The following is a 72,089-nucleotide window of genomic DNA, read 5'->3' as shown; positions in this document are numbered from 1 at the left end:
AATGATGCTCTTGGTGAACTACCACCTTCCCCTACAAATAGATTAATACATGTAAAACCACTCTTGGTAAATGGCAGTAGCAACACATAATACAATGTGTAAAGCTTATCTCAATCAAAGCAACTTAAAAAAGATAGAAGCAAAAGTATGAATAAACAAGGTATTTCATTTATAATTTCATTCACACCATTCTATGACATTCCATTCATGAGCCTAATAAACAGAATAGATACATTCTCCCTTTTATAACCGAGTAGATCTAGAAAGTCTAAGCTTAAAAAAGAGGAGTCGTAAATGGAAACACATTGCTTAAACTTCAGCTGACAATTGTACCTCTTAAACAAAGCCAATCCAATGATCACCTCAGGGCCCTAGACATCTGAATCTCATCATTAGAGCAAAGACCTCAAAGTCTGACCTTCACATTTCATTACTTCTACTCCACCTCCCATTTTGCACTGGCTTTTAAAATTTTGTCATGCTATTGCTCCATAAGTGAAATGTAAAATGTAATAATTTAATCATTTAAATGAGATCTTTTAATCACATATGGAAAAAAATGTTGAGATAAATAAGTAAAAATATCAAAACTTCAAACAATTTTACATTTGCATGACTCTTAGAAATGTCAAATACGTTTTAAAAATCTTCCTTAATCCATTCAGTCAGTTGCATTGGAAGTTAACATGTTAGTCCTGTCAGTGCCTGGTCAAGCCTGAAAGAATCGAACTCTCTGACTCAGGGCTAAAAGGAAAGTTTTAATGCATGAAAAGCTGTCAACCATCTCACGATTTCTTCCAGTTTGTGGGTGCTCATTATAGCAGCATTTGTCCCTCTTAAAAATCCATCTACGACCTACTGGCAGATATACTTCTTTCAATTAAAGGTTATTCTCCCTGTTAATGTTTCCAAAAGTAAACTTTTTTTCTTTAAAAGTGTGGAGTTATTAACAAGTATGAGAAAATAGGCTTGCTCATCACATTCTTTGACAGTTAGTGTCACTCGGCCTACTATTTTTTTCTTTGAGACACCACAACCTTTTTATGTTCATGCTGTCTGTGCATGTTTATGACATCCATCACCATAAGCCCTACCTGTGAGGGCGAAGATACAGTGCCATTGGGAGCAACATCGCCGGCCAAATCCCATGTATCTTGTCAGAATGAGTGATGATGTTGGAAGCTGGTAGAAGAACAGCAGAACTATAAGATTCTAGGATGCTTTATCGGATCAAAATTTGTGCAAAACTCTGGTGTTGTGCATTTTCTTTAACATTTTTTATTTTCGACCTGAGCCAAAATGTTATCTTTAAGGCCAGATCATTCTATATTCCAAGTTACTCAGCTAAGAGTATTTTTCAGTATTTTGTTATCCAGAGTCATGGGTACACAATAGTTTGGTATTTAATTCTAAATACATTCAATATTTTTAGGAGAGGATCACAGTCTTGTAAGAAAATGATATAAAGAATGGGAAAATGCAAGAATTGGCTTCTGACAGCCAACTTTTTTTTTTTTCGAGAAGGGAACTATTAGATTCTCTGTTACCTTTATTCCAAAATGTTGAGCAGGGCTGCAAGGTCCTTTGTGATTTGTTTCTTGTATCCCAATATTGCTTAGTCAATGTAGTTCTTAAAAATAAACCCTATATATCATCCATCCCCACGTACTTTTCAGCTTGCAGTCATTTTAAAATACCAGGTTCCAGGCACATGTGAGCGAGGAGGCATGCATGGAGGAGAGCCACCTGGCTACGTGCAACATTTTAACCACTTCAAAGTTGGGCTTTGGGCGTTATCTCCAAGTGACATCATACATACAGTCACATGAGTACACTGACAGGGTATTCATCATTCAACTGCTTGCCATACAGTTTTGAACATGCCCATTGCTGGCCTACCCTGCCTAGAAAGCTTTTTAAAATAAATCCTGAGATTTCTTGTGAATATCACTTTTTGTGTGTGTTAGTGGTTTTAATTTAGTAAATGTAAACTTTTAAAAGTATATCACATATTTCATAAATTTGTTTTGACATTTCTTCAGTTTTTAATAATCTGGGACCTTCAGCAATTGGAAGTGGTCACAAGCCCTATATTGTTTGTTCATACATTCCTGCTTTGGTACTTGATATGTCCTTTTTCCCCTTTGCCCTTAAAGAAGCAGCTCCAACCGAACTCTCACCCTTGGGCAGAATTAGTGACTCCCTCCTCTTTGCTCTCATCGCATAGATCTTTATTATGACCCTCACATTCTACCTTATGTGATTTTATATGCGCATGTCTGTCCCCCCCTTCACTGTGAGGACTCACAGGCAGGGATGTTGTATTTGTTAAACTCAAGTCACCACAACAACCAATGTTCTTCAGTCCTGTACTAAGACCAGCCAGTGCCCAGGGCGTACTGAATGCTGTGGCTACTTGGTGTCTCCCAGTGTGTGTGCACACTTCAGTTGTGTGCTCATCAAGAGTCAGTTTCACTTATCCCCACACCTTTATGCCAGCTGCATTCGTTATTGTAAGTATGTAATTTCATTAAGTGTTAAACAAACGTAAAATGAGTACAGCGTAAGTGAAAGGTTTAATTTTGTAAAATGCATCTCGAAAGCTTTGGGAAAAGTAAAGGCAAATCTCTCACACACACACACACACACAGAGCTGTCAAATACTTTGTGAGAAATATCGCTATGCTCAATTGAGGGGGAAATCTTAAACATCGAGAAGGATTCTACACTCAGATTGACTGCAAGTCTATTTGAATCTTTGCTTCATTTTAAAGCTATCACAGTTGAAAAGTATGATGTATGAAGGTCTATTTCTTTTTCCAGAACAAGATAGAGCTCCAAACAATAGTCCCAAACTAAAGAATTAAAAAAAAACAACTTAAGTCTTGACTTTACATCAAAAGACTGGCAAATTAATTTGTTACAACAAAATGTTTAACAAATAACTTTTGAAAACTTTCTCTTCTTTAAACCTCTTTTATACATGAACTAGCAAATCCTTGATAAAAGGTCTTCTATTGAACCTTGCTGACCACTAACCTTTCCCACTAACAGTGGATGAAATACTGGAGCCAGGCTGAGACTGAAAAAGGAGGTGGTTCCTCTCTGGTGCTAAACTTGAAATGTGAACTGAGGTGCTGCCTGTGGCTGTGAGTCACCTCATGGAGGATGCTGGACAAATCAGGAATGAGAGATGAAGAAAGATGTTGATTTGGGTCCCTGAGTATTTGCTCCTAAGATCAGACACCCACCTTCCATTCTGGGATTGGTCACACAACAGCATCTTCATTTTTGCTTAAGTTCAATCAATTTGGGTTTCTTTCATATATAAACATAAAGATTCTGATAATAAAAAATAGAAAAGACACCACTATTTTATATGTGATAACTATGGAAGTTGTTAGTTGACAACAAATATTATTGGGCATCTCATCTGTGTCAGATTCTGAGGATATTAACAAACCGGACCAAAGGCCAGATTCATGGATCTTACAGGCTAGTGCCCTGATGACTGGAATGGACTGCAAATACATATTTTATATCTATACCACACTAATATTTATATTGTAATATAATCATATTTGTTATACATTAATGGCTAGTAAATCCACATGGACAATAAAGAAAGAATCTTTTCAAGGGAGTAGCCATAACCCTGTAGTTGAATGCCAGTCAGAATAACTATACACCCTAGCAGGGATGTCCAACCTTTTGGCATCTCTGGGCCACACTAGAAGAAGAAGAGTTGTCTTGGGCCACACATTAAATACATTGTGACACATAATCACAAAAAAACTCATGTTTTAAGTAAATTTACAATTTTGTGTTGGGCCACATTCATAGCCGTCCTGGGCCAGCTGTGGCCCATGGGCCATGGGTTGGACACCTCTACAAGCATTTCATTGTGCTACTGCGAAATTTAGGATTTGGTGTTGCAAGAACTATGACTAATTGAGTATGGCAATTTCTTATGTTAGGATGATATCAATATGCAAAGAGTCCTCATGTGACTTGATTATTGCTATACAGCAGTGCTTATAGAAATTTAGACATAGAAGGGGCTGGTGAATAAGAAAAAAAAAAAAAAAGCACAGAAAATTAAAGCAACTCATTCACAGTCAGCCAGACTGTGAATACAGCAGATAGATCCCATGTGTTAAGCAGATAGATGGCCATGTGTTAAGAACCCTGGTAAGTCATGATCAGTCAGAAGTGTCATAGTAGTTTGTTACTATTAGTAAAATAGTGGTGTTTGGATAGCAGGAGAGGAAAGTGTCAGTCCATCCCTGCTAGTGAGCTAGGAATTGCACAATTGCACACTCCCTGGAAATCCCTGGGGAAGGACTGTGCAAGTCAATATTATGAGTCAGTTGTTTCTTGACATTGGGGACATAAAGGCTAAAAATTGCGAGCTGGTGAAAAATCAAGGACTGGAACCTAGCATCTGAAGTTTCCTTAGAGGTTTGTTTTTAAATCCACTTATAGTAAAGGATAGGTTAGACTCTCAATCTTTAAACATCAAAAGAGAAGGAAGTTTAACATGTGGTTATTAGTGGCCCAAGGGAAATAAACCTACATCAGACAAAGCTCAGTCTGTAATCCCCATAGACCCCTTTTCTCCTTCTGATCGTCAGAGAAAAATCACACTGATCTGGAAGGCATTTATTTTTATCCTTCCTAACTTAACTTTTGCTTGTTGTAGAAGAGGTTGGTACCTTCCTAAACTTGAGCTTTGTAACATGGTCTTAGAACATGCCTTATTCATGTCTTACTCAAATACCTTGGATGAAACAAAACATCATTGACTTGGACATGCTCCTGTAAACTTCAATTTTCAAAAGCTTTTAGTGTCAATCACCTCCCACAACAAAGCAGTCCATAAGCCCCTTGATAGTGCTCAGAGTGTCATATCATCAATCGCAGGCCCGAGATTCACAGTAAAATCTAATTTCTTGTAGTTACTGCTGAGAGTTGGGCTGCCATAATCAATTGAATTCCTAAAGAAAATGAGCATCTCAGAAGTAAACCTGAACTTATTAAAATGAGCTTCCAATCAAAATTTCCAGCAGCAGTGGAGCTTTCTAATTTGGTTCATTCAATACATGCTGCTCAGCAGTTTTAAGGATATTTTTTTCCAGAATATAGTGAGATCTGTCCCCATTAGGGAAAAAAATTGAATAGAAAGCCATTCATACAATATTAATAACACGCTCTACTTTACAGCTTAGTAATAAAGTTATTTATGCTGCCAGAGGCATTTCACAGAAAGATAGCAGTAGACAAGAGGGCCAGGCCTGCGCCATTTACAAACGGCAGAATTACAGCACCCCCTTGCAAGGCTGTGTAGCAGGACTACAGCCAAGGGAAATGACCCCGGGACAAATCTTTACACAACACACAGAAGAGATAAAGACTCTAAATCAATCTCTGTCCTATCTTTTAGAACAAATGAATAGCAAACATGGTAATTTATGTTAGCATAGCCTACACAGATCATCTGGTTGCCACACCACAAATTTATCTCTTTCCCAGACCAAATATATTCTTTCAAGATTTAAATTACACATTGCACCTAGCTTCTCTTACATTAGTACAAGTTGTTTTCTCAATCGTGCTATCCCCGTACACAGAGATGTACTTTTATTTTTGGTTATGCACCATTTTGTATTATTTATTTCATAGTATGTTCCCTACATTTGATTCTAAGCACCCCAAAAGCAATGATCACATCTACCCACTGCCTTTCTCTCTCCCATAGCACCTGCCACAGTAGTGAATAAAAGAGCAATGATGACAAAGTATTTGTAAATAAAGAAATGCGGTGCCAGAGTTTTGTCTGATAAATGGTTATAATATAGTCATTTTCCATGATCAGATCTAGCATGTGCAAACAGAAGGAAGTGGTAGCATAAATAATTCAAAGTAACAGATAATTGGAAAGTCATTTATATTTCGCTTTGAAATGCATTAAGGCTGGCCACAAATTTATGGAACAGCCCATTTGTAGACTAGCCAATAAACAATGAGTGGTGTGCCGTGGCAAGAGGAGGTATGAACAGGCATGGGAAACATTTACCATATATTTTCGACCCAGCATTCATCCCCCACTTTCTTATAGCTTCCTAATACCCATCTAAGTAACTATCTCCTCTATTGTGTGCAATCCTGCTGTGAAAGTGAAACTGGGCATCGCTGGAGGCCCCGTGAGCTAACTTCTTGTTATTTCCTGGCATAGCTAAGAGCTGGTACATCACTGACTCTAGGTCAGTCAGACCCTCTTTCCAAGGGCTTTGAATTTCAGGCCATGTTATGCAAAGGCAGAAAAGAAAATGAACATTCCAGGGCTGGGACATGCAGGGATGTCTGTCAGAGCCTGCTTCTGACACCTTCCTGAGATACGCAGGTTCTACAAGTTCCAAACAGGGTTCTTGTGATTCTAGTTTCTATGAATTCACTGTTAATAGAACTCAATAGGGTTAGCTTCTCTTATTTGCAAGTGACATACTCTACCAACTACATTAGGTCAATTCTTCCCCAAGAAATGTGGAAATGGAAAACCAGAAAAGAGACACAGTAGACCATAAGAATGGAGTTGGAAAAGATGTCACAAGTTAGAACCAGGGTCAGAGAAGGCACAGGAAGTAAGGGGAGGCTGTTAATGTGCACTAGTCAAAGATAAGGAGGAGTGGAGAAGGCTGACTCACAGAGTTAGGAAAAGAATGGAAATCAAAGAAAGAAGCAAATACGCTATGTACCCAACTCTGCAACCTCTGGGTTGGCCTGGCTCCCAATGGTGGTCCAATTCCCAACCCTATTTCCCAGGACAGTTTATATTTCTCTGGAATTTCATCATTTTAAGAAGCCCTTCTGTATTCTTGCACAGCTTTCAAAATGAAAATACAGTGGTTAAGGCGGGAGCTCTAGGGTTGAACTTTCTATGTCAAAATCCCTGTTCCATCACTTGTTATTTAAATTTTCCTATCTCTACATTATGTCTCATAATAGATACCTCAAAGGCATTGATGAGGTTTCCATAAGATAATCCAAGGATGGTGCTTCTCATTGTTCCACTCTTCTCTCCACAGAATCCATTACACACTGCACCAACTGATCTTTTATAGCATGAATTGCATCCTTGTTAAAACTCTCCAAAGGCTTCCCCTTGCACTTAGAATAAAAATGGAGCTAATTAATACCACCTACAATTTCTCATGACCTTGCTCTTGCCTGCCTTTCCTATCTCCTGCACTAATCATCACTCGTTAAACTTGAGCACATACACTGGCCTTCTATCTGGCCTTCAGGCACATCAAGTTCATTCCTGCCTCAGGATCGTCATGCCTGATGCTCCCTCCCCTGGAAGGCTCTTCCTCCACGTCTTGACGTGACTCTCTCTTTCCTATCATTCAGATTCTCCTTGAAGGCTCTTGTCTCAGACTTAGCCACCCTTTCCTTAGTAGAGCCCACATCATCACTCTCTATTGCCTAAAGCTGTATTATTTTCTATAATTGCTATCTATAACTCTCTGTTAGTTGCCTATTTACCTCACTAGAATATAGGCTCTGTGAAAGCATAAACATTGCCTAACTTGTTTGCCATTCTATTTTCAGTGCTGAATAAATGAATGAATAAATGACCATGTGCAGTGCTTAGCACACTATCATTTTCTCCAGGATTTCCTGAGTTCTCTGCAGGGATCATGAATTGCTTTTATAATAGGAAACATTGTTTCTTTAAAAAATAATCTGTCCTAATACTAAGTCCTTGGAAAATTTCTTTCCCTATTGTCCTTTTATGGCATCTTTGGATTTGAAAATGAGACCTAGTTTCTAAAATATCTAAGATAACATAATATGGGCAGGACAAAGTTAGGTGTGCCCAGAGTCTAGGCAGAGTAATGTAAGGACAACGTGGAAGGCCAGCTGGCTGGAATAGACAGCCTCAGGGCAGGTGTCCAGAGGGGTAAAGCCACAAAGACTATGTGTCAGCAGAGAAGGAGCTGGCTTATGGGCTGAGACCTATGAACAGTGAAAAGAGGCACATGCTGACAATGCAGGTTTGGAGCTTTATAAATGATGACAGTGCTCTTCAAACTTAAGATGGAAACTTAAGATGAAAAGGGAGGGTGCCTGAGCCAGCGAGGCAGGCTGGCAGCCAGTGCCTGACCCAGGCAAGTCTTCCCCTGTCTCAGATGAGCAAGTCCGTCGCTCTAAAAAAGAGATATGAAGTGATTGAGCCCCTTTTTCAACAGATAGTATGGGTTTTCTGGCCTGAGATGCCCCATATTTAGGTCATTGCTCTCTAGTCTTTGAGCAAAACCCACCTAAAGGCATTAGGTGACCTTGATGTAGGTAATTGTAGACGTACTCAGAGTCATACATTGCTTAGGCCCTCAGAGCCTCACTGGGTATACCCTGGAGGGGCTTTCTCATATCCCTTCATCAGTGTCTCCTTTGCCAGGGGTCAGGGTCCCTTGATCTGGGCTCAGGGTTAGGAATGGGGGAAGAGAGTCAGTTGAAGGGAGGATGCCATGAGTTCCCACCTCCACACACGCGGTCAAGGAACCAGATTGCTCTTGCTATGGCTCTATAAGAGGATGAGGCTGGTAGAGAATGTACATTAGCTCTCTAACAGAAATAACTGCTCAACCTGAGTCCAAGTGAGCTGAAAAAGTTCATGAAAATCCCAGAAGCAAAGAGAGAAAGCTAGTTGTCTGCCAGGAAACACTAGGCCTCTCTCACAGACATCTTCCAAGACACCCACAGCCAGCTACCTGCTGTGGTGACTGCTGGTCCCTGGAGCTATACACCTGGGTGGGCATGGTCCAGATCCCCCCAAAGCAATTAACTTGCATTCAATAAGTAAACTCAAAATTAAAACAAAGGGATTTTAAAAGTTAAACTGTAAGTTAAAAAGTACATAGCTGCCAATGCTAAGTGGGCAAACTGCTTTGAAATTGGTGTTGAATTGGTGCTGAGTTCATAATGGGACTTGATTATTTCCACATGGTACTTAACAGGCACATAAAATTCCACTAATATGAAAAAAAATGTATCTTAAATGTTTGTTGACAAGGAAAAGAATACTTTTACATTACTAAAAAAAATGCAAAAAGGAATTTTACTACAACTTAAGTATATTATCTCAGAATATTGATTAAAACACTTCGAATAAGATAGAGTAGCTAAAAATGACTATTTGATATTAATATGCCTCCAGTTAATTAGGATGGAGCCTTTCTTGTGTGTAAGAAACTATTGTTTGTTTTTTGTTTCTGTTTTTAATTATATTTTATTGGTTATGCTATTACAGTTGTTCCCATTTTTTCCCCTTTACCTCCCTCCACCCAGCACCCCACCCCCTCAGGCAATTCCAGCATCTTTGTTCATGTGCATGGGTCATGTGTATAAGTTCTTTGGCTACTCCATTTCCTATGCTGTACTTTACATCCCCATGGCTATTCTATAATTACCTGTCTGTACTTCTTAATCCCCTCACCTCTTCACCCATTTCCACATAACCCTCTCCCACCTGGCAACCATCAAAACATTCTGCATATCCATGATTCTGTCTCTGGTCTTCTTGTTTGCTTAGTTTGTTTCTTAGATTCAATTGTGGATAGATATATATTTATTGTCATTTTATTGTTCATAGTTTTGATCTTCTCTAAAATAAGTCCCTGTAATTTCATATGATAATGGTTTGGTGATGATGAACTCCTTTAGTTTCTTCTTGTCTGCCCTTCACTTCTAAATGACATCTTTGCTGGGTAGAGCAATCTTGGCTGTAGGTCCCCACTTTTCATGACTTTGAATATTTCTTGCCAATCCCTTCTAGCCTGCAAAGTTTCTTTTGAGAAATCAGCTGACAGTCTTATGGAGCTCCCCTGTAGGTAAATAACAGCTTTTCTCTTGCTGCTTTTAAGATTCTCTCTTTATCTTTAACCTTTGACATTTTAATTATGATATATCATGGAGTGGGCCTCTTTGCATCCATCTTGTTTGGGATTTTTTGTGCTTCCTGGACTTGTGTGTCAATATCATTCACCAAGTTAAGGAACTTATTTTTCATTATTTTTTCTAAGTTTTCCAATTTCTTGCTCTTCCTCTTCTCTTTCTGGCACCCCTATGATGTGAATATTGGTAGCTTTAAGTTGTCCCAGAGGTTCCTTACACTATCCTCATTCTTTTATATTCTTTTTTTTCTTGCTGTTCCAGTTGGTTGTGGTTTGTTTTTATTTTTGCTTTCTTTTGTTCCAAATCATTGATTTGATTCTCAGCTTCATCCACTCTACTGTTGTTTCCCTGTAAATTGTTCTTTATTTCAATTACTGTATCCTTCATTTCTGACTGGATCTTTTTTTTTATGCTGTTGAGGTCCTCACTAAGTTCCTTGAACATCCTTATAACCAGTGTTTTGAACTCTGCATCTGATAGATTGCTTATCTCCATTTCATTTAGCTCTTTTTCTGGAGTTTTGACCTGTTCTTTCATTTGGACCATGTTTCTTTGTCTCCTCCTTTTGGCAGCCTCCCTGTGTTTGTTTCTATGTATTAGGTAGAGCTGCTATGAGTCCCTGTCTTGGTGGCATGACCTAATGTACTATGTGTCCTGTAGGGTCCACTGGCACAGCCTTCCCTATCACCCAAGCTGGGTACTCAAAGTGAATCCTCCACGTGGACTGAGTACACACTCCTCTTATAGTTGAGCCTTGATTGCTGTTGGCAGGTCAATGGGAGGGATTTACCCAGGCCAGTCAGCTACAAAGACTGGCTGTGACCACTCACCACCAACCCAAACCCTCTGTGGAAGATCAGCTGTGCAGGGGCAGGATGGTGGTGCTCCAAATAGTCTGTAGTTGTCCACTGGGTGCTCAGGACCTTGCATTTCCCAGGTGGTGCAGACCAAGATCAGCCCCCATCTGTGTTCTGCCTGAGGCCACACTGCATGAGCTACAAAGCAATCTGCAGATTGCTGCAGTCTAAGATGGCTAGGCTTAGAGGTTCTCAGGCAAAGCCAGGCTGTGAGCCTAAGCTGGCTGCTGCTACTGCCAGGCCTGGGGCCACTTATCAAGAGGTACAGGGGTTGGGGGCTTGTTGAGGCCAGCTGTTGCATATTTGCATGAATTTAGGATGTTGTGAAGCATGAGCCAAGACCAGACATTTATATGTAAAAAACACTGTTAACAGTTTGGGTGGGCCTGTAATTTGGGTGGGAAAGAGCCTCAGGGAATCCCCAGGGTGGGAAAAACTGTGTTAGCCAGATTGATGGAGTCTCAGATATGGTACCTGCCTTCTGGCTCTGTTGCTCTGTGGTGGGAGGACTCAGAAAAGGAACAATGGCCTCTGCCCACCATTCTGTCTGGGAGAAAGCTGTCCCCCAGCTCTTGCCTTAATGCCAGATACTTCAGTTCCTCCCTGTATGCCACTGGTGCCTTTCAAGCTTCTACTCTAGTTCTAGAGCTCAGAGGGGGTGAATCTGAGTAAGTCTGTGTGGTTTGTTAAGAACAACTGCTTGGGAATCCAGCAGTGTCTTCCACTGACTCAATCCCCACTGATTTTTACAGCCAGAAGTTATGGGGACTTATCTTCTTAGCACTGAAACCGTGGGCTAGGGGGTCTGGTATGGGGCTGGGACTCCTCAATCTCAAGATATCCCTCCCAAATTTTTATACACTACAAATGAGTATGGGGCCAGCCTGTTCAGCATCTCTGCCTCTCTGCCCTTCCTACCAGCCTGGGTGGATGTGGTTTCTTTAATTCCATAGTTGTCAAACTTCCATTAAACCCAATACCTGACAGTTCTGAGACATGATGGTGGTAATTTTGAGGTGGATTTGTGAGGAGGCAGCCTGTGTTTACCTAAGCCACCATCTTGATCAGAAGTCAAGAAACTATTTTAGACTTTTAAATAACCTTGAATTATGTCTTAAACCTTCCTGAAAAACAATTGCCAGAGATTTCCAAGATGTCTTGACCTAGACAATCATTTGCTGCTTGTACTAATCTCTAACATCCAGACCCTTCTGTCTTTGAATTGTGGCTGGCCCATCCTTCTCTGTCCTGTTTGGACTTGGTGACATAAACATGAGCAAGTAACCATAGCTCAGCATAGTTTGATTGCTAACATCTTAAACTCTGAAATCACACTAAGTAGGTTCAGATCCTGGTTAGGCTCATTATTAGATGTGTGACATTGGGTAAATTACTTATTCTTTCTCTGACTTCATTTTCCCCTCTGTGAAATGCAATACTACTTACTTCAAAGATTAGGAACAACAACAACAACAAAACCTCAAAGACTCCAACCGCAGAGTTATCCAACTAAAAAAAACTTAATGTAAGGTTTGCATGGATATACAATAATAATACTGCTAAGGCCTCCTTCCAGACTACTAAATCCTAGTAATTTCTATGAGCTTCTCCTTTCCCTCCCATCAGTTCTACTTTGAACAATGCCTGGCACAAAAAAAACACTCAATAATTGTTGACTGACTTTAGCTGCTCATCTGGATTCCTTGAATGCAAATCCATTTTTACCAGATCACACCTGGGGCCCCAAAACATACCAGCATTAGCATCCATTCCAGTCCCTCAGGTGCAGGTGGGCAACAGCTCTAGCAGACATTTCATCTTGATAAGCATGTGCCTCCCTGCTTGGACCTTATAGTTGTAGCCCTTAGAAGTAATGACAGTTTCATTCATTGAGTGCTACCTTATGCCAGGCACTGTGCTTGTCATTTAAAACATGATCCCATGTAATCTTTGTTTTCATCTTTGCGTTTCTGTGAGAAAAACAAAAATGTCAGACAAACTCTGATGTTGATACCTTTAAAAAAGAGATCATTCCATTTCCCAAATTCCTCAATTGATGATATTTTTCAGTTCTCTTGTATCAGAGTGTGATGGGTACAAAATAATTCAATATTTAATTCTGTTCCTACTCAATATTTTTATGAGAGAATTACAATCTTGTTTTTTAAAAATCAGTTATAAAGTGTGGCAAAATTCAATCCAATTTTTTTGGTTTTACTCTTTAAAAGTGTGATAAACATACCAAAAAAGTGTACACATAATAACTATACTGCTTGCTGTATTTTCACAAACTGAATACATCTATGAAACCAGCACCCAGATAAACAGAACATTATCAACATTCCAGGAGCCCCTTTGTATTCCCTTCCTGTCACCAACACTTCCACAATGCTAACCACAATTCCCACTTGTAACTGATATTGCAAAATCAGTTCTACCATATTACAACATCCCTACTGATACTGTTTTGCCTGTACTTGTATTCTATGTATAGAATCATAGAACATAAATTCTTTTGTGTCTGTTTTTGAGAATCAGCTCTGTTGCTATCTATATAGCAACAGTTATCTATCAGTTATAATTGGTTCATGATCATTACTATATAGAATTCCATTCTTGAATATGCTATTTATTTGTGAACCATAATGATGGTTTGATGGGAGTTTGAGGCTATTTTGAATAGTATATGGCCTGTGTATATATTTTGAATAGTATATATTTTGAATAGTATATGTGCACATATATATGAACTTCTGTTGAGAATCCACCTATGGGGTTTAATTGCTAGGCTGTGGGTTATACATATGTTCTTCTCTAGTGACTACTGCCAGATAGTTTCTCAATGTGGTAGTACCAATATGCATCCTACTATTAGTGAAGAAGCATTCCAGTTCCTCCACATCCTAACAAACACTTGGCATTTTCTGTTGTTTAAATTTTAGCCATTCTCATAGGGTATATTGGCTCATCCCTGACTTATTCTTAACTTAGCCTTTCCCCCCAGGACTGAAAAGTATGGTGTACTTTCTGGTGTTGACACAGAAAACCACGTGCCCAACTATACTAGGCTACCTGGAGGACAATCTCAGCATAGTGACATGGCCTAAACAAATAACAAGTCTTACACGCCCCCCACCAAAGCCTGTAAAAGCAATGAGGTCTTCACTTAGTCTCTTGAAGAAGAGATGGTAGGGAAATCATAGCACGTAATATATGCATTGCATGTCTTTCTAAGGAGACTCTTATAACAGCTGTCTTTCTAATATCCCACTACCATGTCAGCTGCCCCACTTCTTTCACAGGACAATCCTTTCTGTTCTCTTCTTGGCTGGGCCTCCTCTCTGCCTTAATCCCCCTTCCTTTCTTCATGTCCAGCTGTTGACTCCTGAGCACTCTCTCAGTTGTTACTCCGGAGTGCACTCAAGTTCAAGACAGATGGTCCTTCCTCCTTAGTGGTGGGAGGAATGGCAGGTCATAAACGTTATAACTTTCCCATTAACACTTGAGTGGTGAGGGATTTTGAGATATTGGTGCATATACTGCACTGTTAGTTGGCACCTTTCTCCTGTTCCAAGCTGGTAGCTAGGCTTTGGTAATTTCTTTCCATGGATATCTTGGCCAAGCAGAGAGCCAAAACACCAGTAGCCAAAGGCCTTCCCTCTCTTACTGAATCTTAAATTCTCAAAGGAGTATTCACTGGGAGTCCTAGAAAAAAAAATGGGAGAAGAAGAGTGCTTTAAGAAGCAGTATGCTGACAGAAGAGAGTCCCTTCTCATGCTGGAAACGTTTGTGCTAACTAGCAAAGAAACCCCCCTGGACAGGTGTAGGCTGAAAGGGACACGTTGCCTGGGTCTAGAGTACAATGAATCCACCTTATATCTGGGCACAGGGCCTGGCAAGCAGGACGCAGGCTGACTAAGCCCCCTTGCCCGCTCCTTCCAGTCTTTTGCTCAAGACACAAAGTGCACCACTGTACACAGAGTCCCTGCAAAAACGGTGTTGGCAGCCCCAGCCTTTAAAATAAATCCCTATTCCCCAACTTTCTATGTAGCAGAGGGCCATGAAGCACCAATTTTGCGGTTTAACTATGATACACAGCTAGGAGGACCATGAGGGCCCAGCAAGGAGAAGCCCTTTTCCTGGTCCCATGTTACGTGACTTCCCAGATGTCGATGTGACCCTAAGGGAGTCAGGATCCCCAGTACAGACTGACATTGTATTTCCTTTCAGTTTAATGAGGCTGCAGCCAGAATCTGTTTAATTTGATTTAAAAGCAATAAGAACTAGGATGTTTCTTGTACACTCGAGTTTATTTTCTACACCTGTCATACCTGAATTAGATTTCCTTTTAAAAATAAACCTATTTTTGATTAATGAAACTATAAAATTCAACTTGCAATATGACAGTGAAATTACTCCTGCATAGGTCTAAATAAATAGACTTTTTGATTTAGTCCTTGTGAACATTAGAATACAATCTCAAATTTGAATGTAATCCGGTACAATTTTATATGATATGGTACCTAACCAGAAGCTGTAGTGTTCATTACATAAAACATGAGGAATTCAAGATTATGATGAGTAAAGATCTAACATTTCCAAGTATTCATGTGGGTATTTAGGCAGGCTATTTGTTAATATTTTCTTTGTATTATTGCTTTTTAGATTTTTTTTCACCTGAGAAGCAGAAATATCTGAAGTGTTACTGTTGTCATTTTAACACATACTCTGAACTGTTTGCAAGTGTCTGCAACTTAAATGTTTATTTTGTAACATACAGAGCAGTGATTTGTTTTCATGGCACTAAAGAGTGGTACTTGAATAATATATAACCTGATTTTGAGACTCCCAAATTAATAATGATTGAAATTGAAAGTTAATTTTATAAGTTATTGTAAGTCACTACTACCACAGTCAGAAACATCCAAAAACACATAAGAAAAATTAAGTTAATGTTGTTCTCATTTTACCTAAAAATGAGATATACATTTAAAAATAAAATATAGTATAATATAGTAAAATATAATATAAAATAATATTATATTAATATAATATAATATTAATAAATAAATATAAAAAATAAAATATACATTTAAAACTTCAGATTTTTTTACTGTAAATTTTTATAGAAACCATAATAAGAAGCATTATTTGATCATATTATAGTGAGTAAAATCATAATAGAAGGTAAGAGTGACAAAAATCTGATACCTCAATTATTCTGTAGATTTTTAGGCAACTTTCCTTTGAAGAGTTCAAAATATTTGAAAATGTATTATCTTATCATATTCTATTTTCTAGAATGGTAAGAAGGCAAATTGGATTACCCCACAATGCATAAACAAGAAACTGGAACACAAAATTTTAATAGCTTCTTCAAGACCACAGTCAGCCATTAAATTATTCATATATATGTATATTTTAAAGCCTCCATACTTCTCATTTATCATAGGATTTTTTCCCCTTATTCTCCTTTCTTCAAAATTCTGTTGATACTGTGAGAACAAACTAAAATGCCTCTTCTATGAAGGCCTCCGTGATCCTCAGGCAGACACAACTGACCAAGCTGGCTGTTAGTCACCAACTTCATTTGTTTTAATTACTGAATACCATCCCTTGGATTTTTAAGAGTTTTCTTAAATTATGCCTAAATACAAGTCAAAAATAAATAAAGAATACACCAGAATTGTTAGCCATGATTACATGTGGGAATTGTATTGTGCATAACTTTTAACTCGGTATTTTCCAAATTTTTCAATTCTGCCTGCCACCTGTTTTTATAAATAAATGTGTCACCTTTGAATGCCTTCACACTGTAAGGTTAAGACTGTATAAGTCACAAAGCTGAAAATATTTACTATTTGGTTCTTTACAGAGAAAGTTTGCCCTAGGCAAATTTTCTTTACAGAGAAAGTTCTTTACAGAGGACATCTGCTCTAGGATACTGACCTTGCTGCATCGTGGAAGCTGGGTTGTGGGCATATTGGTTTCACTTTGTGAAAGAAAAAGAGCACACGCCCACATATTACAAAGCCCATGCCCGGCATTGGCACATTCACCACAAGGACTCAGTCACAAGTCCTCACACAGTGGAAGGAGGCTGGGAAATGAGTCTGTGGCTGAACAACCATGTGCCCAGCTACAACTTCATCCCAATGAAACAACAGGAGCCTGGTGTTTGGAGAACAACCAATAGCTTCCACCTCGTAGGGCGTTTGTTCTGTCCATCTCCTCAACTTGCATCATTTAAAGGAGCATATCCATGTGTGTGTCATGTCCTAGACAAATGGTCACATTTTTATCCATGTAAGAAGTGTATTTTCGCTATGGCCATGCCAATATTTTCTAGTACTGCTTTTCAGATAGACCGCTGAGGTACAATTTGATGCAAGGTATAAGAGCTTTTAGTGAGTGCCAAGCCAGAGCAAAGAAAGGCTGTATTTTTACTGCAATGACATGAGCAAGCTGATCAAGACAGTACATAGCTATTCTCAACAGCACCAGGGTGTTAAATGGTGGCCTGTGAGTGACAAATGCGGGTGGACACTAATGCCTTCAAAGAGTGCCATCCAAAATTCTGTTTTGTGAAAGCCTTCCTCCAATACAAAAAAAAGTGTGAGACCCATTTATAAAGTATTGACATGTAAAATAAGTTGTAAGCCTCCAATTAGGCTCCATATAAAAAGAAAGAAGTGTATATGAAAAGATCTCATAAATAGCCACAATTTCCATAGGGGACTTCACAATCCATTTGCTCTACTACTATATGAGATTAAAAGTAGAAAAGGCTTCTAAACTAATCTTTCTGCTAGGATGATTCCCTGCAGCAAGCTTTACTGACTTCTTGGATTCAATTTTAAATGTCTGGAGCAATGTGCTTTCCTCATCTTTCTCCTGGAGGAAATTCAAAGTCCTTGAGGAGGTTTTCCAAACACCCATGGTATAAAAAGCAATAGAGTAAGAAATAAGGAGACAGACATTCCAGTCCTCACTCTTTTCCTCTCAACCACATGCACTTACATGATTCATTTTAGTATTCATTCAGTTGTGTGTTTTTCTTACTAGATTCAAAGCTAATGCTGTACGAGAAAGAAAGATGTCAGGGACCCAAGCCCAGCCCTTTGAGAGTTTATAACTACATACAGGAGCAACTTCAAGAGAAAGGAAAAATGCTTAAGTAGATAGGATCACATCAGTTGTGAGTAATGGTGGAGGAGGGGACATGCAAACCGGTTTGGAAAATTGGTGAGATCCAAAAAGGCAAAGATGGAGAGAAAAGCACCCCAAGTTGGAAGAAGGCATAAGCAAAGAGTAGAAGTAGGAAAGAAGATAATGAGGGAATGACTGGGGGTCAATTTTAGCCAGAACATGTGTCGTTCAAAAGGGAGTAGTGGGAAATTAGTTAGGAAAGATAGTAAGGATACAGACTGGTAAAACTAATGAATTTGATGTTATTCAGTAAGCAAAGTGAAGGGTTCAGGAAAGAGGGGTGATTTGATCCAGGAAAGACATTAGAAGTGTTATGCACATGGTGATTTTGTTAAAATGAATTGTGGGTAGGGAGACTAATTGGAAACTAGTTAGAAAACTAGGACCAAAGAACAGATGTGGAAGGGATTATCAATAAGGAACAAGTTCCAGAAACTATTTTTCCTGTGTTGAACAGGATCCAATTGCTTAGAGATGCCGCAATCAAAAAATGATGAAGCAGGAAAATAACACTCAGGATGATAGACAGAACAAAAAATATTTGAAGTTGAAATGACAGAAAAAAAAACTGTCTAGAAATGCATTTGAATTTTAGCTACTAATTTGATGTTCATGAAGATTTTGAACTATTTTGTAGGCTAAGGAAGGCAGTACAACTGAAACTCCAGGAAGCGGTAGGAACTAGTTCCTCTCAGGAAGAAGATAATGAATGTGGAGAGAATTACTGTCCTCTTGGGTCCTTCACACTTATTCCGTATGGAACGTCTAGGCTCCATTTTTCCTGGTTTTAACTTGGAATGTAGTTCACTTCATTGATTTAGTTATTTCATTTTACTTTATCATACTATATTTTGAACATAATAAAGTGCTCCCATTTTAAGTGATCAGTTAGTTTGATGAGTTTTGACAGTGACGTCTGTATAATCATCACCATAATTAAGATACAGAGCATTCTGTCATCACCCCACATTCCCTCATAACTTGGCATTTGACTCCATACTCTTCTCCAGCAACTGTTGATCTGACTTATGTAGCTATAGATTAGCCTTGTCTGTTCTAGAACTTCATGTAGATATAATCAAACAGCACACATTCTTTTATGTCTGGCTTCTTTGGTTCAGGATGTTTTTGAGATTCATCAATGTAGTCACATGTGTAAGTAGCTTATTCTTTTTTATTGCTAGATAAACTAGATGAATATTCTGCAAATTGTTTATCATCTGTAAATAGACAATTGAGTAGTTTCCTGTCTGGGGCTATTACGTATAAAGCTGCAATGAATATAAGTGTATGAGTCTTTAGTAGACATGGGTTTTCATTTCTCTTGGGTAAATACCTCATCCTGAGTCATATGGAAGTATAAAAAATGACAAACTATTTTCCAATGTAGTTATAGTATTTTACAAGCCCAGCAGCAGTGTATCAGAGTTCTAGTTGCTCCACATCTTTTTTAACACTTAATATGTCAATCTTCTTTTATTTTTAAGTATTCCAGTAGGTTTGTAGTAGTATCTCATTATGACTTTAATTTATACTTTTCTAATGATTAATGATCTTTTAGTGTCCCATTTTTCATGTCCTTAGTGGTCACTGTATATGTTTTTTGTAAAGTGTCTGTTCTGTTCAGATCTTTTGCCCACAATTTTTAAGTCATTTGCCTTATTTTTTGAGTTGTGAGAGTTATATACATATCCTGGATGCAAGTCCTTTTCCAGATATATGTCTTGCAGAAACTGTCTTCCAATCTATGGCTTGCTTTTCCAGTTTCTTAGTGGTATCTTTTGAAATGAAAAAGTTTTTCATTTTAATAAAATCCAATTTATGAATTTTTATGGATAGAGTTATGTTCAATTTACAAAGTCTTTGTCTATCCTTAAATCTTGAAAATTTTCTGTTTTCTTCTATAAGTTTTATATGTTTAGATTTTGCTCTATGTCTATGATCCACTTTGAATTTATTTTTGTGTAGAGTATGAATTAGGGGTCAAGGCTAAGTTTTTCTCTGTTTGAATACCCAGGTGACCCAGCACTATCTACTGGCAATAATATCCTTTCCTGAACAAATTACCTTGGCACTTTTGTGAAAACTCAGTTGACTCTATAAGTTGACCTATTTCTGAACTCTTTTACTCCATTCTATTGACCTATTGGTTTACTCTTACACCAAGGCCACACTGCCTTGATTATGTATTTTTCAAGTAAGGCTTGAAATCCGGAAAGAAGTGACCAAATTTATTTTTATTTTAAAGAATTATTTTAGCAATTTTAAGACTTTTACATTTCCTTAGATCTATCAGAGTCAGTTTGTCAATTTCTGCAAACAAGTCCTGGGACTTCCATAGAATCTTTGGATCAATTTGGGGAGACTAAACAGCATAACAGTATGAGTTTTCTAGTTTAAGAATATGGTATTTTTTTTATGTTTTTTCAGTTTCTCTTAACAATATTTTCTAGTTTTCAATGTACAGATATTATACATATTATATTAAATTTATTTCTAAGTATTTCAGATAGTCTGTCTTTGAAGTTGACTACTGAGGGAAACAATCTCATCTATTTATTCATTATATTAGTTTAATTCCTAGAATAAGAATTTCTTCAAATTGGTGGTAGTGGAGGAGAAGTGATAACAAGAGAAGAATAATTCCCATATAAAACCATTTCCAGTTATAATTCCCTGCCATATTAGGAAAAAACATTTCTCGATGAAACATCATTTTATCCCAACTTGCAAGAATGTCAATATATACGCATACTAGAGAGACTAGATGTGTACAAGTCTCCCTGGCATCAATAATGAAGTCTTTGCAAAATGATTAGGTCTTTAAAGTTGAAAGCAGCTTTTCTGTGGTGGATAACCCAGTCTGTAGATCTACATATAGTTACTACTCCAAATTATCAAATTTATCACATTAATGAGCCCTTTGAAAATTTTTCCTAGGGCAGGATATTTCTTTTTGCAGAATTCCCATACTTTTTAGTTTGAATCAGCAGCAACATTTGTGTAATTACAGAACATGTGTAGGAAGCCTAAAAATTAAAAGTAGAGAGAAATGTTATCAGCAGAGTTTTACCTGGGTGTACAAAATTCTCTTAAAAACACTTTTGGGAAATCCAGCCACCCCACTGATCTTTTTGCTTTCCACACAAAAATATTGATGATAAAGAGGAAACTAATGTTCTGGACCATTAAATATTATATTATTTCTCTTGCCAAATTCCCTGCTGGATAGTTTATAGATTTTCCTTAATTTAAAAAGTTGATTATGCAAGATTCCTGAAAGAATTATATTAAAAATATAATAATAACATATTAACTTATACAGCTTCTTTTATTTGTGATATCAATTTTTTTCTTATAACCATCAAATTAGACAAAGAAAAATTAGGTGTTGTTATTATCTAATAAGGAAAAAACTCTAAATAAAAATCAAAGAGAAGTTCACAACATATAACAGTCTAGCTCTGTGTCTTTTCTTTCTTCCCTTTTTTCTTCCTCTTTTGAATTTTGCCCTTTAAAAGAAACATTCAGAAACCACAAAATATTTAAAAATACCAACAGTAATAGTTATATTAATTACTCTGTGCTAGGACTAAACATTACAATTCCATAACTGTCAGACATCTGCAAGGTATTATTGTTCCCTTTACAGAGAAAGAAACTGGAGCTCACAGAGGGTTAGTAGCTTTCCCAAGGCCACAGGAAGAAATCAAAGGGATGGCAATCAAGTCACAGAACCCAATTCCTCTCTAGTAATTAATTCAGACCAAAAAGTGACTATAAAGGTAGACATTAGCATGTAGTTTAACAGATCTTTCAACCTGCATCTTGTAAGAAATTACACAGATATTTGGTCTTATAGAAAAGGCAATGTTGCACCATGGAAAGCGCATGGAACTAGGGGGCTGAGAGATCTGGATTAGGTATAAACCTAAACAGCAAACTGTCACAAAATTGAAGGAACCTCTTTAAACATGTTTCTTGATGAGTAAATGCAGATGTTAGACTCCATGCTTTCTAAAGTCTGTTCCAACTCTAGATTCTACTCCCCCGACCCCCAAAACACATGTGTCTCTTATTATACGGGTAGTATCTTTCTTGTTTTCCTACATAAGTGACCTTTCCGGCTCAGATTTGGGTCTTTAGAAACATCCACAGATGCATAAGAAAGCCAGGTGTCACACTTTACTGGGTAACCCATGTGGGCTGAAACCTGCCAGAGGGAGACAGAAGAATGAGCATATATCAGCACGTCCAGTTTCCCGTTTTACAGGAGGGCCCAGGAGAGCCCATGTTGTCCGTGACCCTACAGGGGCTCGGAGTCTAAATGATGTGGCTGTACTGGTAGGAACTTCAAGACGCAAGGCTGTCAGCTTCATCATGAGTACCTTTAGGTTTAAGTCCAAATAGAGATGAGACCAGTTGAACTTTGGCGGTTACCAATGCAGGAGCAACCTCGCCCAATTAACCCACAGTTGTGCCCAGGGAGCATTCAGGGGGCATTCTGTGGTGTTTTAGGCCGCCACAAACATTCAGTGAAACCACCGTAATATGTCCATGAAACCATGCTGGGCAAGAAAAGAGAGAGGATAAAATCTGAATGACTAGTAACTTATCGAAAAAAGCGGGGGTGGTCATTCCAAAGAGGCTGTTATTACAACTTTGATTCAAATTTTGAATAGTTCTAAATGTTCAAACCAAAAGGAGAAGTATAGACATGAAGTGATACCAAAAGTTCCCTTTGGCAAGTCTAAGATGTCCTACCAATCCGCAGGGCTAAGATGAGCTGTTAAGAAATAGCTGCTACATTTCCTTCATGCTATAGCATAGGGACAGTCAATAATACTGTAATAACTATTGTATGGTGTCCGATGGATACTAGTTTTATCAGGGTGATCACTTAATAAGTTATATAAATGTCTAATCAATGAGTTGTACAGCTGAAACTAATATAATATTGTACATCAGCTGTAATTGAAAAAAAAAAGAAACCCAAGAAATTTTTCTTGTTTTTTAAAATTCTCTTAAAATAGAATCTTAAAGCTGTAAAAAAAAAAAAAAAGGAAATGAGTGCTATATTCTCTTTACATATCTGAGTTTAATGTGAGTGATTTTGTAAACTTAGTACACTTTTTTAATTTGAGTTCATTACCACAAGCTAAACAAGAACAAAATGAGGAACCACCCTTTTCACAAAGTCTAGTTTAGCTCAAATGTTTTTTCTGAATATATAACATACTCAGCCTTTCTTAGAAATGCTCATAAAGAATGAAGGTTAAAGGAATTTGGGTGACCACTGGCTTCCATCCATGAAAACTTCTGTAGGGGTCTCATTTAATGAAACCTTAAGGTCAGTGAGTTTTTAGTTTCAGTTTGGTTGTCAACATGTGGGAAAAAAGAAAAGCTCACATCAAAGAAGTAATACGACCTGAAAATTAAACATCAAGGGGAAAAGCTATTTCTTAAAGTGTAGCCTTTACTGTCAATCAGAATTCTGCTCTTAAGTGTAAAACCAGAAGGAAAAAAAAAAAAAGGCTTTTTTTACCTTTACTCTGAACTTCCAAGGGAGTTGCCTTTATTCTGCCAAATGCTCCAGATTCTTCTCTTACAGGGAGACCTGTCTCATGCTCGCACTTGTTTATTTCCGAGCTTATAACTCTCAGGATGGACACAGGTACTTTGTTGATCCACTGAATATAATTTTAAAATTACTTCATCTAATTTAAAGTTTCAAAACAGGCAGTAAAAGTAGGACCATGAACTTTCTTTCCTCTTTTTAACCTCAAATTTGAAATTTCTGTTAAATCAGTTTAAAACTCATTAATGGCATGTGTTACTTAAGTGGCCCAAGAAATCAGGAAGAAACTATGATCTATGTTTGTTGAACAAAGCATTAATACTTATGAAATGTTTCAATATAAATCTTTGCACTGACATACAAATAATTCATTGTGAGGGCTATTTATCTTGAGGAAGACATTTTATTTCAGAAATGGATCCAGAAATAACTATCCATTCACTTATATGTCCTTTTCAAGATACCACTATTAAACATTTTTTAAATTTAATTGGGGGAGAATTACATTTTAGCAATGAGTTTTCTAGTTCAAAAATATGGTATCTTTCCTTTGTACTGTCTCCTAAATTTCTTTTAATGATCTTTTGTAGTTTTGGGTATACATATTTGCATATATTATGTTAAGCTTACCTCTAAGTATTGACTGTTTATTGTTTATTATATACTAGCCCCTGTGTTAGGCACCCAAGTTGCAAACATACACTATGGCATCTTGTGAAGGCTACATTCTCTCTGAAGGCAGAAGGAAAATTAGGAGTATTTTGCAATAGATAAAGGTCTACGGAGGCAATGGGGATGCAATGAAGGGGGTGGATTTCAGATGAATTTGAGTAGAATCAACAGAATTTGGTGTCAAACTGGATGTGTTGACATATGAGAGTTCCAAAATATCTCCCTGGTTTCCAGTTTGTGGATCAGGTGACGCTATTCAATGGGATTAGAAATGTCAGAGGGAGAACAATATAGCTAGCTCCACATCACTCCAGAATGAAGCCTAAAGGAGCTACTGTGTACAGAAAGGTACATGGTCAGAGACAACCATATTCAAGTCCATTTTCAGAGCCTCAGTGGGGTTTTTTCCAAATGGAAATATTTAAACCTGCTTCAGAACCCGCTAAATATAAACATTAGCTAGTGGAAAATATGCTAAGTGGTGAGAAATCTCTTTAATGGGAGGGCTCTAATGTTGGATTATTACAGCAATAGGTCAGCTCACTGTTTGGGCTAATGCTTTTGAGTCTATTTTAATTATTAAAGCATGCTTATGAGTTAAAAAGGGGACCCCTATAGCAAACACACTGACTAAAGAGCCAGGGGCATGGGTTCCACCTTCAGCTCTTGCATCTGCAGCATTTGAGGGAGGAAAGTCATGTCACCTTTCTTCATTACCTGTAAAATTGGGATCCACACTCACCACCCACTCCAAAAGTCTGTAATTTCCCTTCCCATATCTGGACATTGAAATAGAAAAAATGAGGGGAAACTGGTTGAAATGAATGCCAGAGAAAATGAAAATGTTCAACCTCTATTTATGTCAAGGAGAATTTATTTCATGCCTTACTTAAATATAGTATGTGTCTGAAATTCTGAAAGGATAAACAGTTGAACAAGACAATGGCCCAAGAACCCTGACCCCATTTTAATCTCACAGTATGAAGACACTTACAATTCAGAATATTTTTTAGCACAAGATTATTCATCTGCCTAGTTCCAAATTGCAAAGGAGAAAAAAAAACAAAACAATGGCAAGTGGCCATGATATTCTTAGAATTAAGTATATACACATTTTTAAATAGTGTTAACTGTCAAATGGATTTCCACTAAAATATAAAGTAAATATCTTTTGGAGGGTTTGAAACTAAAATTGCCTGCTTTCAACAAGAGTCAATACTGATAGTATCCTAAAAAACAAACTAGTCCTGATCCTGTTCAAAAGGGCTCAGTTCTGCCTCGTACTCTAGCTCTTTTCTTGGCGGCGAAGGGAAACCAGTTCAAAAAAATTAAGGAAGTAGTAAAGAGCTGTTTTTGTCCATGCATTATATTCACAGTGAGGGAAATTTTCTATCCTGTCAATAGCAGTATGTCTAATATAAAATTATCAGTTCCATACATGGCAGCTTTTTTAGAAAGAACTACATTAAAAGTATAAGTAAAACTTAATTCAGGGGTGTCCAACCTTTTGGCGCCTCTGGGCAACATTGGAAGAAGAATTGTCTTGGGCCACACATTAAATACATTGCGACATGTAATCACAAAAAAGTCTCAATGTTTTAAGCAAATTTATGATTTGGTATTGGGCCACATTCATAGCCGTCCTGAGCTGCATGCAGCCAGCAGGCCACAGGTTGGACACCCCTATGAGATGTTTCAATCTGTAAACTTTATAAGCATAAATTAGAAGATTGGATTGATCTCCTTTGAGATAAATGCAACACATGTCTGTTGTGCCCAAAGATCTTATGTTTTTCCTAGAACACTATCAGCCACTGTAAAGGAGTATCTTCAATATGACCCTGACATTCGCCTATATGCTAATCCTTCCAAGAAATTCACAAAGTAGATGCATTACCAACGAGAGACTAGAAACCCTGAGAATATATGTGACTTGCGCACAGCCACACAGCCAACTATAAATGATGATGCTGCCGGATGGACCCAAGTCTATCGGCCTGAAAGCCAGCTCTCCCCCATTTAACAGAACACCCCTTTGCCTTTACTTTTTTACTACTTCAGGGCTTTTTCTTGATCTCCTCTTTCTGATAACAGTTAAATCATCCATTCAAAAATCTCAGACAACCTCAGCACTCTAAGGTAAACTGTCAGATCTCATTTGCTTCGTGTCCTCTACCATTTCTTTGTTTATTCCTTTCTCCTTTAACCTCTTCCTTTTCTAAAGCTGAGAGTAGATAAAACAATGTATTTCAATCACAATAAAAATGTTATTCACCATTTGAAAAGATTTGTATATTCCTTGGTAGTACTGAACAATACACTAAGGTTATAAAATAGCAGAATACTGACTATGATAGCAAAATTAATAAACCCAGTCTTCCTGAGTAGTTAAGTCAAATCCATGCTGGTTTTCTAATCTCTCTCTCTAGTAACCTATTTTAAAATGTTCTTTCAATTAATCCTAGGTATTTGTAGGGATAACCCCAAAGGCAGGATAATCCTTGTATCAGTCTGACTCCTGAGTCCATCACAATTGCGAAAATCTAAAGTCACCCGCCAGCCAAACTGCTCATCATCACTTTCATCCAGGTTGGGATTTCTGTGCACCCCTGGAAGACCAGCTTGCCTGCTTTGCATTCGCTTGAGGCTTAGAATAAGAACATGTTATAAATCTTTTCTCCAAACTCTCTCATATTAAATTTTTACATCCTTGAAATGCTGGCTCAGTCCTGAATTTTTCACTCTACTGAGAATCTCATTCTCTTAAGATTTTATATTGCCTTCAGATATTCAACCTTTGGGAAAAAGAAAACCTCTCTATATTCTATTACTAGAATGTGTCCACTCTTCCCTGATGACAGTAATTGCTTGTGTGCATTCCTCTTTACTAAACAATTCACCCCAAAGGCCGCAGTTAAAATCATGTTCACTCACCCCTACAGCAATTCATCCTCTTTCTCTCTCTCTCTGTCTCATTCTCAGTTATGCACAATGTGATTTCATTCTCTTACTACAGTTTATTCTTAGTTTTCTCATTCTCTCTTTCCAGCCTGAATAGGTAGTACAGCCAAGCTTAAGTGTTTTTCTTCCTCATCTTCACCCACATTGTCCTGTGATATCAGAGCAACCTCCTCACTTTCACCTCACAGCTGCATTTTTATTTAATCAAAAGTTTTACATTTTAGGGATTCCAAAATGGCTGCAGAGTAGCTGGAAGCTCTGGCCACTTGCTCCCAGCCCCAGACCGGTCTTGCAGCTAAACCACAAGCAATCAACTTGAAAATCCAGTTGAGTGTGTGGGAGAGCGTGTGTGAATGAGCGTGTGCACAGGAGAGTGCATCAGTGCCTGTCCCCCTGTGAGGGCACTTGAGGGAAGGCAGCCCGGCTCTCAAGGAGCAGCCGCTCCCGCTGCTGCCACCCAGCCCAGCACTTCTGGCTGCACAGACTTGGAGTGGGAGCCATTTTGTGGAATTCACAAAATCCCCTTCATGGAAAAGGTACCTAAGCAGCTGCACCTCAGCACCTGAACTCGCCTGTGCCGTCCGTGCTGGGCCGGACCACACACACCACCACCACTGGGAGCCAGGATCTAGGCACTGCGGTGTTTTGCAGGGAGGGGGCTGTCACCTCCCCAGTCTTGGGTGCCACTGGAACCGTGAACTGGATAGAGTCTAACTGAGGAGGCTGCAGATTGGGCAAGGAGCCAGGATCGCCAGGGGCAGAGAGAGGCAGCCCAGGTGGCACTGGCTGCAGAGACCGCGGCAAGAGCGCAGAGGCAGAAGCCTAAGGCTGAGGCTTACTGGAGGGAGTGGCACCAGCATCTTGCCACCATCCCATGTTATAAGTTTTGCTGCTGGACTCTTCCCTTCCTTCCCCATCCCCATCAGGGTGATATGAGACTTGAAAGAAGATGATGTAACTTTTTTGGTTCTTTATTCAGTTTTGCTGTCTTGATGTTCTGTTTTTCTTCTTTCTTTCCATCCTGCTGAGGATCTTTACCCTTACTGAGGAGACAGCAACATAAACAGACGTGGGGCAGCAGAGACTGGTGGTAGGGCCTAGCCAATCCATACACTATCCTGGGAAAAGACTGGTGCTTCCCACTCATGGGCGGGCCACAGAAACACCCTGCAAGCATCTGGCAGATCCAAAATCAGGGCCCTGGAAGTCTACCAAGGGCCCTGCCCTGCTGAATACAGGGAAATAATCCAAGGCAGGCTTAGACTAGTGGATCAGGGACAGGAAACACACCTACCATCTTCCCCAAAGCCTAAAAGGCATCTGCCAAGAGAGATCCAGGAATCACAGCCCCCTGTTTCCACCAGAAGCCCTCGCAGAAATACTCAGGTCTGCAACTAGTCAAAGACTGACAGCAGGCCAATAGGTGGAAACAGGCAGAGGAGGATCCTGTGGTAGCTTGGGATGTTTGCTGACACATTCCTGGATGCAGAGTTGATAAAGGCCAGCTTTTCAGAACATCTTGGCTCACCCTGGGAGCAGCCAAGCCTAAGCAGGGATCAGCCACAAATGGTGGATTGCTTGTAGCTTCGAAAAGGTGGCCAAGAGCCAGAGGTGGACAGCACCTGACATTGGCTTACAACAGACTCAGACATCAGAGTAGTATCCAAAGGGAGAAACCAGAAGGCAAGATCTAAATTCTGCTAAGACAAAACTACTTCGTTTATTGGTCATTATTTTCATTATTTTTTTCTTTTTTTCATACTTTTCATTATTTTTATCTATTTTTCCTTTTATTTTTGGTGCTGTAATTTTTCTTATATCCTATTCTAATCTTTGATTACTCCATTGTTCCTTCTTCTCTCCTTTTATTATTTTTGTTACTTTTTCTCTGTTCCTTTTCCCCATTTTCCTCTTTCAATTCATTACAAGTATTAGTTCTCTTCCACTTTCTCCTTTCATAATCACTTTCCTTTCCTTTGGTCTCATATTGTTTTCCTTTTCCCTTTCTCTACTAGTCCATTTCTCTTACTGCTTTTATTATCCTTTGCTCTCTTGTCATTGATTTTGCTGTGGTGGTCAGAGGGGTTGCTTGTTCCAGTGTTGTTTTGTTTTGTTCTGACAGCACCTATACAACAGCATACAACATATGGTGGAGGTTGAGCCTCTTAGCCAGCTGGAGGGGAGTTCCCACCAACAAATGGACCAGTAACAATCAGAACCCATATATAACAGATGAGTCCACATAACCCACACAGAGGACATTCCTAGAATATCCAGATAAGGAAATCAATGAGTCTGCACCACTGGGTCCCACAGGACTCCTAACACATAAGGCCACTCCACAAGACAGAATCAAAGCAGATCAATCTAATACATAGGAACAAACACAGAGATAACCGAAATAGGGAGATGAAGAAACAACCCCCAAATGAAAAAAGTGAAGGAATTTCCAGAAAAAAGAGCTAAATGAAGTTGAGGAAAACAATTTATCAGACACAGAGTTCAAAGAAATGGTTATAAGGATGCTAAAGGAACTAAATGAAAACTACAAGGAACTTAGTAGGAACTACATCAGCATGAGAAAGGACATAGAAATCTTGAATAAAAACCAGCTGAAAATGAAGAATGCAATATACAAGATGAATAATACACTAGAAGGAATTTAAAGCAGGCTACACAAAGCAGAGGATCAAATCAGCAAGCTGGAAGACAAGGTAGAAAAAAAAAAAAAACAACACCCAATCAGAACAACAAAATGAAAACAGATTCAAAAAGAACAAGATAGTTTAAGGGAGCTTTAGGACAACATGAAACATAACAGTATTCACATCATAGGGATACCAGAAGGAGAAGAGAAGCAAAGGATAGAAGTCCTGTTTGAAAAAAAGCAATGACAAAAAACTTCTCTAACTCAGTGAGGGAAAAAGTTACAAAAGACTGGAAGGGTTCCAATCAAGACAAACCCAAAGAGGCCACTTCAAGACACATCATAATTAAAATGGCAAAATTTAAAGATAAAGAATCTTAAAGGCAGCAAAGGAGAAACAGCTAGTGACATAAAAGGGAGCTCCGATAAGGCCAGCAGCTGATTTCTAACAGAAACACTACAAGCCAGAAGGGAATAGCAAGGATCACAAGTAATGAAAAGCAAAGGCTTGAAATTAAGACTACTCTACCCAGCAGGATTCAGTTAAAATTGAAGGCAAAATAAGGAGCTTAAAAAAGTCTAAAAGAGTACATCTCTACCAAGCCAGCATTGCAAAAGATGCTAAAGGGACTGCTTTAGGAAGAGGAAATGGGGTAGGAGGGATACAGGTACAAAGGGGAAAAAGTGGCAATAAATAAGTACCTACTGATAATAATCTTAAATGTAAATGGATTAAATGCTCCAATCAAAGACAGAGGGAAGCTGAATGGATAAGAAAACACAACCCACATATATGCTGTCTACAAGAGACACCTCAGAATAAAAGATCTACACAGGCTTAAAATGAAGGATGGAAATACATACTCCATGCAAATAGACATAAAAAAAAAGTTTGGGTAGCAATACTTATATTAGACAAAATAGACTTCAAAACAAAGGTCATAATAAGGGACAAAGAAGGTCACTTTATAATACTTAAGGGAATAGTCCAACAAGAACATATAATTCTTCTAAACATATATGCACCCAATATAGATCCATCTAAATATATAAAAAAATACCAGAGGACTTTAAGAAGGAGATTGACAGCAATACAGTCATCATATGGGATTTTAACACCCCACTGTCAACAATGGATAGATCTTCCAAACAAAAATCTACAAAAATATTGCAGCATTGAATGACACTCTAGATCAAAGGGTTTAATTGATATTTACAGAACATTTCACATAAAAAAAGCAAAATATGCATTCTTCTCAAACATACATGGATCATTCTTAAAGATAGACTACATGTTAGGACATGAAACAATCTGCAAATACAAGAAAATGGAAACCATAACAAGAATCTTCTCAGATCACAATGGCTTGAAAATAGAAACCAACCTCAAAGAAAAAACTCAGAAATGTCCAAATACATGTAGGCTGAATATCATGTTATTAAATAATGAATGGGTTAACAATGAGACCGGGGAAGAAATCAAAAAGTATCTAGAAACATATGAAAATAAACACCCAACCCGAAACCTATGGTATACAGCAAAAGCAGTCCTGAGAGATAAATTCATAGCAATACATGCCTTTCTAAAGAGGAGAGAAAAATCTCAATCAGCGTAAATCTACATCTAAAAGAACTATAGGAACAACAACAAACAAAGCCCAGAGCAAGCAGAAGGAAGGAAAATCAAGATCAGAGAATTATATTACATGAGACTAAAAAAAACAAACAACAACAACAAAAGCAATTCAAAGGATCAATGAATCCAGGAGCTAGTTCTTTGAAAAGATAAACAAAATTGACAAACTGTTAACCAAACTCATCAAGGAAAAAAGAGGACCCAAATAAATAAAATCAGAAATGAAAGAGAAGTAACAACTTATACCACAGACATAAAAAGGGCTGTAAGAAATTACTATGAAGTATATGCCAAGAAATTGGACAACCTGGGCAAAATGGATAAACTTTCAGAAACATGCAATCTTCCAAAATTGGATCAGGAAGAAGCAGAAAATCTGAATAGACCCAATAACAACTAGAAAAAATGAAGCAGTAATTAAAAATCTACTGGTATACAAAAGCCCTGGACCAGATGGCTTCACAGGTGAATTTTACCAAACATTCAAAGAAACTAACACCTATCCTTCTCAAACTATTCCAGAAAATTCAAAAAGAGGGAGATTCCCAAACTCTATGAGGCAGTATTATCCTAATCCAAAAACCAGGTAAAGATACAACAAAGAAAGGAAATTACAGGCCAATATCTCTGATGACCTTAGATGCTAAAATCCTCAACAAAATACTAGCAAACTGGATCCAACAATACATTAAAAAGATCATACACCATGATCAAGTGGGATTTATTCCAGGGATGAAAGGATGGTACAATATTAGCAAATCAATAAATGTGACATATCACATTAACAAAATGAAAGACAAAAATCACATGATCACACCAATAGATGCAGAAAAAGCATTTGATAAAATCCAGCACCCATTTATGATAAAAACACTCATCAAAGTGGGAATAGAGGGGGCATAATAAAGGCCATATATGAAAGAACTATTGCCAACATCATACTCAATGGGCAAAAACTAAAAGCATTTCGCTTAAGATCAGGAACAAGGCAAGGGTGCCTGCTTTCACCACTCTCATTCAGCATAATACTGAAGGTCCTAGCCACAGTGATCAGACAGAAGGAAGAAATAAAAAGCATCCAAATAGGAAAGGAAGAAGTAAAACTGTCATTATTTGCAGATGACATGATAGTATACATAGAAAACCCTATAGGCTCCACTAAAAAACTTCAGCCTAATAAATGAATTCAGCAAAGTAGCAGGATACAAAGTCACTATTCAGAAATCAATGGCATTTTTGTATATCAACAGTGAAATACGAAAACAAAGAGAACTAAGAAAAAAAATCCCATTTACTATAACAACAACAAACAAGTATTAGGAATAAATTTAACCAAGGAGGTAAAAGACCTATACTCAGAAAACTATAGAATACTGAAGAAAGAAGTTGAGGAAGATACAAATTCATGGAAGCATATACCCTATTCATGGATTGGAAGAATTAGCATCATTAAAATGTCCATAACACAAAGTAATCTATAGATTCAATGCAATTCTTATTAAAATAACAATGGCATATTTTACAGATCTAGGACAAATACTTCAAAACCTTGTATGGAACCAAAAAAGACCCTGAATATCCTCAGCAATCTTGAGAAAAAAGAATAAAGTTGGAGGGATCACAATACACAATATAAAACTATACAACAAGGCCACTGTAAACAAAACAGTCTGGTGCTGCCATAAGAACAGACATTTAGATCAATGGAACAGAATAGCGAGCCAGAAATAAACCTGTGTCTCTACGGTCAATTAATACTTGACAAAGGGAGCACAAGCATACAATGGAGTAAAAATAGCCTCTTCAATAAATAGTGTTGGGAGAACTGGATGAGTACATCAAAAAAATAAAACTAGACCACTAATTTACACCATACACCAGAATAAACTTGAAATGGATAAAAAACTTAACTATAATCCATGATACTATATACATCCTAGCAGAAAACATAGGTGGTAAAATTTCAGATATCCCAAGTAGCAATATTTTTGTTGATATATATCCTAGGGCAAAGGAAATAAAGTAAAAAATAAATAAATAAACAAATGAGACTATATCAAATTAAAAAGCTTCTGCATGGCTAAAGAAACCATCATCAAAATGAAAAGGGAACAACTTTTTGGGAGAATGTATTTGCCAATGATACATTAGAAAAGGGTTTAATGTCCAAAATATATAAAGAACTCATGCCACTCAACACCAGGAAGACAAACAATCCAATTAAAAAAATGGGCAAAGGACCTGAATAGACACTTCTCCAAGGAGGACATTCAGATGGCCCATCGACATATGAAAACATGCTCAACATCACTAGCCATCAGATAGATGCAAATTAAAACCACAATGAGATTATCACCTCACACCTGTCAGAATGGCCATTATTAATAAATCAACAAAAAAACAAATGCTGGCGAGGATGTGGAGAAAAGGGAACCCTTAATGCACTGTCAGTGGGAATGCAGAGTGGTGCAGCCACTGTGGAAAACAGTATGAAGTTTCCTAAAAAAATTAAAAATGGAATTGCCATTTGACCCAGTGATTGCATTGCTGGGAATATACCCTAAGAAGCCCAAAACACTAATTTAAAAGAATTTAGGCATCCCTATGTTCACAGCAGCACAATATACAACAGCCAAGTGTTGGAAACAGCCTAAGTGCCCTTCGGTAGATGAATGGATTGAAAAACTGTGCTTCATCTATACATGGAATACTACACAGCAGAAAAAAGGAGTCCCTCCCTTTTGTAACAGCATAGATGGAACTGAAGAGTATCATGCTGAGTGAAATAAGCCAGTCAATGAAAGACAAATACAATATAATCTCACTTATAAGAGGAATCTAATGTACAAAATAAACTAACGAGCAAAAGAGAACCAGAGATACAGACACAGGGAACAGACTGAGAGCTGCCAGAGGAAAGGGGGATGGAGGGAGTGGTGGAAAGAAGGAAAAGGGATCAGTAAAGAACACGTATGAATGACCCATGGACATGGACAATGGTGTGGGGACTGACTATGGGAGCAGTTGGGTTGGGTGGAGGGGGGCAAAGGGGGAGAAACCGGTTCAACTGTAATAGAATAAACAATAAAAAAATTTACTTTTTAAAAAGACTAGCCCTATTAAGCGGAAAAAAAAAACACCTCCATCTCTATTAGTTATTCATTGTCATTCATCTGTATTAAATATACTTTTAATATTTTGCATTAAAGTAAAAAAGAAAAAATCATCCAAGTACTTACACATGTGATCTGCCCTCTAAAATTTCACAACAAAAAAATGACTATGTTAAATGAGATTTCACCCTTTAAAATATTTATTTTAGAGGATAAAAGGAAATACTGTTGATCTTATATAATAACCATTAAAAAATGTCTAATCATAGAAAAACAGCAAGTCATTTGTTCCAGATCTTTTAAAATATTTAATCATGCAAAATCAACATAATGTACTCTAATATAATGCTAAAATGTTAACTAAGATGAAGTGGCTTTTATTTGTTTTACAGGATTTATATTTGGCAATAGTTATTAAAATAATTACTCTAAAGGAACTCTGAAATATATTAGTTCAAAACCAATATTTTAAAACACAGCAGGAAGCAACAGAAACTATTGCTCTGTATACATTTTTGGCAAAACACTGCCATACAGTTATGGAATTATAAAAGTGTTTCATAGTACCAAACAGATCCAGAAACTGGTAACATCTCCTACCGCATACACATGGTATTGGCACAAAGAGACATGCACACGGTACTCTGCATTTCACACTGCAGTAGAATGCAGACGACAAAGAAAGTCCGGCAGCCGCTGGTGAGTCACGGCGTATGTGGGAAGTAAAAACCGCAGCTTTTTAAGAATCATTCCCATTTTCCTGAAATACTTACAATACAAAGGACACAACAGTTTCCAAATTAAAATAGTGACTAGACCCAACTGGCCATCTACCGTCTTAGGTACCATTGAAAAAGAGCCAGTATCTTACTTTGGAAACAAGTAAATGCCCTTTTTATAAAAAGGGAAAAGAAAAATGGTTGTTAAAGGACCCAGCACTTTGCTCTCATTTGTTTCTCGTAATTATAATGCCACTGTAAGTATGCTGTCAGCTCCTGATGGCACAGGAGATAGTTACTTCATTAATCAACACCTTATCACTAATTCCTCTCTAATCTGCAGCCAGTCCCTCAATTTAATTTTTTGTTGTAAAACCAGCAACTATCCATACACAACAGCAAAGGAATTAAACTTGGTATCTGATCATTTGACTAATTCTATCAGCCTACTGTGGAGTAGGCAGAATTCATGATTCACATGAGAGTGTTAATGGGATTCGGTTTCCAAAGCCAGTGCATCATCTCAGCACAAAGAGCTGATACTGAAAATCCGTCCCCACCATGAAGCTTTTGTTGAATACTTCTCATCGGCTTCCAATAATGCTGGCACTTGCACAAACCTATAATCGGTTATATATTTTGCAGTGAGTTTCTTGGTACTATATCTAATCTTTTGTTTCAGTCTGTGTTTTTCTTTTCTTCACATGAAATGAAATTTTTCAGCATTGAAAAGAAATGCACATTAACCAATGAGTGCAGAACTTGAACAATTCTTAGGACCAAAGCTTATTATTTAATCACTCTGGTAATGTAAACTATTCCACAAACTCCATTATAATTCAAAAATAAAAATAGTTTCCTAAGATTTCTGATTTTTTTTAAAGTCTTTTAGCATAACAAGTGAGCTTCGATGCCTTTTCCCTTTCACCTCATTTTTAAAGTATACTGAACCACTTTATGAAAAGACATTTTTACATGTATCTATGAAAGAGTAACCCAAAAGAATTTCTAATTGAAAAAGTAGGAGAAAGTGTAGGTGGAATTGGTATTTTAACATATTTCCCAAGATAGTTATAAGGATACAACTTTAATTTATATAGCAATTGTCCATTTGCTCACAATTTCCTATGCTACAAAATAGTAGCAAATAAATTATAACAGATATTTTACAAAAATTGATGCTTATTATGATGGTGTATGGAGTCCACGGTGGCCCACCGTCCTCAGAATTCAGAGATCATAGGGCCCAACACCCTCATTATCCAGAGTTGGCTCTGGGTACACATCATACCATTGGAGAGGCTACAGCCTAATGTTGGTTGGCTCCACTTCCCCCAGATGCCCACACTGGTTCTCAGTTACCTCTACCTCTGAGTTCTCCTTCCAGGCATAGTTTGGGCCATAAAACAAAGTGCCTAATTGTATCCTCCACATGGAAATATCAATTCAAGAAAACAAACTTATTAAGAAGTCATTTCCTTATTTCCTACAAATAACTAAAATAATAAGCTTTTCAACAGATCATGAAAAAAAGGACAAAGAACATTCTCTCTAATCTAGGAAAAAAAGCAAGAAGAGTACTCTGTATATGTTTCTAATAAGAATATGGCATACAAGTTTTAAAATTAGTTTCAGTTTTCTCTACCTACTGGAATAAAATTTTTAAATAATATCTCTAATAGAATTCCATTTTCTGCGTCCATCTGCATCTAAGAACAGGAAGTAAAACCCCGAAATTACTTGTAGTAACTGAAAAATATTTAAGATGAAAATTATAGCATGTAGAAAAATTAAGCAAAAGTATAAGTAAATATAACAATATAACCACTTTACTATAAACATTTTTGTCAAACATATTGTCGAACACTGTAGTGAGTACACTTCTTTTTGAACTGATACTGCTGTTACAAATGGAATATTCTCCAAAATGAAAAAGCGCCAAAGTAAATTTCATTAAAATAACTTATATTCATGGTTTGGAAAGTTCCTTATGGCAAGATTTTACAATGGAGTAAAAATTTAAGCTTGTGAATGAAAACCGTTTACATTAGTTAAGGCACATCTGGACATCTCCAGGCATTCACATGTATAACTATATTAACTTCAGAAATAAGGGGATTCTAAAAACAGTCTGTCCCTGAACACAATCTGCTGGGTGGGCTGGAAACTAGAGCAGGAAAGGAAGCAGGGCAGTACTCACTGTCACCCTAGAGATTACCCACACAAATCTGTTCCTGTAATAAACACTACAGACTTCCAAGGGGAAAGAAGCCAACAGATGTGCACTCCCAACTTCCCAGATCACACACTAACCCAGGCCATCGTGCCCTACAGCTACACCTACATTTGAAATGATTCTAGCACGTCTAAGCCCAGCCTACTTTGTATTTAGCATATGTCCCCCAAAAGAGGAAATGGGATTTTCTAAGTGGTAAACGAAACAGAAATCTTCCAAACTACTCCTATGACAAAAGATCCCCACATACCCCAGACAGACACGAAAGATCCATGATGCAGCTCCAGCCAAGAAGGCTGAAGAGTGTCCCTTTTTTCTCAGGTTAGAAAATAAAGCTTTTAGAAGGACCTTAATTCTAAAACAAACAAACAAACAAAAACCCTGTTTGATTTACTCAGTAGATTATACGCTCAACCATAACTCTACTATATACAAGCTCAGAAGCTTAACTTTAAATAATTAACCAAATATTTTTTATCCATCAGTTCAACACATTTTTAACAGCTTGATATGGAAGTGTACTTACTAACATGATTCTTGAAGAGTAACACTGTCCTGTCTTTCCTTTTTCACCGGGTCATACTTGCACTCAGATTAAAGAATGAAAGCTGAAGGCCAAGTTGGTAATTGTATACAACTAAATACGAAACAATGACCGTGATAGGTGCCAAAGCATTTTCATTTTATAGTCTCAATACTAAGAAAAAAATCTCAGACCTTCTCTAGTAACTCCTGAGTTGTAGGTTTTATTTTCTCCTTTGAAGCTGATAATAAGTAGTCTCAAAAACTAAATTTAAAATAAAATTATACAAAGTAATTTTTGAACTGAGAACTAGACCTGATCTAGATAAAGCAAACATATTTTCACTTCTACCATGATTCTCCTGAATTTCTTATGAGATCAAGCATGAAAATATATAATGGTACAATATTCTTAAAGTTATAATCCTTGACTGTACTGACATGTCTTATATCTATATATTTTATAATATTTCAAAATATTTTCACATATATTATCTCCTTACAGATATGAAAGCACAAAATAGAAATGCACTAGACTAACCAAGCAGTACAATGTCAGCTTGCCATGAAATACACGTTAGTATTTTATCAATAGCCAATATCTAGTATCCTCACAGCCTGTGGTACAGCAAGAAAGTCTATATATTTGCAAAGATTCAATAATGTTCCTAGAGATTTAGCCATGCTTCACTGCATTTTTATAACAGCTTCTCGGTAAAATTCTGTAAGCATATGGTAGTTTTTAAAGATACAAAACATCAGAGTCAAACCCAGAGGGTTGTTTCATGTCTAAGACACATATAAATATGTATCTATAGATCTTATTCTAAAAACTATTGTATGTACAAAGTATTCTTAATAGAGAAAATTCTAGAAACTCATAATTTTTATCTGCAAAAGAAAAAACATCTACTTGCTCTCCACTGAATAATTCTCTCATAAGTTACTTACAGATTAAATATAGGCATCACACTGTTACATGTGAATACGCATTTAAAAAGCAACATGGTGGGAAAAGGCCACTGTTTTACATGGAAGGCTGGCAGTTTTTCCCTTGAGACAAAATGTCTTCAAATTAAATGGCATGATCTAATCAAAACTCTAATTAGGAATAATATTCTCAAAGTTAAATTGTTAAGTAAAATGTTTCATGTCTAACGGTTCTGATATACTGCAGTTTCTAAGTAATTCCAATGATAGTCATTTATTTTAATATCTGTCCACTATTCACTGTCTTAATATTTGGTCACAAGCTCTTAACATTATGCACTTAGAAAACAGTCTCAACACTTTATCATGTGTGCAAAAGTGGTAAGATGTTTTGAATTAATCATATTTCTGTAATTCAGCCAATTGTGACACCCTGTTCTCAACCCCCCAACCCTACAAAGCTGTTTATTGAAATCTGTGGGGATGGTGCTACAAGTGCCACATTAGAAATCCATGAAAAAAAAAACTGAAATTCAAAAGCAGAATTGCTTCCCCAAATCCTATTGATCACTTCACAAAACAGTACAAAGCAAAAACGGGTATATTTTGGGAACCAAAAATGATAAATATTCTATATTTATTGGAATATGATATACAACATGAGTGTTACTTTCACATAAACAAAGTCAAGTTTGAGCAACTGTGATGTTTCATGTAAACTTCAAAGCAATAAAATCATGTATCTAAAGGCATACTATTGGTGTGTTTATTTTCCAGAAATACTCTGCTTAAATTCCTCTGACCAATAAATTTAACAGAAGATAATATAGGATGTGATTAATTAGTAGGACAGTAAACATTCCCTGGGGGTTAAAGTAAATAGTACTTTTTTCAAGCGCCTAAGAGACACACAAAGGCCAACTCCTTTTAAATAAAACAAAACATTTTGTTCTATTCATTGCTTTAACAATATTTGTATGCATACTTTGAAGTTCTCACCACAGTGCTTCTAATTTTTCCTATTGTATAATAATAATTAGTTAAAACATTACAAGAAACAAATTATTTGCTCTTAATATTAACACATTAAGTGCTTACTAAAACTGAGTACATGGAATTTCAAATCTGTTCTCAATTTCAAGGTCTGACAACTTAGAGATGCATCAAATATTAATATTTTTAAAAAGATCCATGTAACACTGAGATATTCCTGGTTCTAGGGACAATACCTTGTTGCCGGTGCAAGAGGTATGCCTTTTAAAAATAAATAATTTCCTTTTTTATATTTTAGTTCTTTAGTCATTTACATTCAGAAACAAGTACCAAATTTATATGGATTAGCCATAGAAGCAAAATTCTTTTCCTGGGCTTTTGTATCAAAAAAAAAATTTAAGCACTTAATACAGAAAAAATTTTATTGTTTCAAGCAAAGCAAATTCTTGAAATCATACAGTGGAAAGTTCCCCTGTTCCATTTAAGTATCAATACAGGAGTGCACCCAAATGTACAGGAGGGATGCACATGCTGGCTGACGGAGGGGGCGGAGGGGGCGGAGGCGGGTGAGTGCAGGGGGAAGAGGGAAAGACAAGACTGACGGATGGGCTGGGGAGGTTATAGCTCCCCCCAAATAGCCATTTCATCTATCAGAATTTTAAAATAAAACATGTTACGGTGTTGTAATAAAAAAAAAAATCCAAATTACTTTCTGAATACATTTAAGAAGACCAGATTCTTCCAGCTTAAAAATAATTAACCCATAAATCAGTCAAAGGTGTGGCAACATAATGAAATTATCCTCTTGGTTGTCTTTAGGTAGACTGTAACCTCTCCAAAGAATTTATTTGATATTCCAAATACTACATGATTATTTCCAGATACATAAAAATAACTGTAAAATAATTATTGTATACAGAATTTGTACACTGACGTCCTAAAAGTGTTAAAGAATACATTCATTTATTGGGTTTTATCTTAAAACATCTTATTAAACTTGTTGTCATCCAAAAAAAAAACAACAAAAAACCAAAATGCTTATTTTGATGATTAACAACATAAATGGTGATTTACAACATAAGTCACCAACAGATGGCTAAAATGTGAAATGTGACCTCTGTTCGTTAGAATAAACTGAGCAGCAGTCTCCTCCTCCCTTACCTAAACCGATGGGTTTCTGATAATTCACTGGGACAGTACATCATCCTGAGAGCCTGTATTTCCAGGATTTTCACAGTCTTTGCTATGATTTTCACCTTCTTCTTCCTCTTCAGGAGGCGGTGTACTCTCCTCTCCCTCTGAGGGGTTATTCGTTGCTTTTTCTGGTTGAGAGTTTGAATTTCCGGCACTCCCATCCTTCTCCGCGATCCTCGGCCTGGCAGCCTCGCTGCTGGGCTCCGCGCTGGGCCTGTCTGTCTCTTCTCCAGGCTCTCCAGGTGCCGCTTTTTTTTCCTCGGCTGTTTTGCTATTTACATGAGCAGCTGAGGAGGAATTTTTGGAATCCTTAGATTTTTTGTGCATAGAAGTTTGACTATGACTGGAGGTGGGAGGGGAAGGCGTTTTCGGGGCTTTGCTTCCTTCTGACTCTTCTTTCCTAGGTGGCCCCCAGATAAAATTCTCTGAAGGCGTGTAATGTTTCTGGGCGAAACGTAGGAGCTTTCTCCTTTCTCTTCTGTCTCTAATTGTATAAACAAAATACTCGAGAGCGCTCTGTTTAATATTGGGAATAGTATTTTCCACAAGAGCTTCATGAAGAATAAATTTTACAAGAGGAGATTTAAAACTTTCGTATCCAAGCTCACCAAGGCTTTTAAGAATACGGGTGATTCTTAAGTAGTTGTGCTGGGACCTAGAAGAGATGATTGAATAAAATGAGTGGGTGGGGAACCAGCTGAAGGAAAACAGAAGAATAAAAACTACTGGGGAAATATTTTTTATGGAACTTTAAGCCATGGAAATAATTCTTACAAAAGTTATATTAGAGACACCATTAAGAAAAATAAATTAGAAGGTATTAAACCCTTATACCTCAACACACTGTCAATCATATGAAACTCAAACATACAATATACATTCTCCTTGTGTTTAAGTTCTTCATATTTGAAAAATATTTAGATTAAAACTTATTCCCACTGATGTCGAATTGCTGTTTCTTAAATACACTGAGGATGACTGATCTGCTAGAGTATTTATTTGCAACAACAGCAACATACTGTACCTGTCACAGGTAATCAATACTGAGCCTAAACACAATATTAAGCTATTAACTAAATGGTATGATCTGTACTATCAGCTGGTCAGCAAAATCCACCATATTAGGAAAGCAGCAAAAAACCACTCTACCTTGCTAGAACAATTCTGACAAAAGATGCAACACTGACTTATTTAGCAGAGCATAGTTTAATAGTGGGGAGCACGGGCTTCGGAGTCAGACCGGCGTCCACACCCTGGCTCTGCCACTTACAACTCTGTGAAATGACAACTCGCTAAGGCTCGTATCCTCATTTGCTGAACTTCACTGGACTGCTGTAAGAATCAAATGCGTTGATAAATACGCGGGCCGTGTGGAACTCATTAAATAATAGATAGTATTTAACATTAATATTATTAATTATTATTTTAAAATTTGGTATTACAAGCCACCATGTTTGTACTTATTCGAACTTTATAACTTAATCATTTTTCCCTCCCAGGTCTCTCTCTGTTCCTCTTTCCCTATCAGGGAATTTTAAATTTTCCTTCCAATGACACCTTTAATTCCAAAGATGCCTTTTTCCCCAGATTGCACTATCATCTTTCTCCTCTGTCCCAATACTAAGGCCATTATCAGATGAATGCTTCCAAATCCCATTCTGTCACAATTCACAATCTACCTCCCCCACTTCTCTCAGCCCAGTAGTGAATTAGTTGCCTTGTTACACATGCCTGGCTGCATCCTAAAGGAATCTTCAGGTACATGGAGCAACCATGCGTTGTCAAGAGCCCAGGTTACTTTTTCTCCCAATCTTGCCATATGGTTGTGTAGGGGAAACACAACTATAACCATCACTTATTTCCAACTTCCTAAAACCAATTTTACACCTCAGACACTACACTTTATACAAGCATTGCATATATCTCTCCTGGCTTCCAAAAGTGTGCTTGCAGTATTTCACTTAGAACTAACTAGCAAATTATTTGGGAATAATGGAGAAGGATGTTAATGAATTAGTTGAGGGAAACAAGGAAGTGGTTCCAGGACCTCATTTTAAGAAAAGAGTTTGTTTGGACAAAAGCCTTCAGATTTGGGCTAACCAAACACTAGAAAAGAGAAGTCCAACAGTTTTTACCATCACCATCACTATCCTTCAGGATGTTTACCAAAAAAATATTATCTTAATATTCAACTCTTTGAGGGCAAGGGTGAAACACAGCACAGATTATATTGCAGTCTTATAAATCTGTACTTTATTATAGTTGGGAAAAAGGGTATTCTGAGACAATACAAATTTGGGTGAAGTTAAGACAATGTGCCATTAATGGCAGAATTAAGTTGTTTATTAGGCTTATATAAATTCTGTATACTCTAAAAACAGTGATGAAAGTCTTGGGCAATATCTGCTTCATAAATCTTCAATAAAGAGAAGTATGGAAAAGTGAAAGAATATTTTTAATATATTAATGATGAGTTATATGACACAATAAAATGTGCTATATTTGTAACCAGCTTAATTTCACATATCCAATCCAAGATGAATGGCTAAAATAAAATTTCTCTACACATGTATCTGTATCTACACATTTTCCAATTAAAAATATTTATAGAATAGTGGAAAAGGACAAAAACATGGGTCGAAGAGAAAAAAGATCGGGATCATGGAACAAAATTATATAAGGAAGAAATTCGGTGTTTCAATATGATTTGAAATAAATGTCACAAATAAAGACAAAATGGAAGAAAGAAGAGTAGCTAAAATCCTCCTAATACTATAAGCAGTCTTTGGGTTTATACAGCAGATAAACAAGAGATGCCAGACTTCAGGCAGAGGTAAGGGCTCAAGTTGTCAGGAAGACCAAAATGGTGTAAGAGAGAATACATAAAAGGCAAGAATCAAAAGACAGAAAATAAAAGGCAGAAAAACAAAATTTAAAGAAAAAAAGGAAAATAAAAGGTGGAAGAGATTCCAGAATCTAAAATATGGCTCAGGCACCTAAGGTGATTACAAATAAAATTGGAAATACATGTTAATGATTGGTAGTGTCACATTTGAAAATATATCACTCCTTTTAGTCATGGTCACTTATTCACTAAACATTACTTCATTCCACTTTCATTCAATACTTTTTGTCTGGTGGGCTATTATAAAGTTCCCTGTCTACTCTAACAAGCTCAAGATAACATACAGATTAAAACACAAATAAGTTATGACATTTAAGGATAAATCAAAAAAGAACCCAATCAAAGAAAGAAAATGAAATAGAAGTCTCCCTATAATCCCCTATAATTTGTTCAAATCTAGTCAATATAATTCTTTGGCAACTCAACTTCAAAGGAAAGTTGTTTTCTGGAAGAATGTAAGGCAGTTAATTCACAGCTAGAAAAGCTCTATGCAATAACCAAGGGAAGGAAATAGAACAGAGACGATGGATGGTGGGAGGTAAGGCAGCTGGGTGAAGCACAGAAGTGAGACGTGGCAGCTACTTCAGGCTGCCCTCCCCTGGCTCAGTACAGGAGATCATTTAACTAAAACCTTCAGAAGAGCTCAGTTTCCAGCTATCAATTAAAGGTTCTGACAATATAAAACCCCAAGGAGGATTTAAGCGGATAAATATAGGTTCATCATTTATTCATGCAACAAACATTTGCTAAACAAGATTACTGTTCCAACCAAAAACAAGTTGGAGACAGAGATTCTCTAAAACGACAAACATGAGTACCTGAAAGGTGAGGGACTATCTGATCCTCTCCAAAGATTTACTTCTGCCATCCTGGAGGTCAACAGCCTGCTTGCATACAGCTTTCTCTGACAGAATGACAAGTGCTTAGAAATTTTGTCCAGAGCTAGCTACCTGCACTGCTTAAGCAGAGGCTTATATACCCCTGCTTGAAGTGGCCCATCTATTTAAATTTAACTTGATTCATGAGTTAATGGGTCTTCTAATCAGGACCATTAAGCTTCTTGCCCATATCTTTAGTATTTTAATACAAGCCACCATTTTATAGTGTTGATTATAACTAATAAAGTAAAAGAAAGGCTTAAACATTAATACTTATTTTACTAAAACAAGATGAAAGTTCTTGTTTTAATAATGTAATAATCTTGTAATAATCCAGGGCTCCCGTGCGGGAAAAGGAGTCCTCAAAACCTTTGGCTGTAAAAACCTGTGGGGATTGCAGCGGCGGGAGAGACTCCCAGCCTCACAGGATTGTTCGTTGGAGAGACCCACGGGGTCCTAGAATGTACACAAACCCAACCACCTGGGAATCAGCACCAGAAGAGTCCAATTTGCTTGTGGGTAGCAGGGGAAGTGACTGAAAGCCACCAAGAGCTGAGCAAGTGGCAGTGTTCCCTCTCAGACCCCTCTCCCACATACAGCGTCACAAAGCAGCAACCTGGGTTGCCCTACCCTTGTAAATACCTAAGGCTCCACCCCTTCCAACATAACAGGCACCACAAGACAAATAAATATGGCCCAAATGAAAGAACAGGTTAAAGTTCCAGAAATAGAACTAAGCAATAAAGAGACAGCCAACCTATCAGAGGCACAGTTCAAAACACCGGTAGTCTGGATGCTCATTGAATTGGTTGACTATGGTCGCAAAATGAAGGAAAAAGTGAAGGCTCCACAAAATGAAATAAAGAAAAATATACAGGGAACCAACAGTAAAGGGAAAGAAACTGGGATTCACATCAAAAATTGGGAGCAGAAGAAAGAGATAAACATTCAACCAGAACAGAAAAAACAAGAATTCAAAAAAATGAGGAAAGGCTTAGGAACCTCTGGGATAACTTTAAACATTACAACATCCGAATCACAGGGGTGCCAGAAGAAGAAGAGGAAAAGCAAGATATTGAAAACTTATTTGAAAAAATAATGAAGGAGAACTTCCCCAATCTGGCCAAGGAAATAGACTTCCAGGAGATCCAGGAAGCTCACAGTATTCCAAAGAAGTTGGAGCCAAGGGAGCACACACCAAGGCACATCATAATTACATTACCCAAGATTAAAGATAAGGAGAGAATCCTCAAAGGAGCAAGAGAAAAGGAGACAGTTACCTACAAAGGAGTTCCCATAAGACTATCAGCTGATTTCTCAAAAGAAACCTTGCAGACCAGAGGGGGTTGTAAAGAAGTATTCAAAGTCATGAGAGGCAAGGACCTACATCCAGGATGACTCTATCCAACACAGCTGTCATTTAGAATGGAAGGGCAGAAAAAGTGCTTCCAAGATAAGGTCGAGGCAAAGGAGTTCATCATCACCAAGCCCGTATTATATGAAATGTTAAAGGGACTTATATAAGAAAAAGAAGATTAAAAATTATGAACAGTAAAATGACAACAAACTCACAACTATCAACAACTGAACCTAAAAAGAAAACAAAAACAAACTAAGCAAATAACTAGAAGAGGAACAGAATCACAGAAATGGAGATTAGAGGGGAGTGGGAGTGGGAAGAATGGGGGAAAAGGTAGAGGGAATAAGCAGCATAAATAGTAGGTACAAAATAGGCAGGGGGAGGTTAAGAATAGTATAGAAAATGAAGAAGCCCACAGATTATTTTTTTTTTAATTTCTTAGGTAATTTTAGTTTTTTTTCTCTTAGTACTTGCCCAGTTCAGCTAATTAAAATGTGCTAAAAAAAAAAATCCTTTAAAGCTGTTGGTTTTCTAGTCCAGCACTCATAAGTCACCCTATAATTAAAGGGACGGGGGGAAGCCAGCTTGCATGAAAAAAAAATAAGAAAAATAAACTTTTGATACAAGTAGTAACGAAAGTTATAAATACCTAAGCGAAAGAAGAAAGCAAATCAATTCCAAATAAACTGTTAAAATTTCCTTTATAGGTTTTAAGATTTATTAACCAAAAACGGCCTTTTGTTTTTGACCTAAATAGCAAAGGGTTGAATTTTCCCTCTTTCTTTAGTAAAATGTATGCGAGTATCTCAGCCTTACAAAATGATTTTTATGTCACAGGCTTAATCCACGGATTTAATCTAAGGCACCATGCTTGAGGAGCAGACTGTGCCACAAGAAGCTTACTGCCTAGTAGACAAGATTCGGAAAACTATATATAAACAATAACAATAAATGACAAGAAACAGGGCATAGAAAGGGAAAGAGGCCACACTGGCTATGGGCAGGGGAGAGGTTACAGGAAGAAACAGCCCTGAAGCTGAATAGCCATATTCCTACTTGGAATTTCTTTCTGTTGTTGTTGTTCTGTTTTGTTTTAGAATATAGAGCAGAGAATAACATGCATTTCAGGCTAGCTTCTGAATTCAAATTCCTGGCTCCATCTGCTAGTTGTTCCTGGGTTCCACAGAGAATTCCAACCATGGGAAGGGAACATGCTGGCCCGAGGTACAGCAAGGGCTTTACTTACTCATTCAGATGCTGAAACCTCTCCTGCCAGTTAACTGCCCGAGCAACATTTCCAGTTTTATCAATCAGTTTTATTCCAAAAAATTCTAACATCATTTTATAAGCCAGGAGAAATCTTCTAATTGCTTCTTTTGTTTTTTTGAATTCCTAATGAAAAGAAAAAAGTCAGGTGAAGTGATTCAGAAGTTACCAGACGAATAAAATAGCAATATTATTTGTCCATCTCATATAAAATGAGTTTGCATTACCTCAATTTCATATGTAGTTAGTTCTTTAGCATAAAAATTCAAGCCTTGTTCTCTCAGAGGAAAGAGCCTATTTTTTAGAAAAATAATACTTTTATATTAATGTTGTCTGGAAAGCATACACGATTAAACAGGACATGGTTCAAGACAGATAATATGTAACTGACCATTGAATGTAAGTGTGGTTGTGCTCCAGCTTTTCATAATCTCCTTTCCACTTATTTAGGACTTCTTCAATGTAAACACCTAAACAGTAAATATTTAGAAAATGAATGAGACATTTAAAACATTGTTAAGGCATTTTAAGGTTTATCACTTAAGCTTTATGTTAAAACTTTTAAAATATTAATAACAGCACACAAGAATAAGGCTTTTAAATGATGAATTCCCTATGACATAAACTTAGTTACATAATAAGCCTAATTTTTTTAATGTGACACCTGAAATTGCAGAAAGTTCTATTCAACAGTGTTACTCTACACTACAGCTTGGCAAACTATGGTCTGACATCTGTGTTATAAATAAAGTTTTATTGGAAGACAGCCACGCACAATGAATAAAATTCACTTATGTGTTTACAGCAAAGCAGCAGAGTTTAGTAGCTGCAACCGAGACCACGTGGCCCACAAAGCTGAAAATAATTACTATCTGGCCTATACAGAAAAAGTTTAGAATGCAGACCCTGCCCCAAAGAGTCATGTAGTTCTTTAAATACCAGATAGGATCAGGTTGGAATGAAAACCAAGAAAAAAGAAAAGATGGAGAACGCAAAAGAGGAGAAAAGCAAAGAAATGGAGAAAGAAAAGGAGGAATAAAAAGAGAATAAAAGAAAAAGGTGTTGAGTATCTACTATATGTTGGGCCCCTATTATATTCAATCTATATCGTCTACCTTTATCGTCACAGAACTCTCCCAAATCAGTGCTATTATCTCCATCTTACTAATGAGGAAATTGTATTATTTGTTCAAAGTCAAACATTAATAAAAGAATAAATGTAGGAACAGAACATAGGTCTTTCTGGTTTTAAAAAGTAAGCCCTCTTTACCATGTTCCCTTATTCCCCTGTAAGAACTTATGATAACAAAATCTTCCTGCTTAAATCTGTTTAGGTCCTTTCAATTGACTATGTGGCTATTTAGTTAATCTTATAGAAAAAAACACAACAACATAATATTTGTCTAAACATAACTCATTTTTGTTTGCTCCAGAAATCACCAGTTTTTAGTGGAGGGCCATTCTCAAAAGGTTTGGTAAAAAGTTGTTTTTCAATCATACTGTGGCTTTATCAGCATATTGAAACCATTTACCTCCATAGTTTCTCATTCGTTTTCCCTTCCAACTGCCCCTCCTCCTATTTAATAAGTAAAATACATTATTACCGGCTTATGCTTACTGTCGTGTGTGCGTGCGCGCACGTGTGTGTGTACGTATACACATACTAGGGAGGAAAGTGTGTGAATTAATTTATATTTCATAAACTAGAATAATATTTTATGTAACCTTACCTAAAATTTCTGACCCTCACCTATCTTATAAGGTTTCCAAATAAATTTTGTGATGAAGATTATAAGAAAAATGAATGCATTGTTTAAAATTATTCCTTTAAGTTACTACCTCCAAAATAAATCCATTATTAGAAATATAAAAATAATTCAGTTAAGTCATATCTCTGTGTTCAATGTTTTTACTATCTGAAGGTAATCCTTTATGTAAATTTTAGTAAATTCAAATCAGAGCCAAATTAACAATCTATCATTGCATTTCTTCAAAAAGTTTTCTTACCCCAAATTTCAAAAAAATACTAATAGTTTAATATTTTTTCAATGAGTAAATAAAGCAGTGTGCTTCTATAATTAGTAAATACAACAGAGCATTTTAATCCAGAGATTTCCCTCCAAATCAGAGCAGATTTTTGGGACACTAGAAAGCTAATTAAAGACAAATGGATCCAGCCACTTCGGCAGGGCTAAGTCCTAACTCCCAACTGGTGTGTTTCTCAGTCCACCACACAACGCATTCCTACTCCAAACACTCCTCCAGCCTTTAGATATCCTCCCTCCACTTAGGTTACCAAAGAGGCAAGATCCTGCCACTTGAAAGTTCTGCAATGCATGACCCTCACTCCTGACTCATATTGCTGTGGTTTTGGCTCAATTTCCACTGAGTGCAAAGGGCAAGAGCCAGGGCCATTTGGTCCCCTCAGAGAGATAAGGGCTCTAAGGAGAGAAGCCAGCTTTGCTGCTCTGACCTGGATAAAATCAGGAACCCACATGAATCACAGCATGGTGCCTCAGTAGAATATGGATACCTTCATGGTAGGTTTAGAAAAGATCCTAGGAAGGCAATTGTGGAGTTCTGAAGGAGGAGCCCAGTTTTTGGCAGAGCTGAATGGACACCTGCAGTGTGTAGTAGTTCCCTTCTCAGGCAGGATACTGGAATACTACACTAGGATTGCTACAGCTCCCTGACTCCTGAATCTGAAAGTCTACAGGAAAGATAATTCTATTATAAATATCACTTTTCAATTATGTTCTAAACAATTTTCAGGTACAGCACAGTAAAAGAATACTGAACTCTGGAACCTAGACCCAACTCTATAATTGAGTCACCCGACAAGTCAGTCATTCAAGGTGTGAGAGCTAGTGACCTTACAGTTTAAATGAAGAAGCAGAATTTGATCTCTAAAATCCTTAATAATCTCATTTTCTATGGTTTTAAAAATGTCCTCTCCTTTCCACTCAAATAATGGCCCCTGGTACTTCTCAGATAATAGCCACTGTAAACAGGTGGTGGGACTGTATTGCTAATCTGCAGTTATTCCTCCAGAATTTGCCAAATGGATACTAACAATTCTCAGGTGTAGCACTCTGGGGACACAGCAGATTGCACAGCAAAATAAATCTAGACCGTGAACAAACGCATTGAGAATGTACTGACCATAGAATAAACAAAGAATAACTAGATGTACTTATATTTAGACTTTGCTTCTTACCAATGTAGCAGATTACTCACCATCTGGCTTAAATGGAATTTTATTCTTATAAAAGCGAAGATTGCTCAAGTCATTTTGATATCGGATATCTTTGAAGTTCTGCTAAAGGAAAAAATAAGTCAATCTGCAGCATATGGCCATATTAGAAAAAGCACAGAGACCCTTCTTACATGTTTGCTCATTGGCACCACAAAATAAGAAAAACAGAAGGGAAATATTTTATATTCATTTTAGAAAAAAAAGCATTCCATATCTTACTGGGTACTGGTGTCGATATTTGTACAAATCCCTTGCAGCATAAAAACTTCTCTTTGGTTTGGCAGTTGCTTCAGTGGAATCAGCACTCTAAAATAAAAAATGAAATTCCATTCACAAGTTGAAGCAAGATAATTTCACTGAGAAATTTTCAGAACAAATGTAAAACAATGAACATCCATAAAGAAAGCCTAAAAATTGTCAAGTTGTCCAGATTACTGAAAATATTACAAATGTACTTCTAATATTTTTTACTAACAACATTTTTTGGCATTCCATCTTCCTGATTTGAACCCAATAACATTTGTCCTAATGTGTTGTACTAAATAAAAAACTTTATTATTTACCAAAAGCCTAACTGAGGCTAAATATTATAGATCAATATCCATTAGAAATAGAACTCAAAATGAATTTAAAACATAGGTCACACAAGTGTTTCTATGACAAAACTTATTTTAGAATGCTGTATATAATACTGAAAAGAATAAATCAAGTCTACATAGAAAATTGTCATTAATTTTGCAATATTTAGCTTCATTTGGGAATAAAGTAATTTATGTAAGAAAAAGAGGTTTTTAAATAAACTAAATAGCTTTCAAAAATCGACCCTTGACAGCACCATAATAAATACAAAGAGGCATGAATAATCTGTTAATCCACTAATACAATGTAATATAAACTAGCAAATTTAAAATATATACACACAAAGAAATGAAAAGCTCTCAAATGTAATGAGCTTCAGATTGTAATGACTATGTAGTTCATTCATACTATTTATATTCTAAAGAAAATTCCCACCACCACGAAGTAATTTTTAAAATATAAGATGTAGGTCAATGTAATTGGTTTACATTCCATGTATACACTAAATAATACTGTACTAAGTGCTTCGTATCCAGTGTCTCCCAGAAGGACGATGAGACTGGTGACAAGGACGATCCTTTTCTCATCATCCCCTATCCCCATCCCTATTAAGAGACTGGTATACTGTAAGCAATTTTTTAACATTTTTGAAGTGGTGTGATTCTCACTATTACTACAAATACAGAGATGCCTTAACACCACATCCTCTGATGTTCAACATTAGCTACTCTATCATGTTACATAAGCAAGGAAAAGTTTAAATTCTGCTTCTTGCCACACATTTCAAAATAGCTCTGCCTAGCAAGTTTCTCGATCTATTTAGCCTGAGCTACAACCATATGAATCATCATCCTACATTTGTATAGGAAGCACTTTTGCATTTACAAAGCATTTACATGTATATTATTTCATTTGATTCTTCTAACACACCTGGCTGGCAGGTATTAGTATTTCTGTCTTAGAAACAAGATAACCCAGGCTTAAAGAAGTTCAACAAGATCCAGAGCTCAATGACAGGAAAGGAACTAGAATCCCATGATCTCCCAGTTCAACTAATTAGGTACAAATCAATTTCAGCTCCACTAAAAGTAAAGGATCATCATAGAAACTTTGGTATAATTTCAACAGCCCAAGACTTGGAAGCAGGAGATTTGGGCTCAGTCTCGATTCTGCTACTTATTTGTGAGGCTTTAAGCAAATCACTTAACTGAATCTTAATTTTATTACATGTGAAATGAAGGTAACAACTCATGCCCTACCTATGCCCAGAATTATCATGAGAATGACTGCCCCCTTCAACTTCTAGAGTACCAACCTGCCAGTATCCATCCCTGCTCCTCCAGCTTCTGCTCCTTTTGCACTCTCGATCCCAACCCTTTTCAGCTGCTCAGGCAAAGATTTCGTTCTGTAACATATTGTGCCTTCTCTCTGTATCATCAAAATTTCCTTCTTCTCAGGCTCATTCCCCTCAGCAAGCATGCTGTAGCATCTCTAATCTTAAACATACACAACCTCCCTTGATCCAAATCCCCCCTCAATGACCGATTCATAGTTCTTCTTTTTATAGCAAAACCACCAAAGAGTTGTTCATACTGCCTGACTCCTTCTCTTCTGTTCTCCCATCACCAACCCCAACCAGGCTTGCATCCTCAGCATCCCATCAAAATAACACTTGTGAACATCACTAACAAATCTCCATCTTATGAAATGATTTCTCAGTGTTCAACTCAGGGGACCTCTAAATAGCACTGGGCCAATGAATGCCTCCCGCTTTCCTGAAACACTGTCAGATTAAACACACCTTCCCCGGTTTTCTTCTTAACTCACTGTCCACCCCTTGTCAGTCCCTCTTTCACTCCTCCTCCTCTTCGCATGCTCTAAACTGAGGAGAGCCGAAGGCTTAGTGCTCATTCTTCATCATTCCTTGATGACCTGGTATCTTCCCGTGACTTTAAATACCACCAATCTTACATGCTGAGGACTCCAGTCCCGGACTGGGGTTCCATTCACAGATGTAATTAACTACTCAACTTTGATGTCCAATAGAGTATCAAACTCAAGAGAATTTATTTAACCTCTGAAGCTGCTTTCTCCCTAGACTTCCCCATCTGAGTAAATGGCACCACCACTTGTCAAATAGGAGGTGGCAAGAAGTAGTCAGTTTGAGATGTAATTTAAAGGTAGCTCCAGTACTACTTGCAAAGGATTTGACTGTGGAGTAGGAAACAAATGGTGTTGGTAGTCAAAAAGCAAAATAAAAAAAGTAGTAGTTAGATGGTGATACCGACAAGAAAAAATAATCATTAGAGGAAAAAAAGGAGGGCTGGTGTGGTCTACTATTTATTGGGGGTGCAAGGAGTGGATTGAAATATTAATTATCAAACTCATAGATATAGATGGACCTGGTGTGTTTTGATAACCCATACTTCTTTAGAAGGTTAATTTATTGCGAGGCAAGTGGAAGGGAAAAACAGGGAATACAGCATCTAGTACTTCCCTGGGGTTGAATTCTCAATGCAAAATAACCAGCAGCAAACCAGAACACATGGGGCAGAAGAATATTCACAATTCCAACAGGTTAAAGATTCTAACATTGGTGACAGATATATTTGGGTTTGCATCATTCTCTCTCTGGCTGATCTTGAACAAGCTTCTCTCTAGGCCTGTTTTCTCTAAAATGAGAATTAAAAACAGCTACTCCCCCCCCCCCCCCCAAATTGCAGCTAAATGAAATAACTTGTTTAGTATAGAGCCTGTACTAATACTGTATGCTTCCTTCTGACCTAAAAAGAGATGACCAACAAGCTGTATGGGGCAGCCTTAGCTGTAATATTTAGGAGGTGATTCCTTTCCTCCAGCAAAGAACCCTGAGGTTATATGTGACTTTAAGCTCCATTTTTTTCACTCTCATTTTCCCATAGCTGATGGAGGAGGGCCTAATGCAGAACAACAAACCTTAAATATCTCCACGATGCACACTTCCTCAGAGGGTTAGCTCTACAGTTCCTCCTTTTTAAAGTTGTCTGAATTATTTTCAGTTCCATCAAAGGTTACATGGGATATTTATCTCTTTACTAACGTCTCCTTCAAATTGTATTAGGCAAATGATTTAAGTACAGTAGGATCAACAAGTCTTCTGGGTGAAATAGAATTTTTACGGGTGGCCTGAATTCGGTTGAAAGGCCTTACTTGGTAGAAAAAACTGTGACGTTTTAACTTCGGATGGGGACCTTCTACAACACTTTATAGAGGCGTTAGACAACCCCCACCCCGCTGCCCCCGTAAGGGAGAGTGCTTGCTACTGATCAACTGCAGCCCCACCTTATTCTGGGTATTTTTTTTTTTTTTTTTTTTTTTACCAATAAGACGTACTAGACCGGTTTCCACAATCCTCTATTTTCAGACAGGTTCCTCCCACCCCACCTTCGCATCATCCAGCTGCGCTGCAGAGGCAAAGAAAACACCCATTCAAGTTGGGTTCTGCCTTGAGGTACTTCCTTGTCGTGCCCACGATCAGGCCCCATGTTGGCAGCGATCAGCCGCGGCGCCACCGGCCACCGCAGGCCGCCGGGTCCGCGGGGCAGCCGGGCGGCGTGTGCACTGATGGGTTTGGCCGCGAAGGACGAACAGCCGCCCGGCGCCCCTGCCCTCCGCACGTAGGCAGGTCCGCTCTAGCTCCTCTCGCCGGCGACGTCCTTCCTCCCGGCGCCGGGGCAAGGGCGCCCCGGCCCAGCTCGAGGCCACCACGGGGCCGCGTACCTGCTCGGCGCGCGCCGCTTCGGCGTCCTCGTCCGGCGCGGGACTGATGCGGGAGCGCCCGCCGGCTCGCTCCGGGGGCTGAGCGGGCTGCTCGGGCTCCAGCCCCGGGCCCTCGCCGCCGTCACCGCCGCCGCCGCCTGGCCCCGGCTCCTCCGGCTCGGGCTCGGGCTCCGAGTCTGTCTGCCAGGTGGAGTCGCAGTCCTCCACGGTGGTGGGCTCGCGGAAGCTGACTCCACCGAGCAGGTTGCCCATTGAAGAGGCGGCAGCGGGCGCGGGGCTGCGGGGCTGCGGGGCTGCGGGGCGCCGGCTGCGGCAGGCGCGTTAGGGCCGGGGCATGGCCGCGGCGAGGGCGCTGGGCGGCAGCCTCGGCGCGCCCGCCGCCGCACTGCCTCAGCGCGGCGAGCGGCAGACGGGCACACTCGCGGGGAGGAGCCGGCGGCCCCGGGACCGCCGCCGCCGCCAATGCTTGAACCCGCCCATCTGGTTTCTTCTCCTCCCCTTGGGCGGGAGCCAGCGGGAGCCCCGAGCCCACAAGAGCGAACTGCCCGACCAGGCTTGAGCTCCCCGGTCCACGTCTCCGGGGACACACCTCACTTTCCACTCCTCACCCCACTCCCAGGTCGACTCACTTTCGGCCTTTTAGGTCTCCGGGGCGGGGGAGGGGGCGGGAGGAGTGTAGATCAGGGTCAACTGCTTGCCCGCCCCCTCCCTCTCCCAAGCTCCCACTCCTACCCCGGGGCAAAGAATATCGGCTTGGGCTCTTTCTGTCTGAGCGAGAGCAGTGATTGATCCCGCCCAGCTCGGGAAGGCGGGCTGGGGTGGGCCGATGTGAAGGAGGTGTCACCGTCCGCAGACAAGTGCTGTCCACGGCCCTTCCCCTTCTCCCTTCTGGTTCAAGAGGAAGACAAATTAGCTGCAGCAGAAGACAAAAGCTAATGGTGAACAGGTACCATATAAACAGAAAACCCAAACTATGAAGACTGTATTTAGGGCGGCTGCCTGGAGTCCCTGTGGTCTAAATAAAGTCAAAGCTATCTGTCACCTCATCTAATAAGCAAAAGTCTCTCAAAACAAGCGAAAAGAACAACTAGACTTTCACATTGATCTGTGGACAGTTTTACTAATACCCACTCCAAAATGGCACTCTGAGTGGAATAAAAACTCAGAACTCTTGGCCCCTTTGGTCTGTTCTGCATATGAAAGGTAGGGAGGTAGGGGGACTAGGGGATGGAGGCAGGGGGTTATTATAGAAGTATTTGAAGATAAAATAGCATGATTGAATAAGTGCTCCAGAGAAAAGTGGATTAGTGTAAACTTTGTATTATGACCTTGTAACAAGAAGGAAAACCTCTCGGAGACAGCCACATCTGTGTGTGCAGAACTTGGTAGGTATTCAGTAAACATTTGTTGACTATGGTTAGATATAGGTTAGATATACAAGATTAAATTGGTGCACTTGAAGTAAGTTTCTCTTTTAATGTTTCATGATAAAATAGGATACCGAATCAAGGTCAGCGGGGCTGTTTCTAGGGGAAGAATCAGGCGAACAGGAAGCTCACTCCACAGACAAGTCAGGGTTTTGTCTTCAAGCATGGCAGCGGGAGATCCCAGCTGTGGCTCTGTCCCTAACCAGCTTCTGACCTAAATTTCCTCATCTGTGAAACAGGACCAGATTTTATCCCTGGCATCCTTGCAGCTCTCACTTTGTATGATCCATGACTGGGAAAAGCTCTGAAACTGGTTAAGAGACACCAGACACACAAAAAGACTTTTTGGTCATCATGACTTGGTGAAGAAGAAATAGGATAACAGTAGAATGCCTGAATCTAATTGCTCAAATCTGGAGTTTGGATTCATCTTCCGTTGGCAGAGTACCAGAATACATTGCAGAAGTAAATGCTGTCCATCGCCATAAACATTGCAGACATAGAAAGTCTGGGGATAGTTTCCGTGCCCAGATGCTCCATCAGTTGGTTTAGGTGCATGTAAGTTAAAGGTGGCCTTATATTCTTGGTCCTCCTCCCATTTGAGAGGTAGAGTCAAATTCCACTCCTCTTGAATCAAGGACTGAACTCAGTGGCTTGCTTTAGAAACTATAAGGATTTTCAAAAATAGAATATCTGGAGTTTTCAAGGTTAAGCTATAAGGAAACTTGCATCTTTACTGAGGTCTCTTGGAACATACTCTTTGATAGCTCTGCGCTGCAGTGTAAGAACTTCCACCACCTTGAGACTGCCATGCCAGAAAGACCACCATGCAAGTCTTCTGGCCACTAGTCCCAGTTGAACGCTGCCTTCCAGCATCCCCTGCTGAATCCGGCGGGTTTTTACTGGATCCTGCAGACCAGCGCACCCACCAGCTGAATGCCTCCCAGTGACTTCACTGATGCCATGTGAAACAAAGGAACTGCTGAGCAGAGCCCTGCTCAAATCCCTGACCCTCAAAATAGTAAAATATGATAAAATAGCTGTTGTTTGAAGTCACTAAATTTTTCACAAGTTTCTTATCTAGCAATAGGTAATGGAACAGTGAATAGTATCTGTGTAAGCCTGTGTGTGTTTGTGTATATAGCCACTGCAATCAAATCCTTACCTTTTCCACCACCTCTTAGCAAATTTTGATAAGGCTATGGATTTTTGTGCCAAGTTGTGCAACATATTTTCTAAAGAACATAATTTTACATGAAGTAGTATAACAACCTTAAGTAATAATTTTAAAAAGTAAATTTATAGCAATAATTGATCACATCGTGTCCAATTTATGTATTTAAGAAAGTTAGTTCTAGAGGTCTTTAATCTCTAAATTCTGTACACAGAAATTACCTTACTGAAAACTTTAAGTTTTTCATTATCACTGCCTTTGAAAGTATTCAGTATTCCTGCATTGACATTAAAGAAGTATGTCTTTGCTTCATACAAAAAAAAAAAAAAATTCAGTGTTAGGTATATATTAATTTACTGATATATGTTAGCTCTAATCATAATTTATCCAATGTGTGTTCTGAAAATATTGAATTCAACTATAATACATATTTATATGAAACAAGGAGGAACTACTATCACAATTATCTATTATATAGTATAACTTCTGATTCCCTACATCCCAAATCTATCCTAAACTATATAAATATTATAACCATACTTCATTATAGCTGTCTTCAACCTTCCCATACTTCAGTCATGTCATTGATGGCTAAGGCCATTGTACGAAGGAACCAATGCTCCAGGGACACAACTTTTTTTGGATAGAAACAAAGACACATTTAGCATATATTAAAAAAATTTTTATAGTGAACTGTGTTTTAAGGAAGTTCAAGAGAAAGTTTATTGTTATAATTTCCTTTGAGAGTCTTTCAAATAAAAGGAAAGGGTAGGTCAAAGCTCAGGAGTTAAATTCTTAGTAGCTCCCGGGAACTTAAGACCTATGGAGAAAAATAAAGTATTATAAAAATATTACACTCTTTTATCAAAGCAACCTTATTTCTATTATTTCTGGTAGTTCTTTCTGTTGTTTTTATTATTTTGTAATAAAGTAAAAGTGTTAGGAGTAGATCATTGATGTCATCACCAGACTTGAGAAGTTGGAGCACCCTGCTTGTATATGTTAGGTGCCTTCCACAGCCTTTTCAGGATGCTGAAGTACTGGCTAATACCCCAAAGCAATAATGTGCTGTGTTGCATGAAAACTAAGAAGGAGTTGATTCTAAAATGCATCTTATTTTAGAGACATCTAAATTTGAAAAACATTCTATTGTGCAATCCTTGCAATATTGTGGTTTTCTAAGAGAGAAGTTTAACATTTTTAAAGGACTAATTTACTTCTAAGAAATAGTTTTTAATGCAAAGGTCACTTCTAGAGTCATATTCAACACAGAGTATTTTCACTGCTTAAAGCCCTTTATACCAATCACACTAAAGTTATTAATAAAGCAATGGTAAAACATTTGTAGAATTAGTGTAAATTAGGATATCAGTGAAGGCAAGTTTAAATTAATATGATAATAATTCAGTAATAAATAATTTGCATAACTAAATTCAGTCTGTAGACTAAAAGTTGTGCAATGTTTAAATTTTAAAAATAATAACATTTGTTCAGTAACAATGTTTGGATTCCTTATTTGAACAATGAGCAGCATTTAGACCCATGTTTGGGAATTTGTATTCAATTCAAGATGCTGAACTGTACAGATCTTTCCTAGCCACATTTCAATAAAACAAATATTCAAATATTTAAATAAAAATTAGTATAAACACTAAAGTGCAGGAACTTTGACCTCAATAAAAAAAAGTAAGAAGAAATTTTGCCTATCTCCAAACTTTTTGCTTATTTTCCATAAATAAAAATATATAGTCCCAAATTTCCTTTTTCTAATTATTGCCATTTCATATTTGTTAGTATTTTATATCATTCTTTTTCTTGGTCCTTTAAAATTATCTGATCACTTAAAAGCATTATCATAAGTGAGTAAGAAATGGATATGAAAACACATTGCGGACTTTTCCTCAACTCAGAAGAGTGCTTGTTATTAAATCTATAGCCAAGGAATAGGAATTCTTCTGGGTTCCTCCAGCCTTCCTCAGAGTTTCTGCCTTCCCCTTTTACAGTTATTATTAATTTTGTGAAAAGACCCTGGGAGGCAGGTGGTAAGAATGGATCTCCTCCAGGCTACTCAGAGCAGTTGCCCCTAAGAGGACACATCAGAACCAGTAGAAAGATAGGCTGTCACTGAGGCCCAGGGACACACCAGAGAACATGTGGAGAGACCCAAAAGCAAGCATTTGGCTCTTTATCCTGGGACTTGATGGCAGCCTTAATATTCCAGAGGAACCATGTCGCACTCTAGGCCAAAGGTAAGTACGGGCTGCTTATGCCTTAACCACCCCCAGACTCTGGTCTGGTCTTCTGTGAGGTGGGTGTGCTGTTTGGGGGGTTAAAGAGTAATTTCTCATAGACTGTCAGAAAGTCCATTAGGAGAAAATGAAGGCATGGGTATGTATAGCAAGGAGAGGTACTATCTACCCAGATGGCCATCTTTTCAAAAAGAGGCACCATCCTATTTGGTAACAACTGTTTCTTACAGCCTTCAGAGCTTACAACTACCTTTAGAAGACTACCCAGATCATTTTTTGTCTCAGTTTTAAACTTTGTTTTCTAATGGCTATTCATCTGTTCTATCTAGTTTCCAAAATAGCCATAGTGAGCCTCAATTCCTGTTATTTAAGGCCGTGAAAAGTCCCCTCCCACACTGAATGAGCACAATATATAATTCCAGAACCATCTCTATTATTATTTAGGTTGTTAGAATGTCTTGCTATTAAAAACAACCATGAAACTAATACCAATGCACTCAGTAAAAATTATCCTTGTTGTAGTTAAAAGTGTTATATAGCCCTCTATTTAAAGGATATTTTCCTTTTAAATATATTAAGTGCTTTTGATACTAAGATAAGGGTTGCAAAAATTCACAAATATTTAATAAACACTTTTAAGACCATTACAAGTACACAAAAATGACAGTTGAAATATTAAGGAGTTAGAGATAATAATTATGAAACAATGTGCATAGTACTAGGTAATAAAACAGTGATTATAATAGCGATTACAATAACTATAAATTAAAAAATAAATTGTAGGTATAATGGCAATCATATTAGTTAGTTTAAAATGTAACATTAGATGTTCAGAAAGGACAGAGATTTTAAAGAGAACCTGTACACACTTGAGGAGATACCATTGTGGAGAAATGCCAGGTGGTATGGCTAGCAGAAGGCTCTATGAACTTGTTTATACAAGTCTTCCCAGCACACAGGCTTATACAGAGTTGAAAATCACAAACATCAACTTACAAGATACCTTTGAGACCCAAACTGATAAAATATTAGGACTTTCCATAAAATCTCAATATTTACTATTTATCTCTAATATGCCTCACTCTGTAAGACATTCAATATATACTTATTAAATACATTTGAATTTGAACTGTAGCAAAAATAAAGCTAAGTGAACAATACGAATCCAATTTTTTGAAGAAAGAGAAAGCCTCATGGGCAGGGTGATAGAATGTTGGTGCGTGACGTTTTAGATGTCAAAGGAACTTCTAGAACCTTCCTAGATCCCATGTAAAACAGACATAGAAATAACATATTTTCAGGATAGTTCACTGAAACTAAAACCAATCCTTCCTGCTCTAAACTGGGCATCCAACTAACACAGGCCAATTGTGAGTATACTCACCAACTTAGGGCAGTTTTGAGTTGAATGGATAGAGTATGTGTGTGTGTGTCGTCTGTGCAGTTGAATTTTTTTTATTAGTACAACAGTAAAAAAATCAAAGATTTGGCTCAGGGACATAGAGAATTTAAAAGAATGTCACTTATGCATCACTCACGACAAAAAAAAAAACCCTGTTAAACTGCCTACAAATGCATCAATATTTTTTAACCCATCAGAGAGCTGAGGTCACAGAGTAACCACTAGCTCCAAATCTAAGGAGACACGGGCCTCTGCAGGGAAAGACAGGACATGGCCACTTGCTTGCCTGGCCCAGACACAGTGAGACAATGAATGGTTGTGGAAGAGCTCAGCCAGAAGAGTTAACCGATTGGTGAAGACTGAATGCATCTGGGAGCTGCAGATCTGGGAGTGTTCGCACCCTCTTGCAAGCTCTTCTGCATGAACCCCACTTAGAACACATTGAGAAAGCATCCCTGATCTTGAAGGCCTGAAAAGCCAAATAGCAACCTCTGCTGAAAGGGTAAGAAACCCCTACTAAGACCTTTCTCCTGTACCTCACCTGTAGAACAAAAGACAAACTATTGCAGAGGATAACAAATTCTGGCACTGAAAAAGGGAATAGAAAATAATCCTTCTGCCCCTAGTTCTAGTTTCCCTGGGACAGACATTGGACTTTCAGTGCTGAAACTGGGAGAGTCCCTGGCACACTGGGAGGAGATGGTCATCCAAACCCTGAGAGAGACTCTGGACTACCTCTGGGTACACAACTGCAGGCAAGGGAGAAACTGGAGTACAGAGAAGACCACACCCATAAAACAGTGCCTGCCTAGGACTGAGGCCTACTAACAACGGAAGGCTCATGAGCTGAGTAAAAAGTGACAGTGAGGTATTGCAAGAAAAGGGCCAAGGGGATGGAGACAGACCATCTGTGATGTTCAGCACAAAGGGAATACCGAATGCTGAGGGTGAAGCAGACATTGAGAGAAACTACCAGCAAACCAGACTCCCCGCTGAAACACAAGGCATCACTAAAGGAATTTGATGCCTGTGGTGCACTGAGGGGAACCGCTGCCCTGAGGAAGGGAATCTCAAACTCAGCCCAGCTCCTTTCTCATTTTGCACACTAAAATTTTAGCAAAAAAAACAGGTTTATGCTTTTCCAGGCATAAAATCTACTTTCCTCATCTCTGTTCTCCTAAACAAGGTGTCTGGCTTTCAACAAAAAATTACAGGGCTCATGAAAAGGTGAGAAAAACAACTCATCAAAAAATAAAGCAGTCGACAGAACCACACTAGGATATGACAGAGACATCTGAACTACCTGACAGGGAATTTAACTATGAGAAATGTGATAAAGTTCTAGTGCAGCAATTTTCAACTTTCTTCATCTCATGGCACAAATAAACTAATTACTAAAATTCTGCAGCACACAAAGAAATATATTATTTTTTGCCTATCTGACAAAAATTAGGTATAATCTGATTCATTCACACCAGACAGCCATCGTTATGTTGGCTGTTGTCATTTTCTTTTTTAAATTTGACAATCTAGAAGAAAAGAGATGGGTGCTCCTGACAAAATAGTCAAGTTTTGCATGTTTTAAAAATTCTTGTGGCACAGCGGTTGACAATAACTGCTCTAGTGGAAAAGGAAAACAATATGCAAGGTCAGATGAGTAATTTCAGCAGGAAGTGGAACCACAGTAACAGAGGTGAAGAATGCCTTCAATGGGTATCAATAGACTTAACAGAGAATCAGTGAACTTGAAGGCTGGTCCATAGAAATGACCTAAAGTGAAACACAAAGAGGGAAAAAACAGACGTTACTAGATATTTACTCAAGAGAATTGAAAACTTGTGTTCACATAAAAACCATTCCTGAATGTTTATCATATCTCTATTCATAATCACCCCAACTGGAAACAACCCAAATATTTTAGTCAGTGAACAGATGAACAGAGCATGGCACACCCTCACAATGCAATACTACTCAGCAATTAAAAGGAATGAACTATTTATACTTGCAGGGACACTGATGAACCTCAAATATATTTCATACAAGTGAAAGTAACCAGATCCAAAGGCCATATATTACAGGAACCATTTATATAGCTTTCTGGAAATGGCCAAAATAGGGACAGAAGATAGATGAATGATCGTCAGGTTTTGGAGGACAGGGAGCAGTTGTCTACAGAGGGGCAGCACAAAGGCACTTTGGGGATAATAGTACTACTCTGTACATGACTGTGGTGTGGATACACAGATCTAAGCATCTGTCAAAACTATGTCATAGAATTTTACCCCCAAACAAGTGAATTTTACTCTAGGTAAACAAAAATACACTAGCAGGCAGGGTACTAAAAAAATGGAATACAAACTCTAACAAATGTTACTAACCTAAACTTATAAATAACATTACCACACTAACACAGATAGAGAGTAAAGACCTAAGCTAAATAACTTTAGAATACAGTATTTTGATCAAATACTATTGTTATTGTATAGATATACTATATTCTAGTTAGTAAATGAGATACGAGTTAGCAATACATTGTGAACTGTGAAAGCCAGTTTTCTAGCTGTCAGAGAAACAATACACCTTGTGGTATTGGATTGGAATTATAAACTCATAGTTCTTTTTTAATGTATATACTAATAAAGTTGTAAGAATAAATACAAATGTTTGTATGCATGATGTTACGATTATATGTATCACATATTCATGTAACAGTCTGTCCAGAAAAAAGTTTGGCCATTGTTAATATAATGAGAATAGTTTGCATGACATCATGACATCTATGTAACCTGGCTGGCAGCCAAGGAAAATGGACTGGAATGCGTATGTGTGAACAATGATGACTTCACTGTACTAGTCAGTGGGGGTGGTAGACACCACTGAGAGAGCGCGTGTACTATGTGGCCCGTCACATTCAAAATGACTAAGTGAGTAGAGCAATGAATCTGCACCAAATTTTGCATTAAGCTTAATCATTCCTTAATGAGAAACTATTTAGATGATTCAGAGGGCTTTCAGGGATGATGCAATGAGTGCAGGGCAAATAAAATTGTTGCACAAATGCTTCAAAGAGGTTGAAAATCTGTTGAAAGTAATCCACATCCTAGAAGGCCTGCAACAAGCAGAACACGTGAGAATGTTGAACGTATAGGGCTGCAATCAACAAAGATCAGCGGGAACTGACAGTGCGAGAACTAGAAGCTGATCTGGGAATTCCAGAAACTAATGTTCTGAGATTTTGACGCAGGATCCTGGCATGAAACATGTCACGGAAAAATTCATTCCAAGGCTTCTGCTACCAGAGCAGAAGGATCATCATGCTGCAATTGCTTACAACTTGATTGAAACAGCTACCAATGAACAAGATTTGGCATTTTGCAACTTCTCGCTTTTCCCAAAACTAAAATAACCTTTGAACGGAAAAAGATTTCAGACCATGGATGAGATTCAGGAAAATGCAATGGGGCAGCTCATGGTGATTCCAACAAAGGATTCTGCAGAGTGTTTTGAACAGTGGGAAGAGATGCTGGGAGAACAGTGTGAGGTCCTACTTTGAAGGGGACTGAGGTACCATTTGTCCTATGTACAGTGTTTCTTATATCTTGTATCTTCTTCAATAATGTCTCTCTTTTTCATATTAAATGGCTGAATACTTTCTGAAGAGACATCCTATATATATATATATATATATACACACACACACATACATACATATTATTTATTTTTTATTGATTCAAATTCATGCACCTCCTTTAGGACCAGCTCATTGCCACCTCCTTCATGAGGCTTTCCAGTTTTTCCTTTGCAGGTTCCCATGTTGCTTCATAACTCTCTTCTGGCGCTTATCAGATATCTTATGCTTTTGCACATATCTTAGATGTCCTCTCAGATAGCAAATTCGTAAAGGCCTTGTTTGGTTTTATCTTATATAACACCCTCTATGATCTCTTAAATGATATAGGTGCTCAGTAAATTTACTGAATAGAATTTAATGTTAGAGGTATCTAGACACAAATCTGAATGCCTAGGAATCAACATGACCTTGAAGTAAGTAGTTCTCTTCAAGCTAGACTCCTCGGGGCCTTAGAAAGTCCAAAGATATTATGTAGGGTTCAATCCTGGGCCAATAACTCTTTCCTTTCCATTCTCATCAATATCATCTAGTCCTTTTGACTACGAAAACTAAATATGGATGATCCCTAAATATATATACCTGTCTTTAACATCTCCTCGGAGAAGCTTTGGTATCTCTCTGTTTCTCTCTCCCCATCCCTCTCTCCCTATTTGCCTCCAATTCAACAGGGAGTGGTATGCCAAATCTCTTCCAGTTCTCCCCTAGTTAATTCACTCCTGTCCATCAGGGCAATAGTCTAAGCCATCATCATCTCAAAAATTTATGAAAGTTTCTGAGATGCTCATTCTGTTTAAAGCTCTTTATTTCAACTCATTCTTCATGAAGTAGTTAGAATGATTATCTTAAATATATAAATGATATCATGTGTCTGTTTAAGTTGTTTAAACATCTTCAGTAGCTTCCCATTGTCCTGAAAATAAAACCTGATCACTTTATTGTTTTTCTCAAAGCTCTGCGTGCCACTATACTCCCAGGCATGAGCCTCTGTCAGTTCCTTAAACTCAGATACCTCTTTCCTTCTTTGGAGACTTTGCTACCAAAGAAAAGCCTTTACTTCTGCTCTAATAGAGCTTCTCAAATGACCTGTAAAAGATAATGTCTTTCCTTTTCTTCAATTCATCATAAAATTATAATTTTTATAGTATAATAAAAATCAACTACTAGAAAAAAAAATGTTAACTTCTGACCAAAGATGGAGGCATAGGTTGATACACTTTTCCTCCTCACAGAACCAAAAGGACAACAACAAATTTAAAAACAAAAAATAACCAGACTGCAAGAAAATTGAACTATACAGAAGTCTGACAACCGAGGAGTTAAAGAAGAAACATTCATCCAGAGCAGTAGAAGGGGTGGTGATGGGCAGCCGGGGCAGAGAAGATGCATGGCAAGACCAGCAGCTGGAGGGCCAGGTGGGCGAGGTGGTGGCTGGTGGACTGGATGGTCCCACATTTGCATATGGAACAGCTGGGGAGCAAGACAGACCATGCAATCCAGGGTTCCAGTGCAGGAAAAGAAAGCTTCGAAACCTCTGGCTGTAAAAATCTGTAGGGGTTGTGGTGGCAGGAAAAACTCCCGGTCTCACAGGAGAGTTCATTGGAGAGACTCACAGGCTCCTAGAATGTATACAAACACACCCACCTGGGAATCAGCACCAGAAAGGCCCAATTTGCTTGTGGCTAGTGAGGGAAGTGACTGAGAGCTGGTGGAGAGCTGAGCAAGCAGATTTATTTCCTCTCAGACCCCTCCCCTACAGACAGTGCCCTGCCCTGGCAAATACCTAAGGCTCCACCCTTCCCAATGTAACGGGTATACTGAGACAAAGAAATATGGCCCAAATGAAAGGACAGATCAAAGCTCCAAAAATAGAACTAAACAATGAAAAGATAGCCAACCTATCAGAGGCACAGTTCAAAACATTGGCAATCTGGATGCTCACAGAAATGGTTGAGTATGGTCACAAAATGGAGGGAAAAGTAAAGGCTATGCAAAGTGAAATAAAGAAAAATATACAGGGAACCAACAGTAAAGGGAATGGAACCAGGACTCAAATCAATTACTGGGAGCAGAAGGAAGAAATAAACATTCAACCAGAATAGAATGAAGAAATAATAATTCAAAAATATGAGGAGAGGCTTAGGAATTTCTGGGAAAACTTTAAATGATCTAACATCCAAATCGTAGAGGTGCCAGAAGGAGAAGAATAAGAGCAAGAAATTGAAAACTTATTTGAACAAATAATGAAGGAAAACTTCCCCAATCTGGCTAAGGAAATAGACTTCCAGGAGATCCAAGAAGCTCAGAGAGCCCCAAAGAAGTTGGAGCCAAGGGAGCACACACCAAGGCACATCATAATTACATTACCCAAGATTAAAGACAAGTAAAGAATCTTAAAAGCATCAAGAGAAGAGGAGTTCCCTACAAAGGAGTTCCCTTAAGACTATCAGCTGATTTCTCAAAAGATGCCATACAGACAAGAAGTGGCTGGCAAGAAGTATGCAAGGTCATGAAAGACTAGGACCTATGCCCAAGATGACTCTATCCAGGAGAGCTATCATTTAGAATGGAAGGGCAGGTAAAGTGCTTCCCAGATAAGGTCAAGTTAAAAGAGTTCATCATCACCAAGCCCATATTATATGAAATTTTAAAGGGACTTCTCTAAGAAAAAGATGAAAATCAGAAACTATGAACAGTGAAATGATAACAAAATCACAACTATCAACAACTGAACCTAAAAATAAAAACAAACTAAGCACACAACTACAACAGTAATAGAATCACAGAAATGGAGATCAGAGGGGAAGGGGAGGGGGAAGAATGGAGGAAAAAGTACAGGGAATAAGCAGCATAAATAGTAGGTACAAGATAGACAGGGGGAGGTTAAGAATAGTGTAGGAAATGGAGAAGCCAGAGAACTTATATGTATGACCCATGGACATGAGCTAAGGAGGGGGAAAACTGGTGGGACAGGGGGTACGGGGGAGAGGAATAAAGGGGAGAAAAAAATGGGACAACTGTAATGGCATAATCAATAAAATACATATTAAGAAAAAAATGTTAAAGAAATACATTTTATTTTTAGATTTAACAGGCATAAAGGTAGTCTATCAAATTACTATGAATGTTTCAAATGCTTATTCTTAATTTCTATACAGATCTCATTAGGGTTCAAGAACAATCTGCTGAAGGGGAAGGTCATGGGCTACTGAGTGGCCCTGTGTTAGAGTACTCTGTGTATGACTGATTCCATCTGCTAAGTTCTTGGCTTAAATGTCACCTCTTCAAAGGGTCTGTCCCTGACCATGCTATCTAATTAGGTCCATCCCCTTTTACAGTATTTTTGATCACTGCATCCTATTTTTTCATTCATAACACCTATTTAAATCACACACACACACACAGACACACACACCCAGACACACACACACACACCCTGCTTACTTTATTCCTTGCATCTCCCTCACAAACCCCAGGTGACAGGTGCTGTGACCACTTTTTATTCACTAATGTAACCAGTTTGAATGTCAAAAATGTCATATCTGATTGAGACTAATTAATTTCTCAGAGCTTTAGTGTGCTGATATGAAGCATGAAATTCCACAAGTGAGGTGTAAAGTGTAGTTTCCCAAACTCATGTTATTGATAGATCTTTGTTCAGAATGTATTCTGTACAATACATTATAGGAAATGCTGATCAAAAGAAATAAAATTTTTCATATGCTAAAACTATTTTTACTGAGTTATAGTATTTAAGTTACACTGATATTTAAACTTAACTTCCTATCATTATTTCATGGGTGGAAAAAGTAGAGAATTTGAATTATGCCTGTGATTTGGTGGGATAGTGTGTAACATCCATTTGCCCATTTTTCTCTTAGTGTTCTTTTTACCTTTTCATATTCTGGGGCTGAAACACTGAAAATTAAATTTCTACAGTTCTTAGCCACATGCTTTCTAGATCAGTTCTTCTAAAAAGAAGCACTTGAAGAAGATTAGAAAGCTGAAAGAAAAAATATAGATACATTTTTTTTATTTTATTTTTTTTTAAATTCTAACTGCTTCTGAGAGCAGTGAGTAGCCTCAGGCTTCAGTGCCATTCTGGTCTTCTGGACTGAGGCTAGGGATTACAGCTTCAGAACTGTCCACAGTTCCAGCCGCAAAAAATAGCCAACAAGCCAACTGGCTGTGCCCTCCATGGTCTTCTGCAGCTGCAGCAGCGATGGCAATGGATTTGGCAATGGCAGGGATTCTAGCCTGCAGCAGCTTCCGCTGTGAGCATCCACCTGGGTCTGGCAACACTTCCTCCTGCCTTGGGTTCCTCTAGCCAGGTCTGGTGGTGACTTCCGGTAGTCACTGACTCTCCATTACCCCACCTTCTGCCTTTTGCTCCATCAGGTTTTCCAACACTGTTGAAACCGGTTCATTGTAGAAAATCCCCTCTGTTTAAAATACCTAGAGTAGTTTGTTTTCCTTACTGGACTCACTGATAATGGGGGTAGAGTGGGAGAAATTGGTTCTATCTTTTAAACAGATTGCTTAAAAGAGAAACATATCATTTCCTCTGTCTCATGTCAATGAGTCAGGAATTAAACATTAAGAGAAACACCCTGAGCAAAACAGATTAATGAATTCTGGAAACAAACCAAGAACGAAAACAGGAGCCCAGAATTCTAATCCCAGTCACTCATAGACGGGGTGGCGTCTGCAAGTCATTTCACAGTTCTGAACCTGACAGTCCTCAGTTCCTTCCTCCCTGATTGCTTCCAACGCCAAGGGGTGCACAGAGGCCTGTAGCCCCCCATGCTCTCTATAAGCCACCCAGAGCCAACCACAAATAAGCAATCTAAGTAGGTACTGTGTGCTTAATCAGCCAATGCAGCTCCCAGACAAGTGTCCTATTTTCCAACTCTCTCTTCAACTGGACATCACCCAAAACCCTACCTAAGTAGAAAATTAGGAGTTGCCACTATTCAACAGTTATTTACTTAGTACTTCTTCTGTAAGGCACAGGGGTAAAACAAACATAGATACTGAAGTGTGGGAGAACCATGCATAAAAATAACAGTACAGCTTTCAGTGAAACAAGGGCTATCATAGAGATACAAATTAAGGCAACAAGTATTAGGAGTGAGGAGCAGTTAATTCTGTGGGGACCCTTCCAAAGGTTTCAGAGACAACCCATTGTACACGGTGGAGCATAGGGTTCATGATGGCACTGAGTGAGAACTGCGACCAGAGCAACCGAATGGGGTCAGACTGAGTAGAACCTTGAGAGTCAAGACCCACATTACCCTTGTGACACTTGGAAGGCATATGAGGCTTTTAAACTAAAAAGGTACATGAAAATGTTTTAAAACTTGAAATATATTGAATATAAATATACAAAATTTTTCAAGGGGAATGATACTGCTTGAGAAAGAAAATATTGAGCATTTCATACTATTTTTATATCTCTGTTACACTTAGGGTGTATGTATAGTGCCCTGCTAAGGTACTATAACGTCCTGAAGCCTGAGGCATAATAAGCAAAAAGAACTGTCTTAATAAACTGTCATAATAATAACACAGCCAGGTTAACTGAAATGTTTTTGGAAAGAAATAATTATGTAGAAAGTCTAAAAATGCAGTTGCAAGAAAGAATTTGATCTCTCTTTGAACAATCTAGAGTGAAAATAATTTAGTTTTAAGTTTCCAGGTATTACTGACTTAGAAGGCCACTGAGAAATAATAATAGTTTATGGATATAGAGAAACTGGAAATGTGATTCAATATTGCATAATAAGAAGCAAATTACAGAAATATATCCTGAACTCATTTAATTTCTGCATATTCCATGATCGGTGAAGAAACAGTAATGGCATAGAGATTTTTGAATGCCATTACATGGGAAATTGGTTATGAATTTTCAAAGTAAAATGGTAAAAATACTGATAAAGTCAGCACTATTCTGAGTTATGTATAAATGAGGAGCTCTAATCCAGGTGAGGACATTTTAAACCCCAAACCTCTCAAACAACCTTAGGATAAATTGTACCAAAAATATCTCATTTTCCTTTGATTAGCACTATATCAAAAAGATGGAGAAAAACTGAATGGAGAACTAAGAAAAGCAGCTTAGTATTGAGGAAATTGACTTATGAAAAATATTACAAAACAAAGTATGTGCAACTTTGCAAAGAGATAACTAAGGAATGATGGCAGTCTGTAAATATTTGAAAGGTATGAACATCCAGTAGGGAAGGAATTATTTAGCATGATATAAAAAGCTGTAATTACAGTTTAGGAAATGAAATTAGACAACCAAGATTTAAAGCATTCAAAGCCACCTTATTTGGGATACTGAAGACCTAAATTTGAAAAGACAAATAGTGTGATCTTTGAAGCATCTGAATGCTTTTGTCTGTTTTTTTTATTTTTATTTTTAAAAATATATAACAATTTAATGAAGAGAGGCACAATAAATCACTTCTTAAGTGTCAGTAAATAAACACTTGATTATAGTATTTTATTTATTTTGTACACTCCTTGGCTGTAAAAGAATCTCAGGTGGCTCACTCAATTGTTTGACAAATAGAATGCAAAACATAGGCAAAATCCATGAATTCTTTCCCAATTGAATGTTAATCTTTTCAACTAGATCTACTTACTAGCAATGAGAAAAACTCACTAATTGGAATTTTGCCTAAACATAATGAAGGATTGTAAACCATTGATCTAGACTGGTGGGAGTTATGTACCTAATTGAGGTAAAGACATATACAGGCTGCTTTACCTTGAAAAGATACAATATTTTACTTGCATTTGACACTAATTATTGCCTCTTTCTTAGTTGTTTCTTTCCCTGTGAAAGACCTAAACATCCAACCACAATCACTTTCCTGTGCCCATGTTTCATATCTTACACTGGAAGTCTTGCTGTTTCCTAACTCAATAGACTCCAAATCTAAATCATTTGACAAACTAAAATTTGCCCCACACT

At 38.0% G+C, this 72,089-nt stretch overlaps 1 protein-coding gene across 3 annotated transcripts; it reads right to left on the bottom strand.

Annotated features, from left to right (window-relative positions):
- Positions 1-40,584: 40,584 nt before the first annotated feature.
- Positions 40,585-55,611, bottom strand: OGFRL1 (opioid growth factor receptor like 1). Of its 3 annotated transcripts, none has more exons than XM_054569570.1 (7): positions 55,228-55,611; positions 51,109-51,195; positions 50,871-50,952; positions 48,025-48,103; positions 47,861-47,927; positions 47,614-47,759; positions 40,585-41,879 (listed from the first exon to the last, which is right to left on the bottom strand). In XM_054569570.1, the coding sequence occupies exons 1-7, from the start codon at positions 55,477-55,479 to the stop codon at positions 41,216-41,218; spliced, it is 1,377 nt and encodes a 458-aa protein (XP_054425545.1). In that variant the 5' UTR covers positions 55,480-55,611; the 3' UTR covers positions 40,585-41,215. The 3 variants fall into 3 exon arrangements, with proteins under 3 accessions (XP_054425545.1, XP_054425546.1, XP_054425547.1); XM_054569571.1 differs by having other exon boundaries at positions 50,871-50,949; XM_054569572.1 differs by lacking the exon at positions 55,228-55,611 and adding an exon at positions 54,892-54,982.
- Between the last annotated feature and the right edge of the window lie 16,478 nt (positions 55,612-72,089).

This window comes from Pteronotus mesoamericanus, unplaced genomic scaffold (assembly GCF_021234165.1).
Source record: "Pteronotus mesoamericanus isolate MK-2021 breed Mesoamerican mustached bat unplaced genomic scaffold, CSHL_Meso_final contig_20, whole genome shotgun sequence".
Taxonomy (NCBI): Eukaryota; Metazoa; Chordata; class Mammalia; order Chiroptera; family Mormoopidae; genus Pteronotus; species Pteronotus mesoamericanus.
This window is presented reverse-complemented; position numbering and strand designations above follow the sequence as displayed.

What these genes read in the sequence shown, in the direction of transcription:
- OGFRL1 (XM_054569570.1), bottom strand. Translation starts at nt 55,479, where the DNA reads ATGGGCAACCTGCTCGGTGGAGTCAGCTTCCGCGAGCCCACCACCGTG. An exon ending in AATATCGACACCAGTACCCA is followed by an intron (nt 50,953 to 51,108) that starts GTAAGATATGGA and finishes TTTTTCCTTTAG; the next exon opens with CAGAACTTCAAAGATATCCG. An exon ending in AATTCCATTTAAGCCAGATG is followed by an intron (nt 48,104 to 50,870) that starts GTGAGTAATCTG and finishes TTTACTGTTTAG; the next exon opens with GTGTTTACATTGAAGAAGTC.